Below are 72,089 nucleotides of genomic sequence, written 5' to 3'. Positions count from 1 at the left end.
GCACGTGATTGTTTGACACCCTATGAGAAAGCTCCACGTAGCAGCTTCGCATTGGGGCTTGGGATGCTTTATTAAGGCTGGGAGGGGCATCCGAGAGGGAGAAGAAGAAACATCAGGGGCCTGAATAAACGGCTGAGAGAAGATTCCTGTTGTTGCGTCTTCCTTGCGGGCAAGGGGTCGCGACAGCTAGATATCCAGAATCCTACAATCCCTGAAACCTAATAAATTCAAAATTGTAACAAGATCCCCAGTGAGTCACATGCATGCTATGGTTTGAGAAGCTCTGGGAAGCTCCCAGGACAAAGTGTTCCTATCATTTTGTTGCTCTGACTACTGAACAGCTATGTGAACCTTGGACAATTTGCTTAACCTCTGGGTCTCTGGGTCTCACACTCCTCCTACACTGACATAGGAAATAAGAACAATGGAATTCATCTCATCTGCTTTGTACGGTGGTGTATATAGAAGTACTGTGCATAGAGAAGTACTGCGCATATGGAAGTACTGTGGATGTTAAACAAAATGCACTAAGACATATATGAAAACACATGAGAGAAAGAACTATATGATTCTAAGATGTTATAAACATCAAGAAGACAGGCGTGGGCTGTGATATAAAGGACACAATACTACTTAAGGTGACTCCTTTCCATAGAATTGGAAAAGGCTGGTTTTAATGAATTTCAACAATATTTATGACGCGCGCGCGCGTGCGCGCGCGTGTGTGTGTGTGTGTGTGTGTGTGTTCACATGCAAACTGGATTAAATCACATTTTTTTCTGGAGTGCTTGCTGTAGTATTTCATAGAACTTCATGCCCCCTACACCGGGGTGCTATTGTAATCCAGCCCCTAACTAAAGTAGTTTCTTAACTTTCCACCAAGGATTATGAATTACTGGCCATACCTAAACGCAGATACCTATGTGCCCTTAATTTCGTGACCTCTGGGTATCAATTCAAGGGCCTTTGTATCCTTTCCCCATGCTGTGGCCTGGGGAAGAAAGTATCCTGAATTTGAAAAGAGAGGTCAAAAAATGGAAGCCAGAACCCTTGTTACTTATAAATGCCAATACTGAGAAACACACTGTGCAGACTTTATGAAATTCAATCTGAGCTAAGAAGTCAATAAAAAATTTTCATCTTGCAGATGAGGAAACAGAGGCTTAGAGGAATTAAGTCAAATGCTTGCATTCACACAGGACATTCTAACTGTAGTGATGCAGCTGGAAGATGAGTGAACCAACACCTTCAACTCAAAACATCTGCCTCCGGCTGGGGCTGGGGCTCAGTGGCAGAGCACTTGCCTAGCATGTGTGAGGTACTGGGTTCCATTCTTAGCATCTCAGAAAAAAAAAATGAAACAAATAAAGGCATGCCATCCATCTGCAACTATAATTGTTTTTTTTTAAATCTGCCTCTAGAACATTGTTGTTAACCAGTTATCTGGCCTCAGTTTAAGCCAAAGTGGTTAGTGACTTTGCTGTTTTCTCGTTTGGAAGGTGAGAGGTTGGGACTGTAATAAGATGTCTCAATCCTAAACTCAAATTTTCAATGTGTAAAACTCAACCCATCCTAAATGTGTTGTGAAACCTTGCAATACAAACTTGTAACCTGACTATGTGATTGATAACTCCTTCCTCTTTTTTAAGGCTTTAGTCTATAATCAAATGGCCTATGTATTCTATGGTCATTGAGCTCCATTGTATTGTGTGTGGCTTATAAATAGGAATCTCAGATCATTGTTCTACATTTGACATACAGAAAAAAATTAAGTTCTATCCAGGCCAGGCATGGTGGTGCACCATTGTAATCCCACCCTTGTAACAAGGAGGCCAAGACAAGATTGCAAGTTCCAGGTCAGCCTGGGCAAACTAAGCAAGACCCTGTCTGAAAATAAAATTTATAAAAGAACTGGGGATACAGCTCAGTGGAAGAGGGCTTACTTAGCATGTATGAGGCCCTGGATTCAATCCCCAATACTGCAAAAATGACAAAAATCTGTATCCATAAAATCATTTTAATGTGAATGCTTGATTCAGATAACCAAAAAATTCCCCAATAGTGGAGCAACTTGTTTCAAAGAACTCACAAGTGACATACCTGGTAATAGTGTCAATTTCTTGGGCTTACTAATAAAGTCAACTTATTGTGTGATCAGTACTCAACACTTGGTGAAGCACTTAGTGAAAAAGATTGTAAATAGTCTAATGGTTTAAGTGTCCACTTGAATGAAATTATAGCCATAAGAAAAACAAGCTGCATAACCATTCTAGTGAGAATGGATGTTTCCTAACATCGGGGCAATCTTGGCATAAAGTGCATCTGTGAAGACTGAGGGCACCGTTTGAGAGAAGCTCTTAAACACATGTTATTTGTGTGGCTTCTTACACCCCAGTTGTCCTGGGTTGTTCTCTGCTGATCTTTCTGGGACCAGTCCTATTAACTGAGCAAACTGAGGGCAAGGTGCCATGTGGGCCAGTCTAAAACCAGCCATGAGGGCAGACTTATTTATAAACCCACAGGAGAGGCTCCTGAACATGCCCCACCATTTGACCTGGGACCAGGGTGAGGGAAGATTAGTCTGAAAGCACGGGAAGTCCTTAGTGGCCAACTGTGTTTCCACTATGAGCCACTGCCCTTTCAGCCAGGAGGTGGCTATAAACTGATCTGCAGTGTGTCAGTGCTCTTGGACTCCTAGAAAAGGTGTGATGTCAAGGCACAGAGATTGACCTTTCAGCTGTTGTTTATGGAAGTTGGTTATGACTTGTACCGTGGAGATCATTTACTCAAAGAATATTTGTCAAGTACCTACTGCCTGTCCAGACGTGTTGTAGGTTCAGGTCTGTATTGGAGAACAAGAGAAGAAGGGTCTCTGGCCGAGGGGAACTTGCTTTCTGGTGAAGGAGACAGGAAAATAAATTGATAAACACATGAGAATTTCGTGTACTATGAAAAAATAAAGGAAGAAAGGGAAGGTTTATATAATAGAAATTTTTTTTTGGTAGAGGGCTCTAGGAGCAAATGAGAGCAAATGTGAAGTTAGATTTTTCAGGATCGATAAAAATCAGTTTCTGGGTACGTTCTTTGACATTTGTCCCAACACTGAGTTAGGATACTTTTCCATGGCAGAAGTTGGAGAAAACATGATGCTCTCTGTGGTCTTGTCTTCCCTTTGTGCTGGCACATCACAACTCACACTGAACAGTGAACTCTTTCTCTAAGCGTTGCAGTTTTTCCATGGTTACTCTAGGTTGATCATGTTTGGCCCCTAGCTTGCCAAAAGACTAGGTGGCTCAATTGTTCCGATAGATGAATTTAAAAAGGAATTTTAAGATAGCTTTAAAAAAACACAGCAAAGTTAAAATTGTATGTGTTGTATTTTTTAAAATAATAGCTTTATTGAGAATAATTAATATATCATTCAATTTCAATTGGCATACATCTACATACAATTTAAAATGTACAATTTAATGATTTTTGGTAGAGTTGTAAAGCCATCACCATAACTAATTGGGAAACACTTTCATTGTCCTAAACAGGAACTCTGTACACACTAATATCAAATAGGAGTTACTCCCTATTCCTTCAGCCTGTCCTGCTCTCCAACCCTAAACAACCAATAATCTATGTTCTGTCTACAGATTTGTCTAATTCTGGCCATTTCAACAGAGTTATAAAATAAGAAGCCTTTTTTTTTTGGTCTGGCTTCTTTCACTTAGCATAATATTTTAAAATCTATCCATTTTGTAGTATGTATCAGAACTTTTATGTTAGAAAATATTCATTGTATGGACATACCATATTTTCTTTGTTCATTCAACAGTAGTGGACATCTGGGTTGTCCTATTTTTTGCTATTATGAATAATGCTGCTATGGACATTCATATGAAACTCTTTGTGGCGACATGTTTATTTATCATGATTCTATACTTAGGAATAGAGTTACTGCATCATATGATGACACTACATTCAATCTTTTAAGGAACTTCTGGACTGTTTTTTAAGGTGGCTGCCCATATTCTACAGCTTTTGAAATGTTGTCTACTGATTTCTATGAGGAAAAGAAGCTTTTAGACACTCTGATAATTATTAGGGTTCAAATGTTAAATAGATTATAAGATAAAAGCTAAATATTAAAGCATTTGCCTCATCTTCATTTGGTTTGAATTTTTAAAACATTCACCTATTTTCTTGAAACCTCAATTTTAGGATATCTAGCAATCATAGTTTTTTTATTTTGGTTCCATATTATCAGTTTTAAGTTAAGAATTCAATTATCTAAGAAATTCATCACATTTTCTCTTAGTACCTTAGGTCAGGTGATGATCAAAATTGACATGAGATGATTTTCACTGATGATGATTAGATGCATTTTCCTTATAATCATTGAGTATTTAGTCTTCATCTGGCATGTGTGAGGTGCTGGGTACTTTATATGCTCTTCTCTACTTTAAGACGTTCACTTTGTAAGTTGTGTGGTTAGAGGAACACTGTGAACTGTAGACAATTCCTATGGCTCATTTTCTATAAGCTGACCCTTGGCATATTGAGTTTGTGGTTTTTGGCATTCATTAACTACAGACTTCTTTTAAAATACACCATTGGAGCCGCACCTAGTAAGTCAAATTTAATACAGATCATAATTCTCAGCACCACAGGAATTCCATTAGGTATTTCTTTTCCCACCCCATAGCAATGTTCATTTCTTGATTTATTTGATGATAAATTGTAACACCGTTGGCTAAAGAATCTAGTGAAAAACAATCTTGACCAGCCAAAGAAAAGTTGAACTAGTAGCCTTCCAAGAATTATATCTAAGTCAGAATACAATCCTGGAGTTCATTAAGACCATAGCAGACAGGAAATGTACAGAGTTGTAGAAAAATTGGTGTGATGTGGAATGAGGTTGATGGCCCAGGAACAACAAAAGTCTACTTGATTAAAAAGTTAATTTTTGGATTTTGTTCATCTCTAAACTGGCCACCATACCTGCCTGTCACTGCAGAAACTTCCTGAGTAAATTTCAATAACTGGTTTTTATGATAACACCTTAATGAATAGCATATATGGCATTAATCCTAGGCACAGTAAATTTATCAATGGATAGTACTGTTCTCTTTTAGCTATAAACAGCAGAGGTGGTCAGAACCTTAGTTCTTTGGTACACTCAGGAAAGCAAGTACTCATATTGCATGTACTATGTATTAGCCTACAATAAGCATGTTTTTTTCTGGCTTAATTAACACATCTTTGCAACTACCATGCAAGTTAGGTTTTATTCTCCCCATTTTACAAATGAAGAGAAGATTGGAAACCTCATCAAAGTTACAATGCAAATTGGTAGCCTTGGCGTCAGGGATTGGGTCCTTGTCCTTGATGCCCTCTACCTCTTCATTCAACTTCTTGAGATTTCTGTTTCTTCACCAAAATATTAGCAGATTAAATTCTACACTGAGTAAGAAGTTTTACTTGCTAATATTCAGGGTCCCTTTCAGTTCTAAGTTTCTGACTCAAAGTTAGCAGTCTCAAAAGAAAGCCACTCATAGCGCTGGAGTTGTAGCTCAATGGCTAAGTGCTTGCTTAGCATGCACAAAGCCTTGAGTTCAATAATTCCTAGGACTGAGAAAACAAAACAACAGCAAAATCTGTTGTTATCTCAGTTACTTAGGAGGCTTAAGAAGGAGTATTGCAAGTTTGAGGACACCTCAGCAACTTAGTGAGACCCCTTTTTTTCAGAATAAAAGGGGTTGGGATGTAGTTTTGTGGCAGAGTGCTTGCCTAGCATGTGGATTCCCCTGGGTTCAATTTTCAGTTACACACACAGACATACACACACAGCAAAACAAAAACACTTGCATGAGTGTGACTAAGGGAAATAATCAACATACAAAATATCCTAGGAATTAAAATATTCAGAAACAGCCTCTTTGTGTTTCCAAGCATGTCTGGAGGACCATGTTCAATGGAAGGAAATGCCTCTCATTATCTATCATTGTATGTATGATTGGTTAATTCAGCCTTAGCATGGTGAGCACCAGAGTCTGTATGCTTGATCCAAGCATTGATATTGTGGGTCATACTATGCTGTGGATGTAGAAACATGATGTTTTCTCTGAGTACACGGTGAAGGATTTGGTGGAAGGTAAAAGGGCTGTTGGCTAACATCTATCTGACTTGGCTGTACACCTGCATCTGATAGGTATTTTCTTATTACTACCAAAAGATATTGCTCATTCTTCCTGAAGCTTTTTAATCTTAGTCATCCACTCTTGATTCTTCTTGACTAAATCAGGCTATTTCTAAATGAAACTGAAGCATTGGCTTTGACATCCACCACCGCTCACTCTACTGGCATCTAATGGGTTTCCTTCTTTTTGTTTGTGTTGCATCTATTCTGTGATCTATGATCACTTATTCCAAACCACAAATCAGGAATATGAGCCTGACTTTTGTACCATTTTCAGGTGCAAAAGAAGGTTTGGAGTTATTTTAGATTTAACAATGCTGGAGTTTCTTAGATTTTTTTTTTAAAGAGAGAGAGAGACAGAGAGAGAGAGAGAGAGAGAGAATTTTTAATATTTATTTTTTAGTTCTCTTTGTTGGTATGTGGTGCTGAGGATCGAACCCGGGCCGCACGCATGCCAGACGAGCGCGCTACCGCTTGAGCCACATCCCCAGCCCCCAGATTTTTTTTTTTTACGATATTATCGGACCAACGAGACATAATATTTGGAATCAGAACTGTTCTAGAGGATTCTGCTGTTGTGAGGCACACTTTCTTAATTTCTAGAAATTCATTGTGAACTCATAGGAAACCTCCATGTCACCCTGGGCCTTTCTCTTTGCTAATCCCTATATTCATCAGCTGCAGTTAGTTCTCTTACCTGTCTATGATTTTATTGAATTTAAATGTTCATGATGATGCTGAATTTAAATGTTTATGATTTTTTACCTCAGTTATGAAATCAGCCTTCTAAAGAGTCTCTCTCTCAATCCATTCTCCACCATGGCTTCGAGGAGTAATAATTTTTGAAATACAAATTCAACCATATCATTCCTCTGTTCAGCATGTATCCACAGTTCTGTTTTGCCTCCTAGTTAGCTTTAATATGGAGATAAGAATGTTTATGATCTAAACCATCAGAGAGGACATTTATTATGTTTGGTTAATCAGCATCCTGATTTGCTTTTGGAGAATTACCTCTTGAACATCCTGTCTTCCCTCACCTCAGAGATGGTTACAAGACCCCAGCCATGTCAGTCTTTCTTTTGGTCCCTTGAATCTTGGAATAAATAGAAACAAACAAACAAAAAGCAAAACAATAAACAACAAACAAAAACAATAATATTTTATTTTTATTAGAACTTGATTTACTTTGTGTGGTGGTAAACAGCCCAGAATCCAGTCAGAAGGACAGCCCCTGGGTTAAAATTCCACACATCTGTTTTTTCACCTGTAAAATAGGGCAATAGTGTCTACCTCCTAAGGCTGCTGTTATGAAAACACAGGGATATAGTACAGGTGAAGTGCTGAGCTCAGTGCTAGGTGGTTCAGTTCATTCTCCTTTAACTGCCTGCCACCCCAATCCAATATCTACTCTCTTCTGGACCCTTTGTGGGCAGCAATCCCTGGACTCCCTCACTGCCTGGCTTCTTCTTGGCTTTGGCCAATGGTGGGCACCATCAAGAAAACTGAGAGCAGAGCGAGAGGTGAGAGTATTCTCTCCAAACCAATGTTTGTTCTTTGTCTCTGACCATAAAGCTCTCTCTCTCTCTTTTTTTTTTTTTTTTTTTTTTTTGTACTGGGGATTGAACTCAGGGGCACTAAGCCACTGAGCCACAACCCTATTTTTGTTTTTTTATTAGAGACAGGGTCTCACTGAGTTGCTCAGCACTTCGCTTTTGCTGAGGCTGGTTTTGAACTCAGAATCCTCCTGCCTCAGCCTCCCCAGCCACTGGGATTATAGGCAGTGCCACGTCACCCAGCTAAACCTCTTATCTTTTCCCAATTTCAGCTTTCTTCAGGTGGTCCCTCCTTTGTCAATGCTCTTTTTCTAGGTGCTAGGTACACTAGGTCTTCCCTTTGTCACATAAGCCCCAGAGGCAGCTGCAGCTTCCTACTGTACCTAGTCTGTGGATGGCTCTTGTTTATTTCTTTAACCCTGTCCACATCTCCACAGATAGTTTTTTTTCTGGTAGGTTTCCCTTATTTAACTGTCTGGGATAAACTCTATTTCCTGTCTGGACCTTGATACTGTGCCTAGCAAATGCTTAAAAATGTAAATTATTATCATTATGTATTAAATTATTAATAGTAAATGTTAATATTAAGCATTTAAATAATTAAATGTTAAAGCAAATAGATATTATTAAAATAAAACAGGGGACCTCAAGTACATATCATGTCTATTGTTGGCTTTTTCCCCTATATTTTTTAATAACTCCCAAGTACTATGATGGAAACATTTAAGCAACTCTATGATGTGGTTTATAGGGACAGAGAAAAAGCAAATCTTTCTATATTAATCTCCCTGAGGTAGAGGCAGATAGGGTTAGGGTTAATTAATTCATAATTTTAGATGATGATGATGATGATGAGGAGGAGGAGGAGGAGGAGGAGTAGTAGTAGTAGTAGTCCTGGGGATTTAACTCAGGGGCACTCTATGTGTACCCTTACTCCACTGAACTACATCTCCAGTCCTTTTAAATTGTTTACTTTGATACTGGTTCTCATGAAATTACTGAGACTGGACTAAAACTTTCTGTCCTTCTTTCTCAGCCTCCAGAGTTGCTGGGATTACAAGGGTGTGCCTCTGCACTCAGCTAAGATTATTTCTATTTGTATTAATTTCAGTCTATGTTCAAATTGTTATGGAACTGTTATGGAAACTGTATGGACTTACATTTCTTCCCTCAGGGGTATATTTTTTTTCTTTTTAACTTTTAGCTTTATGAGTTAGCTACCATCTTCCAAATCACACTCAGGAAATCAAAATTATAGCATGTTGAATAGACGAATGTTGAGTTGACCACATTTTCCAAAGAAATAATGTTTTCTTGCTGAAACCATGGAGTGAAGACTTTGAACTAACTATAAATTTGGGCTGGTATGGATCTTGTACATAAAGTAGAAGTCATGCTCTTTTCCTTATGTATTAAAGAAGAGAAGAAAGTTAAAAGTTAACATTTTGAACTGAAGAATTGTTTGGAATTGTCTAAATTATCTTTATGCAATACATCTAAAGCAGATACTGAGGTGGAGGCATATTTTTAAAAACTAGCACTGTTTCATAAAAAATATTCAATTCACTGGTCTTAAGCTTATTTTTAAATAACTGTCACCTACTCCGACTGTGTTTTCACAAAAAGAAACTGGATCCATTTGTACATTTGAGCTCAATAGCTTGCCACTGGGAGTAAACCCTTCTCTCCTAAGCTATTATCTAACATGATTACACCACAGATCATGTAAGCTGAATATGTAATGCATGATTCCATGCATAAATTAAAAATGTGAGTCAGGTGCCATGGCCCATGCCTATAATCCCAGCAGCTCCAGAGGCTGAGGTAGGAGGATTGCAAGTTCAAAGCCAGCCTCAGCAATTTAGCAAGGCCCTAAGCAAATTATCGAAACCCTGTCTCAAAATAAAAAATAAAGAAGGGTTTGGGATGTGGCTCAGTGGTTATGCACCCCTGAGTTCAATTCCCAGTACCCAAAATAATTAAAATAATGTGAGAAATGTCCTTGAACTTTCTTTGTTACAAGAAGGAATTTTCTCCTCCTCTCCTTCAGTTCAGTATGAGAACCTACTATGTGACCAGCACTCCGTTGGATCCTGGGGTACATCTGTGAACAAGCATAGCAGAGGCCGTATGCCTCAAGTGTGGACTCTGGACTCAAACTGCCTGGGTTCACCTTTTGTCTCTGCCACTTTGGTGCCCTATGGCTCTGGGCAGCTCACTTCACCTCAAAAAGCCTTGGTTTCCCTTCCATAAGATGAGTAAAAAGTATGGGACTAAATAAGAGAATGCTTGTAATTAGAATAAACAGAGCTTGGCGGAGTAAAGCAACTAAGGAATTCCTAAGACCTGTTGCAGCAAAACAGTTACTGAGAGTATGGACATGCACCCATACGTTTTTCTCATATGGTCATTCATTCATTCAATAAATGATTTCTGAGAAAATTTCTACTCTGTTCAAGCCCTTTTGTTATAGGGAAGTATAAAGAACAGGCTAGACCTCACATGCTCTCAAGAGGATACAGTTTTGCCTGCAAATAGAAAATAAGCACCATCGACATGGTGAGTAAATGTGAGCACCTTGAGTGCATACACATTGAGCACATGGAGAGAGAATGTGTGCTCTGGAGACAGCATGTACACCAGGGTGTGTGTTGTTTTCATCAAGGCTTTAAAACCATTCAATGCAAGTCAGAAGGAGGTGATATGGAAAACATGTATTTCTATATACATGTACTCACATATATACGCATAAACACAAGTGGACATCATGCCTGTTCTATGTAATGTTTCTGATTTCAACTTTCAAGAGAATATAGTGTGAAGGTTCAGAGCATGATTCTCTGAAGCCAGGCTGCCTGGATTCAAACCCCAGTCTCACCTTTCACTGTCTGACTTGGAGCAAGTGATTCAACTTCCCTCTAGTTCACCTTCATTACCAGCAAAACACAGATGATAATAATAGTATTTACGTCTTTGGTTCCTTGTGAAACCTCAGATGAGTTTATGTTAGCTCTTACCTGTCTTCAATCTGTGTGTGTGTATGTGGGTTGTGTGTCTGTGTGTGTGCGCGCACACACGCGCATGTGCATGTGTTGTTTCTAGGTTGAAGCCAGAGCCCTGCATGCTAGGCTCTACCATTAAGCTACATCCCCAGCCTTTTTGTTCGGAGACAGGGTCTTGCTATATTGCCCAAGCTGATTCTCCTGCCTCAGCCTCCTGAGGAGCTGGAATTATAGGCCTGTGCCGCTGCTCTAGTCTCTTGAATAATTTTCCTAAGGCAAAATGGAAAGAGCATGGGCCCACTCCTTTATTTACCTGTTGGGTGATTCAGCAAGTAATTTAACCTCTCCCAATTTCAGACCCCTCATCTGTAAAACAGAGATAGCAATCCTTAATCACAGGAGATCACTTTAAGCAGACATTGAAGAATGGCATTTATTTCTCTTCTCTCTTCCCCTAAGATTAAAAGTCATTTGAACTAGTACAGTATGATGAAAGGTAAAAGTAAGAAAAGATTAAATGACTCTCCCTAGAATTACCAAAAAAAAAAAAAAAAGTAGTACCGGGCAAGGTGGCACATGTCTCTAATCCCAGTGATTTGGGAGGCTGAGGCAGGAGGATTTTAAGTTTGAGATCAGCCTCAACAATTTGGGGAGATCCTATCATTAGAAAAAATATGAAGGGCTGGGGATATAGTTCAGTGGTAGATTGCCCCTGGGTTTTCAGTCCCCATTTAACACACACAAAACACGCACACACAGTGTAGCTTCAAGGTTAATTTTTAAAATATATTTTTAGTTGTAGATGGACTCAATACCTTTCTTTTATTTATTTTTATGTGGTGCTGAGGATGGAACCCAGTGCCTCACACATGCTAGGCGAGCACTCTAACACTGAGCCATAATCCCAGCCCTTCAAGGTTATATTTAACATTTTGAAAATTTATCCTTTTAAATAAAACTCTGTAAATATAAAATAGAATGATTGACCTACTTTTATTACTTGTGGTCTTTTATCTTATTAGAGTGTGAGAGTATAAAATGGAATTTATTATTGAATGACTTATAGATGTATAGCTAACTTCTATAGAACCTAAAGTTTATCTTCTTTAGTTATATTTAATTTCAAAGTACAATGTTTTTGTGGATATGCTGTTACTCATAAATAGGGGAAGAACAACCAACGTGTCAGAAGAATAAAATAACTTAGGGAGGAAATCTTGGTCAGCTGGGCAACTGTGGGACCAGTGTAATTTGGGCAGGTCCTGTGCATTCCCTGCCCCTGCCCTACTGACACCTTTCTCTGCTCTCTCTGCTTCTCCTTCCACACTGGGGTGAGGACCAAGGAGCAATTTGGGGTTAATTTCTTTCTCTAAAGTACTGACCTAGCAAATAGTTCAGGAAAGGGAAACCTTAGAATATTTCACAAATTACAAAGTTCTCCCTGCCTCTAGCCCCGCCCGGTACTGGGGATTGAATCCATGGGCACTCTACCACTGAGCTACTCCCCAGCCCTTTTTAAAAAAATTTTTATTTTGAGACAGGGTCTAAATTGTCCAGGTTGGCCTTGAATTTATAATCCTCGGTGACCAGAGTAACTGGGATAATGGACATGCACTACTACACTTGGCAAACAAAGTTCTTAACAAGTGCTCCATAATAAGAATAATGCCGAGGAAAGCATCAACTCCTGCTTTTAGGTCACCATCTCTGTACCGATTCCTTCAAAAACTTTGCCTTCTTTTCTTGCCAAGGCAGGCTTATTTAGGTCCAGCTTATTTAATGACCTACCATTTTCTCTCACTCCATCTGGTTGAAAGTACATAGTTATGGTTTGGATATGAGTGTCCCCCAAAAGCTTTTGAAATGTTCAGAGGTGAAATGATTAGATTATGAGAGCTGTAACCAGTGGATTGATCCACAGAGAGGGATTAACTGGGTGATAACTGTAGGCAGGTAGGTTATGACTGGAGGAAATAGTTCTCTGGGGTTTATACGTTGGAGAGCAGAGCTCTTTCTCTCTGCTTCCTGACTGCCGTGTTCTGAGCTACCTTTTTCTGCCACCCCCTTCTGCCATGATGTGCTACCTCATCTCAGGCCCAGAGTTATGGAGTTGGCCAACCATGGACTGAACTCTGAAGCGGTGAGCCAAAATAAACTCTCTCTCCTCTAAATTGTTCTTGTCAAGCATTTTGGTCACAGCAATGCAAAAGCTACATGAACTTTGGGACCTGGTGAGAGGGACTGGACAGATGCTTCTCAGAGCAAGAAAACTAGCAATATTCAACTTACGTGACCCTCACCTTGCCAGCAGATCTTGCATTTTTCATGCTGCTGGGAATGAATATTTGGGAGAATAAGGAGGTGTTTTAAAAATTTTTTTGCTCACCAAAAAATATTTTAAGTAAATATTTTAAATAAAATATCATGGGATTTCCCCCCCTTTATTTAATTTAATACATAAAATGGCTTTATGTTCATTGTTACATATTCGTATATGAGTGTGCGTGTATAAATACTGACCAGTAGAGAGGTGATTTAGTTTTTCTCTCTGCCAACCTAACTGCCCTTCCTCTCCCCAGTGATGGAGGCACTTCTCAAGCTTCCCTGGGTCAAATTCCATCTGTAGGTACAGTGTGGGGATTGGACTAGACCTCTGAATCATCTTGAATGTCTCAGTGATTTGCTGCATTGTGACTGAACGATGACCTGTTACAGGACACAGTTTTTACACTTCAGCCTGGCAAGTATCCCCTGTGCCAAGCAGCCATCACCCCACTGTCAGGTCCTATGCTAAGTTCCCCAGGCTGCCTTCTATCTACTTCATTCATGAAACAAGCCTGGCCCTGAAGCCATTTGAGTTTTCAACCCCTAGAGTCTAGCCTTACTCTAAGCTGTGAACTTGCCTGTGTGTGAGGACAAACTCATTTTCAGTTCTGGGTAGAAATGAGAGTGATGGCTATTTAATGACCAGGAGAGAGATCTGGAAAAAAATTTGGTGTGGGTAAGTGTAACAAGGGTTCACTTGATGCTTAGACTATATCCCTTGTGGCTTTGAAACTTATACATTTGTTTTCCTTTTTCCCCAATCTTCTTTTCCCTAAACTTCTCCTCCCTGATCTTCTCCTACCTGATCTCTCCTCCTATTCTCATTTTCTCTGAATCACCTCTATAAAAGCCCCCCTGTACCTGTGGATAAGCAGAATCACATCTTTGGGACAGGAGTCCCCTGTGTTTCTTCTTTGTTAGCAAAGAAATAAACCTTATTTTCATTTTTCTCAATACTTTGTCTTTGTTATTGGATTGGTGTTGAGGATGAGGATTGAGCTTTCAGTCGAATAAGTACATAGATTTCAGAAGCTATTTGGTGTGAAGAAATATTTTTCAAGTAGGGTTTTGTGTTCCTATTATAGAATTTCACATACATTGAGTGGTTTGACCATGATCAAGAAGACATGTGCTCTGATGTTAGAATCTATTTAAATCAAAGAAACAACTTTCTACACTATCTTTTATTAAAGCATATACAAAAAGTTCATCAATTACCAGTGTACATGTTAACACATTATCTCAAATTTAACACACCTGAGTAACTACAAGCTAGGTCAAAAATAGAATGTGATAAGCAGCCCCTACTAGGTCCACCTCCTCTTCAGAAATAAGTTTTTGATGGTGTTGACAGTGTTACCCCACCCTATTCTGTACTGTCTAGGTAGCCCAGATGAACTTCTTTTTCCTCCCAGGGGCTACTCCCTTGCTAGACAAACACTCTACCTTTGAGCTACATCCCCATCCCCCTTTGTACATATATATATATTTGTACTGGGAATTGAACCAGGGAACACTTCTACACTGAGCCACGCCCCCGGGCTTTTTTATTTTTATTTTGAAACAGGGATCTGCTAAGCTGCTGAAAAATCACAAAGTTGCTGAGGCTCATCTTGAACTTGCAATCCAATTGCTTCAGCCTCCCAGGGTGCTGAAGACTATGACACTGCACTCAGTCCCATCCTTTTAAAAATATTTATTTTGAGATGGCTAAATTGCCTACGCTGTCCTTGAACTTGCAATCCTTCTGCATCAACCTCTTGATTCACTAGGATTACAATAGTGAGACACCATTGAACTTCTATCCCATCCTACTCTTGCTTATTTTTGAGGACAGTATTACTAAGAGCCAGAAGTTTCTCTTCTGGTGGGCTAACTGAAACCAGTGGGATTGAAGATGGCTGCTAGAGGAATCATCAGACAAATGCAAACTTCATTATAAATCCTTCTGCATGCTAAATGACACACCCCTTCATTCCATATGAGGTTCTTAATCGTCCTGAAAATGACCAGAAAGAATCAAGAAAGGAAGGGAAAGAGATAGCATGTAAATTTGCAGAAAGTCTGCACCCATTTTCAGAAAAGTCATTATATTCCCTCCTTTATTAGCCCATCTTTCTCCCTCATTGCCTTTATATCTATAACCTTCCAATCCCCAACAGAGAGGCTGATCTTTGAGCCTTTCTCCCTGCTTCTCCTATTATTGGTCAAGAATAAACCTTCTTCAACTGCCCAATTGAGCTCAGTCTTATTTCTATTTCCGCAATTCCAAGAGAGAAAAAGGAACCAATCTGGGGACAAAGATTGGTAACAACAGCATCACCTTTTCTTTTGTATTCCATCCAGAAACTATTTGAGACCACCTCTCTCCAATTCTTACTGTAGTAATATATTCCTTACTCTTTCTTCCTTTTCGGGGAGGGGGACAAAACAAAAACCTGCTCATTTCCTTTCCCATAACCTGGAAGTCAGTAAATTGAATAGAAAGGAATGACATGGGGGAAAGGATGGCCTTCACCATTTCTGTATTGTAGAAAAACCATGACAGGTGCAGCCAGATTTCACAGGCCTTTTTTTTCTTTTCTTTTCTTTTTTTTTTTTTTTTTAATTCTCATCTCACACAGACTCCATGATGCAAGCAAGAGTCTGGGAATCTCATTCTGATGTTATAAGTAAGGAAACTTATAACATATAAGGCTCAAGAGAGTTACAAAGCTTAATCTGGCTTTCTGACATCAATTTTTTACAAGATTTAGTCTTTGTCCAGGTCTGAAATCAAATCCTTCATTGTGTAAAGGGTATACTCACTGAGTTGGTGCATGGCTCTAGTCCCCTTTTTACTTTGAGTAGAAAAGCAGTGCTGCTTTCCAGAAAAAAAAAGCGCGCGTGCACACACACACACACACACACACACACACTAATACAGAAAATGCCTATCACTGGAGTTGGGGTCCCACACCTGGTGAACCCACGGGTATCTAGGAACTGTGTCCAGTTTGTTACAGTGATTTTCTGTTGGGAATATGGCACACATCCATGTTAGCTCCTGTTAACCACCAAAGATGGTATTGTTAGTGCAGTTCAGTCAATTACTGGGCAGACTGACCATCCTCATATGCAGTATCAGTCTCTCTCTCTCTCTCTCTCTCTCTCTCTCTCTCTCTCTCCCTCCCTCCCTCCCTCCCTCCCTCCTCCTTCTCTCTTCCTTCTCTCTGGCTGCCCCCCTCCCTCCCTCTCCTGTGCACTGCAGGACGCCATCCTTTCTAGCAGAGCTGTCACAAAAGACAGCACTTGGCATTTTTACTTCCCACTGCCCAGGAGTTCTGGTACTGGTTTCTCTGGATCACTGCCAGTTGGGTATACAGCTTTGGCCAGCAGGGCGCCAGGTGGCCTTGGAAGCCAGAGAGATGAAGGGGGACTTGCATTCATAGCCAGACTCCGGATCCCCACAAATGCACACGGTTCTTGGCCTGCAGGACTACAGCACACAGTGGGCGGCGGCTGGGCGCAGTGGTGCCAAGGAACGCGCGCGCGTCCGCATGGAGAGGGCGCCTAGCCAGCGGTGCCCACCTCTCCTGCGGCCTTGGTGGCTCAGTGCTGGGCCCGGCCGCGGTCAGGCAGTGTCCTCCTTCCTCCTGGCCGGGCCCAGCCAGGAGCCACGAGAGCAGGCGCAGCGCCCCTACCGCCCGCTTTTCTGCCTCCATCTCCTCCTCCTCCTTCCCCCAGCCACCAGCGCAGTCACAACCGGTTCAGACTGGCCAGGGTGCCCGGCAAAGAAGAGAAACAAGGGGGAAAAACTGGGGGGAAAACTTCGCAGGGAGGAGGAAGAGAAGAAAAAAGGTGGAGCCCAAAGGAGAGGGCAGGCTCCCCAGCTCCATGTGGCCGCCGCCGCCACAGGTTTCAGCGGGGGCAGAGGGCGGCGGCCCCCGGGACAAGGCGTAGCGGGACGGATTGCCCAATACAGCTGCAGGGGCCGGGTCTCGGGATAAATAGCCGCCCGGCCGGTAGCTGCAGGGGAGAGCAGCAGCCGCGGTCCCTACCGCACCATCTGCCCGGCCTGCGCCGGGTGCTGCGCCCCGGAGCCCCCTCCGAGGCCGGTACTCAGGTAAAGGGCTAGGGCTCGCGGGGAGGGTCCCAAGGGTGTGCGGCCGTTTCTGCTGCCTAGCCTCCTGGAGGCGAGAAGTAACTTCTCGTATGCACTCTGAGCAGTAGAAGGAGATGGCCACAACGCTGTCACCCGCGGACGGTCAACTTGTAACCGGTTTCTTGTTTGGGGTCTGTGCTGGGAGCTGAGTGTGCGCGGTGCTCTCACGACCATCGCTAACACCCGGCTCTTGGACGGAGTGCTTCTCCGCGGTGAGCACATTTCCCGGGGAATCTGAGGGCTACATTGTGCGTGGAACAGGCAGAGAAAAAGAAAGGGGGTCCTAGAGGGAGGACGGTGCCCCGGGATGGGGCTAGCGGCGTTATGTCTTAGAACTCCGGAGATAGTTTCTGGAGTTGGGGGCAGAGCAAAGGCGTGGGATCCAGATGGGCCCCCATTTCCTTGAGAGAGAGAATGGGCCTCTGGTCAGGATTGGGTTCAAGCAAGGTCCCCGAGAGAGTCGGTGTTGGGGCGCCCCGGGTGCGCTTGGGCTGCTAGGAAAGCAGCACGCCGGGCTCAGGGCTGGCAGATTACGCCTGGCTTCGCCAGGTTCAGCACCACCCGGGAAAGCCCTTGGGCCAGCCGAGGAGCCCTGCCTGCTCCAGGATCTCGAGAGGCACTGGCACCTCTGCTACCTGACCACCCAGCGGATCTTGCTGCTTATGCCTATCTGTGGTTCGACCAAGGTAACAAACCCTGGCTTCAGAACCGCCCAGAGGCTTACCAGAGAGATGATAACTATTTTTAAAAACAAATCAGTGCTTTGCCTTCTAGGGATGCCAAATCTACCTGGCACAAACCATCCAGGAAATATAGACAGCATTCATACTAACTATATAACTTATACAGTAAGCTACTTGATATAACTTTTCATTGGACAAATCTCCTGGGCTACCACAGTTTGGAGATACATAGAAAATGTATATTGAAGCCAGGCGCAAGCCTGAAATCTCAGCGGCTGGGGAAGGCAGGAGGATAGCAAGTTCAAAGCCAGCCTCAGCAATTAGTGAGGCAGAAGCAACTCAGTGAGTCCTGTCTCTAATTAAAACACAAAAAAGGGCTGGGGGTGTGGCTCAGTGGTTAAATGCCCTTGAGTTCAATCCCTGGTACAAAAAAAAAAAAATTGAAAATATATATTGGCAGTACTGAGCATTGAACCTGGCCTTCCTCTTGCTGGGCTACAATCTGAGCTACAATCTGAGCTACACTGAGCTACAATCTTGGGCAATTTATCAAGATCTTGTTTCAGAATAAAAAATAAAAAGGATGGGAGTGTAGTTCCCTGCTCCCACACACACCCTGGGTTCAACCTCCAGTACTGAAAAAGAAAAAAGAAGAACAAATCCTTAAGGTAGATATAGACAGACCACTGAAGAAGCTAGAGAAGATTATGAAATGGAAGGACAGAGTATACATTACATGATTACAGTCCCATTCAGGTAGTATATAAATGCAGAAAATAGGTTTAGTTTACCAAAACCAAGATTGTTCTCTCCCTACAGTTTCTTGAAAGTAGAAATTAGATAATAAAATTCTTTAACCTGAAATCTTGCATCAACTCATATTATTGATTCCACTAAGCAGTTTAAGAGCATCCTTGGATTGTTCATTTTGTGTATAGGTTCTTAGGATGACAGGGGCCCTTCAGATCTATAGGATGAATTTCTGGAAGGGCAAAAGGTATGGTAAGGTAGTTCAGGACATTAGGAAATCTTTACTGGTTTTGGATTGGACTCTGGGAAACTGGTAGTGATGGTGGTGTGCATTGGTTGGTGTCTGAATCTATCTGGACAGATTGTAGAGCTAGAAGATAACAACTAGATATGGTCAGATTTTCAAGTTTTACCTTCTCACCCCAATATTTAGAACCCTCAAATTTATGTTCTTTTTTTCTTTTCTACAGTGAGCTTTATTCATAGAATGTAGGAGAGTGTAGAAGGCCTGTGGGAAGATGAAATGAGTCGAGGTCTTGCTTGAGAAACTACAACTTTCCAGGAATGTATCACCTAGTGACTTAGATCCACGCCCACTACCCCCACCCCTATTACTGGGGATAGAACTTAGAGCCTTAGGCATGCTAGGTAAGTTCCCTACCACTGAGCCACATCCTCAATCCCATGACTTCAATCTTTTTTCTTATTTTTAGATATACATGACAGTAGGGTTTTTGACATTTTGACATGTTATACATACATGGAGTGCAACCCATTCCAATTATGATCCCATTGTGGTTGTACATGATTTGGAGTTACACTGGTCATGTACTCACATATGAACATAGGAAAGTTACATCTGCTTCTTTCTACTGTCTTTCGTATTCCCATTTCCCCTTCCTTCTCTTCAATCCCCTTCATCTAATCCAATGAACTTCTATACTTCCCCTTCCTACCATCCCTTGTTAAGGGTTTAATTTTAATTAAGGATTGCAGCTGGGCATGGTGGTGCATGCCTGTAAACCCAGCAGCTCTGGAGCCTGAGGCAGGTGGATTGTGAGTTCAAAGCCAGCCTCAGCAAAAGTGAGGCACTAGGTAACTCAGTGATACCCTGTCTGTAAATAAAATACAAAATAGGACTGGGGATGTGGTTCAGTGGCAAAGTGCCCCTGAGTTCAATCTCTAGTGCTCCCACACTCAAAAAAAAAAAAAAATGATTGCAAAAACACATAGTTTTTGAGCTAGCTGATATTTTATTTGGGAATTCCCCCCATCCACCCACACACACCAATGAATTCTCTATGGATAAAGGAATTGAACTCTAACTTAATATTGAGTTTAAGAGAAAGAATGATCCTTTCTTTTGATGACTTAAGCTAATGGGAAAGATAGGCATGTTTATTAAATATTAACAATACAAGATAGTCATAGGACAGAACATCAATGGGCTGCAGTTGGATGACAAAGAAAAAGAAAAGTTCATTTATTAAGAACTGAGAAATGTTTGTGGTGGGTGCAGCATTTCAGCTGGGACTTGAGAAGGGAGCTCCCTGTTATAAAGTGGCCACTGGAATGAGAGTGGCACAGAGGTATGGAAGTCTGTTGTGATCCAAGGAAATGGAGCAATTTGAAGTGGGTGGAAACTGGAATGTAAGCTAGATAATATTGGGAGGTAAAATAGGGGTAAAGTATGGAGAACAAGAAAAGTCATGCTAATAAGTTAAAATGTGACAAAAATTATTATAGTCATGCCAACAATCTTAGCATCCTTTACCTCCTTTTGACTTTATATTCAGTTTTGTAAGTTTCCCCCTAAAATGAACAAACGGTTAAAATCTCAATGATGTTTGCTTCCTATCACTATAAAAAAAGAATGTGTTCCAAATAGCCTTCAAAACTTTATTCATATCCAACAGTGCTTCCCCCCAAGTTGGCAATCTTATGGTAGAATAACTTAGCTGATTCAAATTGTGATAGGGAAACATCTCTATTATCTGTTTCAATCGTTAATAGTCATAGTGTTTATTAAACATACTTACGTAAGGGGAGCCACTTATATGATGTTACCTAGGGAGATATTATTTTTATTTTAGGCTGAGAATTTTGATAAGGCAACTTAATTAAGTGAATGGTAGCACAGGAATTTGAATCCAAGCCATCTGCTTCCAGAGCTGATGCTTTGAACTGTTGTGCTCTCACTAATAAGGGTGTCATACATGGTAACCTTTATTAATAGCAGTTAGAACTTGGGCCTGGTACCTGCAGGAGTATTCCTCCATTTTTTTTCTTGGCATCCTCATTCCCATCATTCGGATCAATTTCCCTCTACACATTCAATAATGGGGCATTTTTCAACATCTTAATACTCCTTAAAACTATTTTATGATCTGACTTGGGAGACTGAGGCAGGAGGATCAAAAGTTCAAAGACAGCCTTGGAAACTTAGCAAGACTGTGTCTAAAAGTAATAATAATAATAATAATAATAATGTGAATGGCTGGCAATGTAGCTCAGTTGTAGAGTGCCCCTGAGTTCAATCGCCAATACTGAAAAAAAATTATTATATGATCTTATACTTTAATAAACCACTCAAAAGAAATGAACTCTTCAAATAGAGACCGGATATGGGATGAGAAAAACATTCGCAAATGTGATAGCCTCAAATATGTGGTACAAACTAGACAGATTCTCTGGAAGATTTCAGTATTCTCATTATTCCCCCAATGCACCAGATACTTTTCTATTTCAGCATCCCATACACATCAGTGTTATGTCTTAATTTTTTTTATTTTGAAGGTGTACAGCAAACGTACTAGTTGTACATAGAACAACTATAACAGTCTGGACTCCACACGATCATGTATAAATGTATATGAAGCAGGAGAGGACTTCAGGGTCCACACCATCACTGTGGACTTCTGTACCAGAACACCACTCCTTGGCCAGGCTTTGGGGAGGGTTGTATGGAAGACAGATAAGCTATAGCAAGGGTCTGGCAGCACAGAGAGCATGACAAGAATGTGGGAAGCAGGTAGATGATGATGCCAATCTGTGTCTGTGTGGATGACCCTCATGTTGCCTGTGTTTAACTCTGTTAAATTTCTGGACCTTTCCAGCTGTTCTCAGACTCTGAATGATTTACAAAGCCTGCTGCCTTCTCATCTGAGCTTGAGAGCAGGACTTAGAAATAGATGACAGTTCACTGGATGGGTAAGAGATGTTGACACTGGTTTCTGCCCCCACATGACATCTTTAAATCTGTCTTCTTGTGTAAATCCAACGAATATGATCCATGGTGGCAAGTTCATGAGGTTCACCCAAGTGAGACACCGTTTTGTAAATGAGCAAAGGAGCCTGAGGGTGGAGGCATGACGATGGTGGGAGGTAGCACGAATGCAAACTCCAAATGCAATTCAGTCTTGGCCCTTTGTCAGGGAGATTTTAGGAAGTAGGAAGAATTGGAGAGAATAAGCCTCATCCATTGAGGGCCAAGGTTACTCAGGTCCAATTAATTGTTATATAAAAATGGTAGCCAGTTTAATATACTGATTTTTTGAGTGAATTCTAAAATTCAGATTTTTATGAGAAATCTTCTTTTATTTTTTTCATGTTTTTGGAGATGGGGGTCTTACTTAGCAATTTGCTTCCAGAGCTGGTTCTTTGAAGTATTGTGCTGTCACATAACAAGTGTATTACACATGATAATCTTTATTAAGAGTAGTTAGAATTTGGACCTGGTACCATGGGAATATTCTTCTAATTTTTTTTTCTTTGCATCTTCATTCCTATAATTCTGATTATTTTCCCTCTACACATTTAATCCTGGGACATTTTTCACTCTTAATAAACCCTAAAACTCTTATATGACCCTGTACTTCAGTGACCCATTCAAAAGAAACTCTTAAACTCTTTGGGAAGAGAGAGGATATGGGATGAGGCCAAGGTTGGCTTCAAACTTCTGGGTTCAAACAATCCTCTTATCGCAGCCTCCCAAGTGCTGGGACTATAGGCAAGCACCACCACCCTTGACTGAAATCTTTCAGTTTTAAAACATTGGCAATTTATTCAAATTTGCTAAAAACAAAAACAAAAGCATTAGCACTGAGCAGGTGAAAACACACAGACACACATTACACACACACACACACACACACACACACACACACAGACACCCCTAGAGATGAAATTGGCCTTAGTGTTGCCAGTCTTTGATTAGATGATGTCCAGGGTGCCTTCTGGCTTCCGCTTCTATGACCCTAGACCAAATCCGTTTTATCTCCAATCTATCTTGCCTTTTTTGCTGAAACACGTCGGTCTTGCTCCCTGTATCCAGAGGGTAATATCTTTGGAGGAGCTCTTTGGCAAGCATGTGACAATCTACAAAACCTTCAAGGTCAAAGGATATCCTTTTCCCATGGCCATACTGTTGATAGAATTTAGAGATTCCAGGAGTTAACTCATGTTAATTATCCCTTTCAGGCGCAATAGTATGGTTTAATTCCAGGACCCAGAGACCCAGAACTGGTTCTCTAAACATTTTCCTTCCTGCCCCAGAGTGAAATAATAAACTGCTAAGAAATTGATTCTGATCTCCACTCAGACCAAGTGTATTTGTACGCTTGGCTCATAGTGCTCAAATCTTCGTCATGGCTGGAGATGCAGCTCAGTGGTAGAGCCCTCACTTAGCCTAGCATGTTTTAGCCCTGGGTTTTTATTTTGAGACAGGTCTTGCTAAGTTGCTGAGACAGGCCTCAAATTTGCATTCATCTTGTCAACCTCCAGAGATGCTGGGATTGCAGACATTCACCAGTGCCCCCAGGGTAGCTGGGTGTTTAAAGGTAAAAATATCTAATGTAACATGGATAAAATATGGATTTATAAAATAAATATTTTTTATTTTTATTTATAATTTTTGAATAACATCACAGTTTCAGTGAAGGAAACGATACGCTTCCTGAAGGTCAAAATGATCATTAACGATTTCCTAGTGTGCTTTTAAACAATAAATGAGATTAAAAAAAAAGAATTAAAACAAAAACAAAACCCTCTGCTCTGCTCATGGGAAAATAGTGGATGATGATGAACAATGGGAGGATTTGAAAAGTTGGAAGCACAATTAAGATGATCCAAGAACTTCGGTTTGGAAACATGGGTCTGGTAGCAGCCGGGCAGATGAACTGCATCAGGGAGAGAGTGTAAGCAGAGGACCCATCAGTAAGTAGGTGACTGTGACAGGCCGAGGATTTGTGGAGGAGATGGACAGGAAGAGTATGGTACAGAGCTCATTGTCTGAAGGACCCTGGGACCCTGGGTAAGGAGGAGCTGGGATGCCATGAAGAGGAGGCTTTGTGCTTAGGCTGATGGAATTAGGTGATGTTGGTTTCCAGATGGAATTCAGGAAGAGGGATAATGGACATGTTGAGTGTGAGGGGCCTGAGAACATCCAGGTGAGATCTCGACAATGGTGAGAAGTTGGCTGGAAAATGGATCTGGAGTTCTGAAGAGAGGTCAGGGCTGGGGTGGAGATGTCAGACTTCTTGCTTTGCTTGTTTGTGATCTTACTGGAGTTAGAGCTTGGGAGGGTCATATGTGAGAGTGAGTTAACAAAAGCTACTGGGGAAATTTTGATTTTGGGGGACTTGTTTGGTTTTGTGCAAAGAAGAGGTGTAAATAAATAGTGTTAGGCTTGAGTAGACTGCATTAAGAAGGTGCAGTGCGACACCATAACAAGGACTTTTTCTTGTTTGGATGCATTAGAAACCACAAGATACTGAGTTGAGGGAATGGAGGCAAATAGAGTATTCTTTCAATTTTTTTTTCTAAGAAAACATTTAAGAGATTCAACCAGAGGTTCAGTGGCTTGAGAGGCTGAGGCAGGAAGATCACAAGTTCAAAGTCAGCCTCAGCAACTTAGTGAGGCCCTTAGCAACTTAGTGAGACCCTGACTCAAAATAAAAAATAAAGAGAGCTGAGGATGTGGCTAAATCATTCAGCATTCCTGGGTTCAATTCCTGGTGCATGCACACGCGTGCGCGCGCGACACACACACACACACACACACACACACACACAATGCAACTATAATACAATATATAACATTTACTAAATCTTTATTCCAAGCAGTGAGCCTAGTGTTTTGCAGCCATGTTTGAAATTCCATACAGGCTAGTGTAGGCTTTTCTTTTTTTCTTTTTAAAGGTGGTATGGGCAATTGAACCTAGGAGCATTTTATTTTTCTTTATATGTAGACAGGGTCTTGCTAATTTGCTAAGGGTGGCCTCAAACTTGTGATCCCTCTGCCTTCTCAGGCTCCCAAAGCACTGGGGTTACAGGTGTGAGCCACCATGCCCAGCTCCAGCATAGATCTTGATTGTTAATACAAACATGCTCATGTGGAGCGGTGACCTTGGAATAGAATCCTTCATTTCCTTTTTGATACACCTTGAGTTGCTACCTGTTTTCTGAGAACTGGTTTGGAAAGGAAGATCCTGAACATCTTTGGAAGAAGAAAGGGGTCTCTTTGAGTTGGATAAAGAGAGGAAAACTGGGGCATGAATGATGTAATGGCAAAGTTGACATGCTTAAGAGACAAAGCAGTTGGTTTTAAAGTCACAGGTAGCTTTTGTCAATTTTGAAGATTAATTTTCATCTTCATTTTACCAAAAAGAATTACCATTGGTAGTCTGGGGATTGTGTTGTGTTTTTTTTTCCTTTTTTTCTTTTTTTTATTGTTGGTTGTTCAAAACATTACATAGTTCTTGACATATCATATTTCACACTTTGATTCAAGTGGGTTATGAACTCCCATTTTTTACCCCGTATATAGATTGCAGAATCACATCAGTTACACTTCCATTGATTGCCTCCTGTGTTTTTACAGGAGAAATTGTCAGGCAAGGCATGAAATGTAGTAAAAACAGCATGAAAGCACTCTCAAGAGCAGGGGAGAAAGTGGGCCCTCTTTAAGAGAAGAGAGAAATGTTGTGGCCTCTTTGTTTCCTAGGGGTGTGTGTGGGGGGGGTACATGTGTTTTACTAAGGCACTTAGCCACTGAGTTACATCCCAAGACCATTTTAAAAATTTTATTTTGAGACAGGGCCTTTTGAGTTGCCCAGGTTGGCTTTGAACTTGTGATCTGCTGGCTCAGCCTTCAGAGTCACTGGGGATTACACACTGAGCCACCATGCCCTGCATGTGTCCTATTATTGGAAGTCTTAGGGGGATTTACAGAAAGTCCCACCCAGGTACCACCTGTCAACTTTTGACTTACAGTAAGATTACATCAGATTTTTAAGTTCTTGCTGTGCTTGTTCTTACCCACACATGCCCAAGCAAAACTCATGGAGGAGGTGGGATTAAAATAATATGCTAAAGATGTAAAGGCAGCTCTCAGTCACCTTGGTGTGCACTGACTTGTTCTAATTGGAATTTGTTTTTACAGATTTTTATGGTAGGTGGCTTTGATCAGAGTCATAAAAGTCTCACCTTTAGGGTAGCTTGTGTTCTTATCAGCAGGGAGGAATCTTACAATCAAGAGCCTTGAGAGATATAGCTCTATGGATAACAGGTTGTTTGCCAGGAATGTAACCTATCCTGTTGACTTAAGTCAGAGCAGAGCCAGAATGGCCTTAGGTAAAGAGCTTTTTAAGAGAAAGCATGTGGTGGGTGGCTGTGGTAGGCCCAGTCTGTGAATCTTCCCCTGAACTTCATGCCCACCCCCATGTCTATCTGCTTCCTATCACAAGCATCCTGGTGACTGTTCAGCAGTGTCTGGAGAAAGGATGCTCATGAGCCTTGGGGCTTCCTGCACTGAGGAGAAAAAGAAGAAAGGAAGAAGGAGAGGGAGGGAGGGAGGGGTAGAAGGTTGATGGGAAGGAGGGAAAGAAGGAAGAAGGAAAGCAGAGGGAAGGAAAGAAGGAGAGTGGGAGAGAGTAGGGAGGAAGGAAAGGAAGGAAATCAAAGAATATGAAAGCAAACCTTGTTTGGACTTCAGTGCCTCTTGTTTCGTTTCATTTATTTATGTATTTTTAACTTTTCATGGCTGTTGTGACCTGAGGGCTCTTGGTGATCTGTAAACAGACAATTGGTCACTGTCATTGTGGTCCTTCCTCACCGAGACTGCCTTCTTCCCATTGGTTGACTTTTCTTCTTTCTGGTAAGAAATTACGCCAAAGGATGTTGAAAATATCATTTCGATATTTTAGGGGGTGTAGTAATGTACGTGTGGGGTGTTTTCAGTGCTGGTGAACGTGAGATAATGAAATTCTAGAACCAAGTGTCTAATAGAAGATGTTCTGTTGTGTCAGGGCAGGAGGGCAGTCAAAGACATTCTGGCCAGACTTTTTTTTTTTAATAGGCTTTATTTTCAGATTTTAGGAGGAGCTGTGCCAGTATTTTAAAAAAATCATTTTATAAATAGATTAGGTTTAAAGGTATAAGAAATAATGATTTATGTTAAGATTACTGTATGCCAGGCACCATGCTAAGTACGTTATATAAATTAACTCACATAATCACTGCACCAGTCTGATGAGGTAAATCCTATCATTCCCCTACTAGATACATGAAGCAAGTGAGAGAGATGGGTGACCTGCTGAAAGTGACACTGCTGCCTGATACCACAGCTGGGGAGTGCACTCAGTTTATCTGGGTCCCAAGCCTGTGCTCCCATTCCTTATACTGCATTTTCTAGAATTATATCTCTACATAATAATGTCTGGGTGTGTACTCTTGCAAAACTGTAGTTACTGAGGTACGAGAAAGGTGAAGATCCTGCCAGCCTTTCTTGTGGACCACATGACACTGTTACCAGAAGATCATAGCTTCCCAACCTTTCCTAAACTGAGAGGTGGTTTTGCTAATGTGAACAAATTAATAGGTGACTACCATGTTGACTGCCTTATTATAATTATCCTCCCCCTCAGCAACACCATCATCATAGTTAGAATCTTCTCAGGGTTTTTCCTGACAACCCCATAACTGCTATGCTGGGGACGGCAGAGGCTGGCTGTGGAATGTGGTGTGGACCAGGAAAGTAGGGGTGAGTATCTTGACACTGGCTGTCTGGAGATTCTTGGTCTTACCTTGGCTGCCAAACAGCATAAGGATGACACTGTGGGGTGGTTGAGCCCGTGTTTGGCCTTTGTGGACAACAGGAAAGATAGGAAAGGACTGGCGATGGTGTGTGCTGGCTTTCTCTGGAGCTGCAAGGGTAAAACTAGGCTCATTCTCTAACCAGAGAGCAGCCAATAGATTCTGGACATTTGCCACATCCAAGTGTGGGGTTAATAGCCTTGTTACCACCCGTGTGGACAGAGCCAAATACCCCAAGTGAGGAGGGAGCAGGTGACTGTTCATGTCTCTGTTCTCTCTCTGCCCCAGTGTGCTTAGGAAAAAAGGCCATATTCTCCTGTGAAGTCCAATTGTTCTCTCTTGTTGTGCCAAATTTTGCTTCTTTGGAGAGAGGTGCTTGCTTTTCTACAATGACACAATTCACCCGGGCTCAATGGCATGTTAGAGATCTTTTTAAAGAGCCATTTGATGCACTCTCTTATAACACTTTCTCCAGTTTGTGAAAAAACAACAAAAACAACAAAAAACCTTTGCAAATCTGCTGATAAATGAATATATTCAATTTTAAGATTTTTCATCATTGGCAGGGTTCTCCTGCATTTCCCCCCAAATTTTGTAGAAAATCAAGAAAACATCTTTTTCCATAGCCATCCTCTCTGTTAGGTGGCTAGTCAGCCATGAACCCTTGAGCAGAGAAAGGACAAAGAGGGAGAACTGAAAACCACAGGAAACTTTATCTAACAGACAAGTAGGGGTGCCTGGTCTGTGAAAACCTCCCCCACCCATGATTGCATCCCTTTAAGGAAAACCATTGTTTCATGATCTGGTCACACCCTTCCAGGTTGGTCTAAACCCACTCACAAAGAATGTTTTCTGAGGGCTATTCAAAGGGTTACAAACCAATTAAATGGGAGGCAGGGAACTGAGGCAAGAACTGGGGGGGACTCAGTTTCCTTAGCTGCAGTTCTATGAGTACCACACCCTCCTCTCTTGAGTTGGTCTGTGCAATTCCTATGCTGTCAGTCAAAAGTCAAGAGGCAGACCTGGGTGGGATTCTCTGGAAACTTCCTTGAGACCTCCAATAAAACTGGATGGCAGGAGGGGTATCCTGTCCTTCTCTCTGAGAAGGTCCACTTTCCCTTGAGAATGCCCCTTTTCTATTTTCCTCTCTCTTCAGCAAACTCAGGGCTGCTTACTCCGAGTGACATGTCTGAAAATTTATTGTCGTGTTCGAAAGAATCAGGGTGAGAAAGGATTGCTGTAGCTGCTTAGCTTCCTGGCAGGCCTTGGCCCTGTAACATTTCCTACAAGCATTTGTTTTCATTTCTATTTGAAACCCAGATACGAAGATTAAGTAAGATCAGTGAGTGGTGAGCTAAATAAGCTACTCCCTGGACAGTGAGGAACAGTGGAGTTAAAAGAACAACTGACTCTGGTTGCTGCAGGGGGTGGCACAGGGTGCTCCATGTTCTGAGTATGAATGCTCCTCCTCACAGATTCATATGTTGAAATCCTAGTCCCGAAGGTGATGGTGTCAGGAGGTAGGGCCTTTGGGAGATGATTAGGTTCAGAGGGTGGAGGCTTCATGAATAGGATTTGTGTCTTTATAGAAAAAAAATACCCGTCCCTCCGGGAACCAGGTGAGGACACAGTGAGAAGGCACCATTTATGAACCAGGAAGTGAACCATCCATCACTAGACAGTGCACCTACCTTCATCTTGGATTTCCAATTCCTGAGAACTCCGAGCAATTCTATGGTTCTAACACCCCCACCCCCCTATCCCGGCTGGTGGGTTTTATTAGAGGAGCCAGAATGAACTAAGACAGCGTGAGAGCTTACACTTCCTGCAGTCCCCCTCTTGCCCACAGCTGCTGCTTATCCTTTTCCCTCTCTTGCCTGAGGATCCATCACCTTTGGGACTAGGATTTCAACATATGAATCTGTGAGGAGCAACATTTATACTCTGAACATAGAGGACCCTGTGCCACCCCCTGCAGCAACCAGAGTCAGTTGTTCCTCACCCTCTGAGTTAGAAGAGGGTTTCACAGGGCAGTGATCCTGACCCCTGCCTGTACATCAGACTCTCCTGGGAAGCTTCTGAAGGAAGCAGGGGGAGGGCACCCTTCTGGAGTAGTCTGGTGCTGGGTTTTGGCATCAGGTTTGTGTAGTTCTGCAGAGAATTTCAGGCAGGTTGAGAATCACTGTGGTTTGGTGAAGTTTCTCAGAGTGTCAGTGTGGATGACCTGGGTCAGAACCACAGGGTGCCTTTTTAATAATGCACAGATCTGCAGGGGAGGTGGCACAGTTCTGTAATTCCAGCTACTTGGGAGGCTGAGGTAGGAGGAACAAGGTTAGCCTGGGCACCAGAGTGAGAAAACTGATCTCAAAATAAAAATAAATAAATAAATAAAAGGGACCAGGATGTAACACACACACACACACACACAGACACACACACAGACACGCACTATTCAGATTCTAAAATTTTTATCACACTAAAATACTCTTTGAAGGGGAGGGGAGGGGGATAGGAAGGGCAGCAGAATAAAATAGACAATATTATTACTGTATACGTGGCTATATAACCAAAGTGATTCTGCAACCTATACAATCAGAAAAATGAGAAATTATCCCCCTTTGATTCAAATGTATGAAATGTCAAGATCATTGTACTGTCATGTGTAACTAATTAAAAAATAAATAAAATAAAATAAAATACTCCTCGAACCCCCAAACTAAAGGGAAACAAAATTCTAACAAATCTCTTATGCAAAATGCTTGGGAAGTGTTTCAGATTTTTGTGAATTTTGGAATATTTGCTTATACATAATGAGATATCTTGGCAATAGGACTCAAGTCTACACATGAAATTTATTTCTGTTTTGTATCTACATAGTCTGAAGATAATGCTAGAAAATGTCTTTAATGCGCCTGTGTTTTGACTACAACAGTTCAGGAGTGAAATTTTCCACTTGTGGCATCATGTTGCCATCAAAAGTTTCAGATTTTGGAACATTTCAGTTATGGGATTTTTGAATTTAAGGATATTTGTCCTGTAAACACCACTTTTGAATTTATTTCCTTCCTTTGGAGCTGGGGCTCAAACCCAAGGCCTTGACCATTCTGGGCAAGCACTCAACTATTGAGCTACCTCTCTAGCTCTTTTTATTTCTGATTTTAAGACAGGTCTCACTAAATTGCCCAGGCAGGCCTTGAATTTGTGATCTTCCTGCCTCCATCTTCTAAGTAGCTGAGATTATAGGCATGTGCTACCATGCCCAGCTAAAAGCCCTAGCTTTCTAATGTTCTGGTAACTAGTTGTTTTAGAACAATGAGTGAGTATCCAGTAACTATCCAGTAATTTGAATATGCAGTAACTGAGAAAGTGGGTATGAAATTATGAGAAATTCCTTCAGGTTATTAATTTAATAGCTAATCTTCATTAAGCATTTTACTGTATGACAGTCATAGAGCTTTGCATTTTTAATCCACTCTTATACCATTTAACATATGAGAAAACTGTGGCTCAGAGCCCTTAAGTAATTAGCCCATAATCACCTGGTAAGTAGCATAGACTGAATCAGAATGCAGATTTTCATTTAAAAACAAAGCCCATGCTCTTCAGCATTACTCACTTCCTGTCACTCTGGAACCAGATGTTAACCACACTTCCCCTCTTCCACTCTTACCTTACCTACTAGCACTCAGAGGAATAAGGGAGGCTATCAAGGGAAGATATTGCTAACTTGCTTTAGATGATTTTCTTTTCCTTCTTTTTTTCCATATGTACATAAAGTAGCCAAAGGTCTCTGGTGTTTGCTTTAGAAACCTGGGATTTATGCTGTTTTAATGGCTCTGATTCTTTTATGATGTTTAGTCATGACTGTGCCTGAGAAGATGTGTTCCCTTGTCCTTTGAGGAGCTACAATGTGAAATAAGCCACATAGGATCTCCTGTTTTATTGCCCTTGTACAAACATGTTTCTAGGTTAAAAACCTGGGTGTGTGTATTGGTGGGGGTGTAGAATGAGTGAGACAAGGGCCCCCCACCTGGGAGTGCCTCATAGGTATAGTTGATTTGATCTCCAAACCAGGCCAAATATATGGTCATTGTAACCGTGGGTATTCATAGCATCAGTTTTATTCTTTTTAAGATCATATAAATTATTGAAACATAATTTACATACAATAGCATCAAACAATCATAAATGTGATGAATTTTGACAGTTGGGGGTCTACATTCATTTTGTAAATAATAGCTTTATTAAATTATAATTCATTACCACACAATTCACCTACTTAAAGTATATAATTTGGTGGAGTTTACTGTATACATGGTGGTGCAGCTATCACCATAATCAATTATATAGCATTGTCATCACACCCAAAAGAACTCTCATAATCATTAGTAGTCTCTCCTCTTTCTGCTCCTAAACTTCTTAGGCAGCCACTAATCTACTTTCTGTCTCTGCGGATTTGCCTATTCTCTACATTTTGTACAAGCGGAATTATGCATAAAAGCTTTTCTTACTTGGCTTCATTCCCTTGGTTTAAGATTTTTTTGGTGGGGGGGGGTGCCAGGGATTGAACTCAGGGGCACTTGACCATTAAGCCACATCCCCAGCCCTATTTTGTGTTTTATTTAGAGACAGGGTCTCAGTGAATTGCATAGTACCTTGCTTTTGTTGAGGCTGGCTTTGAACTTGTGATCTTCCTACCTCAGCCTCCTGGGCCACTGGGATTACAGGCATGTACCACCATTTTTTTGAAGTGGGGTCTCATTAAGTTGTGCAGGCTGGCCTTGAATTTGTAATTTCCCTGCTCCAGCCTTCTGAGTAGCTAGAACTACAGGTGTGCCACCATCTGTGGCTGTGCTGGGTATCAGACCCAGGGGCATCATGCATACCAGGCAAGTGCCCTAGACTGAGTCATATTCCCAGCTCTGATAGCACTAATTTTTTTTTGTGTGTGTGTGTATGGCTCTACTGGGGATTGAACCCAGGGGTGCTTTACCACTGAGCTACATCCCCAGAACCCTCCATTTTATAGGGCCTCGCTAAGTTGCTTAGGGCTTTGCTAAGTTGCTGAGGCTGGTTTTGAACTTGGGATCCTCCTGCCTCAGCCTCCTGAGTCACAGGGATTATAGGAGTGCATCACTATTGCAATATTTTTGTAATAATAGCTTATACAGCTATTTCATATTATAGAAATGTTTATAGAATTGTAGATATAAACTCAGTATATCTATATCATGAGGACAGTGATATGATTTTACAGAGTTTTAAAATGTTGAAGTACAACAATGTAGACTCCTTTTCTTTACCAAACTCATATTGATTTATTATTAAGTTTACTTGACTTTAGAAGAAGAATCGTAGACAAATATTATTGAATGCTAGTGAACAGTGACAAAAATTGACCCAGTGTCTATAACTTCCAAAGGACAAATGTTGGTGAGACAACGCTCACTCATATGTAGATTAACAGATAGGTTGAATTCATTTGCATTATGTCTTTGACCTAGATGGAACTTATATTATTTTAAAGCTTGCTGCTATTTACAATTGTTGTAAAAATTAGATAATAAGTATGTGGACACCACTGGTGACAGCAGATGTTGTACTTTTTAACCCTTGGTAATTACAGACTGAAAGTGCTTTTCATTACTGTAACAAACACCTGAGATAATCAACTTATAAATAGAAAAGGTTTATTTTGACTCACAGTTTGAGAGGTTTCAGTTAATGATTGGCTGGCCTGCACATCATGGTGGGAGTGGGAGGCAAAGCAAAGCTTCTCTCCTTGTAGCCAAGGTACAAAAGAGAGAGAGCGGCACTATCCCCTTCAAAAGAATACCCCCAAGCCCCACTCTCCACTTCTGCCTAGCCCCCACCACCTCCCTAAACTGGTGTTTAAGCCTTTAATACATGGTCCTTTGGGGACATTTAAGACCCAAATTATAGCAGCAGGGGTAAGGATGGAGCTCAGTGGTTCAGCACTTGCCTACCATGCCTGAGGCTCTGGGTCCAGTCCTCAGTACTGCAAAATAAATAGATAAGTAAAATTAATAAAAAAACAAGTTATAGCCAGGTGCAAATCCAGTATGTTCCCCAAAAGGCAATTAGCAAATTCCTAATGAAGGAAGTGCGTACAAAAAGGGAGAGGTGAATATTAGGTGTATTACTGGAATCACCTTATTCCATCAGAGGAATAGCAGGTGAGGGGTATCTAAACAATAAAGGAAACTATAGGAGTAAGGTGAAAAATGAGAAATCACTAAATGGTATTTTTAGACCATATATGTCTTAAATTATGAGATGACAACAGATCCGAAGCTTTTAGTCATCTCCATAAACACATGTCTCCTAGTTTAAGTTGATATGCACGGGTACTTTGTATTTCACAGGTATGTATTTCTAAATATTTAACAAAAAGAAGAATTTCTTTGGCTTTTGACCTATATGTTGAAATGTCACCAGAGAAAAGACAAAAGAGAGCAAAGGTTTGGGGTAATTATTATTTTTATTATTATTATTATTATTTCTTTTGTAGCGTTAGGAATTGAACCCAGGAACACTTTACCACTGAGCCACAACCCCCAGTCCCACTGCCTCCCCTGCACCTTTTTTTTTCCTTTCTCTTTGAGACAGCTTCCTGCCAAGTTGCTTAGGACCTCACTAAATTGTTGAGATTAGTCTTGAACTTAAGATCTTCCTGCCTCAGCCTCCCAAGTCGCGGGGAGGCATGTGCCACCAGGCTGGGCAATAAAAGGAATTTCTGTCTACTTAGATTTGAAAGCCAATAAGAGAGATAATCCTCTCCACTGTCATCTTCTGGAAAATACAAGCTTTCTTCATAATTCTGCTGCTCTGCCTGTGTCAGTGTACATTTTCTGAAGTGCAAAAATTTGAGAATTTCAATGAAAGATGATCCAGTATGCATTTGTCTTTATACAAATTCTTAGTCTCATCAGTTTCTTTGGCTTGATTTTTCCTTTTTTTTTTTTTTTTTTTTGTCATACTGGGGATTGAACGCAGGGGTGCTCTACTGCTGAGCTACATGCTATATCCTCATCCTTTTTTTTTTTTTTAATTTTGAAACAGGTTCTCACTAAGTTGGATGTTTGGTGATTTCTATCACATATTATCTAGTTAGTTAGGGTAATAAGATTATACTGAATCTATATAAAGGGGATTCTGAGCAGGAATTTTAAAGTACTAAGTAGTCATTAGAAGGACCAAAATTATACTGTTTACTTTTACAATGAAGTAAGTACTAGAGACAGTACTTACCCCTCCCTGATGGAGGGATATCACTGATTATTTCAGATGATCTCCATGTCTGGAAGTTTGAATTATTTTCCCTTTTAACACAATTGTGTGTTTGACTGTCTACATTTTAGACTCTACAGATTTCTGTACAAATTCTAACATCTTTCAATTTTCAATTATTAAATCTGGAAAGTTATTTCGTACAAAGGCCTTTTGCAGGTTATGACATGAGTTTTGCCTAGTGCTCTGAATTTGAAGTGAAGAAATTCACTACAGCCCAGGTAAATGATGGGTGTATCCATGACTCTTGAGGTAGCCAAGTGCATCGTCATCTAATTAAGGAATGGATGAATGACATTCTACTGTCCTTACCTATTATCTGATGAAACCACAGCCAAGGGAATGGCTTGGCAAAACCTGTAGGCAAACAAGATTCTTGTTGAACCTGACTATAAAACTGGCATGGTGAAGAGTCACTGAAAGGAGGAAGAGCAGGAAGAAAAGATTAACATTAAACAGAGACATGAGGTGGGAGGGAAAGGGAGAGAAAAGGGAAATTGCATGGAAATGAAGGGAGACCCTCATTGCTATACAAAATTACATATAAGAGGTTGTGAGGGGAATGGGAAAATAAACAAGGAGAGAAATGAATTACAGTAGATGGGGTAGAGAGAGAAGATGTGAGGGAAGGGGAGGGGGGTAGTAGGGGATAGGAAAGGTAGCAGAATACAACAATTACTAATAGGGCATTATGTAAAATTGTGATTCTGCAATCTGCATTTGGGGTAAAAATTGGGAGTTCATAACCCACTTGAATCTAATGTATGAAATATGATATGTCAAGAGCTTTGTAATGTTGTGAACAACCAATAAAAAAAAAAAGAATAGGTTAAAGTAGGAAGGCCTTTTGGAGACATGGAGGTTAGGCCTTGAGTCTTTAAACCCATGGTCATGTAAGCTTTTTAAACCCAGAGAAGGAAAAATTTTATTTTTTTTAAAAACTAAATATCATTTGAAAACAAAACCTAGTAAAAATTAAACCAAATGTAGATAGATATCACCTGTGAATTTAAAAGTCCCTCCCCCAAAATAGAACAACATGGTAAGAATTGTGCATTAAGTAAGGAATATTTAATTCAATGATTCATGAATATTTCAATAGTAGAATATATAAATTTTATCATGTTAAAATCTAAAGAGGAAAATTCATATTGTCATCATCCTGTTCACTGCAAATTCATTTAATTAAATGTAATAACCATTCTTTATAATAACACTTAAAAATAGAAAAATATATTTTCTTAACTTAATGAAATAAATCATGAGGTGACACATGCCTGTAATTCCAGCAACTCTGGAGGCTGAGGGAGGAGGATTTATAAGTTCATAATCAGCCTCAGCAACTTACCAAGACCCTAAGCAAGGGAGACCCAGTCTCAAAAAGTAAAAAGAGCTAGGGATGTGGCTCAGTGGTTAAGTGCCCCTGGGTTCAATCCCTGGTACCGAAATTAAAAAAAAAAAAAAAAAAAATCTCAGCTACAGAGGCAGTACCATGGCATTTGAAGGCATTCTCATTAAGGTTAGGAATTAGACTTAAATAATTATTTAACATTATTCTGGATGACTAGTGAAAGCAAAGGAAAAAGAAGGAAATAAGTAGAAATGTTCAAAATAAGCAGTTAAAACTACCACTGTGTAGGTGATTGTAAAACTATATTACATTATAAATTATATATATATATATATATATATATATATATATATATATATATATATATAATGAAGAAAATCATCTGCAAATCTACTGCTAAGAGGAGAATCTAGTAAGGTAATGAGATATAGAATTAGCAGACAGATACTGATAGCTTTCATCCATATTAAAAAAAGGCAAATTAAACAACTGGACCCAATTACAATATTAGCAAAAAGAATAAGATATGCAAGGATACAGTAAGTAGAAGTGTTGAAAGAAATTTTAAACACTAAGAACACAAAAGGAGACTTGAATAAATGCAAAACACATCATGTTGTTAGAAAGATTCAGCATCATAAAAGAATCAATTCTCCTAGTCTATATTTGTGTGTGTCTCTGTGTGTGTGTGTGTGTGTGTGTGTGTGTGTGTGTGTCTGTTGTGTTTGTGGTGCTGGAAACAGGCTGATTCTGAAGATCATATAGAAAAGTAAACCAGCAAGTTGACTCATGCTGGTAGTGCCACCAACTAGGGAACCTGAGGGTAGAGGATTGGAAGATCAAGGCCTGCCTAAGCAATTTAGAGATACCCTGTCTAAAGGTCTGGGTATATAGCTCAGTGGTAGAGCACCCCTGGGTTCAATCCCCAATTACTGCAATAAATTAATTAGGTTGATTAATTTGATTAATTAATTAAAACGAAAGTAAAAAAGAATAACCAGAGAATATTGAAAAAAATTACAGCGATGGAGAGAGAAGGAACTTCATCCCACTAAAGACTCAATTTTAAAGGAACCCTCTGACACAGCAATTCCTCTTGAGTTCTGCCTGACAGATACACATATGCAAAAAGAGATGTGTGCATATGTAAGACTAGTCGCTGCAGCTTTGCTTTACAAGATCAGCCACAGGGGACTCATTAAACAAATTAAGAGAAAGCCCTGTACTGGAATACAGTGTAACAGCAAGAATGAGGAAAAGAGTGAGCATTAATATGAAAGGTCTTCAAGATATGATGCCAGTGTGTACAGGACGCCTTGTAAAACATAGAGGAAATCTAAATTTGAGTCTGCTTGTGTGTGCATAAAGAAACTGTAGATATAAAAGACAAGCTCTTGTCACCTGTGGAGATGGGGATTAGATGGGAAATAGATTGATGGGTGCTATATACCTTTTGTCCTTTTTTTCAGTTTTGAACCACACAAGTGTTTTGCCTGTTTACTATGTAAGTAAAGGAACAAATAAACATATGGCCATATAGTGAGATACTATGTGCTGATTTAAGCAACAACAAAGGAGTAAGGATGTTTTCTGGGTGTTTGAGGAAAAAAATCTCTAAGGATATTAAGTACATGAAAAAAGGTGCAGAATATGATGTACAATATGATTATTTTTGTTTGTTTGTTTTGTTTTGTTTTGTTTTAAAAAGAGGGAAATCTAAGTGCACCTGCTTGGTTTTGCTTGTACATGTGAAAGGATACTCAAGTTGGCAAATATTGTGATGTGCTGCCAGCACCCGCCAGCCCCTGTCAGGAATGAAAGATTCCTTGCCCCAGCTGCTGGGACTGCTCTTGGCAGATGGCCATCAGCTGACTGCCCCCCTGGGATCATCACATTATCTCTTCTTCCTGGGTTGACCTGTATCCAGTGAATGATTAGCACTGGGTATGAGGTCCTGAGGGCAACTCTGAAGTGTCATCCCAACGTTAGAACCCCCTGCTTTTAACTGTTTTGTGGTTTATCTGCTCCCTCTGCTGTGTTCCCTTCTGTAGGTGCAGACACAATGACACTCCTAATAAATTATTTTCTTGCTAAGAGTCTACTTCCAGGGGAGTCCACGAAACTAAAATCATGGGTTCCCTGCCATTGGGAGGGAATGAAAACTTGGTGAAAGCGGACAAGGTTGGAAAAGCAACAAGTCATTTTACTCTGTTCGCTTTTTTTCGAACCCAGAGATGCTCTTCCACTAGGTATATCTCCAGTCCTTTTTAATTTTTAATTTTATTTTGAAAAAGAATCTTGCTAAGTTGCCCAGGCTGGCCTCGAAATTGTGATGCTCCTGCCTTAGCCTCCTGAGTGACTGGGATTACAGGTGTGTGCCACACTGTGCCCTGCCACTCTTTGCCTTTTTATAATTAATTTTTTTTTTTGTACTAATGGATCCAAGATTTCATAAGTGAAAATTTAAAAACCAACTTGATATGTCAGTAGTATTTTGTGCCTGTTCATGTATATTTAGGGAATCTTTTTATTTCTTAATTTAGAAAGAGATATTTTAATCTAAAAATACTGTGCTACCACAATCTAAGTTTAATTTGCCTTCCTTTTCTGCTTTTTTCCTTTTAGGACCTACAGAAAGCACCAATTTCACCTTACAATGGAATTTAAAAAATCACCTGATGGTGGATGGGGCTGGGTAATCGTGCTGGTCTCCTTTTTCACTCAGTTTTTGTGTTACGGATCCCCGTTAGCTGTTGGAGTCTTATATATAGAATGGTTGGATGTCTTTGGTGAAGGAAAAGGAAAAACAGCCTGGGTGGGATCCCTGGCCAGTGGAGTTGGCTTGCTTGCAAGTAAGTGGAGAAATGTATGCCCCTCCTTACTGTTTCATCCTTAATTACATTTGCTGCATTGTGCATTGTTAACATTGTGCAAGGCATAGAAAGGCTTTCTTTTTTCTTTTTCTTTTTCTTTTTTTTTTTTTTAAGTATAACATGGACTGGGGTGTAGCTCAGTGGTAGAGTATTGCTTAGCATGCACAAGGCTATGGGTTTGATTCCAAGCACTGAAAATAAAATGTCTAACATATTTTCCTGATGTGTCCTCTTTTGCCCCTTCTTCTAATCCATCAATATGAAAACACAGGAATTCCATAAAATAATCAATTATTCATGAATGAATGAATGAATTCCTCTACTGTTCTTCCTAAAGAGGACAGAAATCTTAGTGTGCCAGGCAGTGCACTAGATGCTAGAAATGAAAAAATGAACTGCAAACCCAAGGCATCTATCATTATGAAGCTCATAGACTGGGGCTGAGGAGGTAGCTAAGTAAGTGTGGCTCAATGGTGGCATGTTTTCTGCATGTCTGAGGCCCAGGGTTGGATCCCTATCACCATGCAGGGGAAAAAAATGAAGCTCACTTTTTCATGAGGGGACTTATATACTTTCTTGAGTACAAATGAATCAGTGATGAAGGGAGTATGCTAAGTATATTCAAGATGTGTTGGTGACCAAAGGACCAAAAGATGCGCAGGAGATGTCTAAGTCGTTTCCACATGACTCTTGATTGCTCTTCTGGTTTGCTACCCTGATCAGATCAAATGTCCTATATTCATGACAGCTTCATAAGAAAAATATGACACAGCAAATTGTAGTCTTGTCTTACAATGATGATGTTATTAAGGATTTTAATCTGGGTTCCGTAAAAGTTAAATGTGTGGTAGTTTGTGTGTCTTTGAAAGGAAGTTTTTGAATAAATGGTTGTATATTATATAACACTGATTTCTGTCATCTTTATGCACTAGAGGATTTTTAATTCTGTTTGGCGATCATATTCTACTTCAATTTCTGACATCATTCTTTGAACTCTGCAGTAATACTTAGTGATCTTCGCTGTAATTTACTTAGAACTACTGAAGCATAAATGTGCTAAGACAGTGACTTAGATAGGGTCAGTAGCCCTGGAATCTCTTCCTGTGTGTCATGAATTTGACATGATTTGCTGAGCAAATCACATTCTTTCTTCTTGTGAGGAAAATAAGAACATTGAATTGGTTGTTTATTAGATGTTTTTTGAGTTCTAAAATGCTTATAACAAAGTACATTAGCTGTTCCTTCTTTTAAATATGTGTGTCTCTTGGATGTTAAAGGGATTCCTGGGCCGGAGGTGGGGGTGCATTCAGAAAGCAAGTGCTTCCAATTGTTGTGTTACCTTTACAAATTAAAAACAAGATTTGAAAAATAATGTTAATGATCTGTCTGTGACAGGTAAGATAACTAAGCATAATTAAACAAATGAAAATAATATTGGCATTATGAGCACAAAAGAAATAGGAAAAGTTTACCCAAGTTTTATTTGAAAGAAATTTTCAAAATAGGGTCTGCTTATAAAGTTGTCAAAGTACAAGTGGATGGTAATTGATATGCTAATAAAGGGATTTGAAAGTACTGATTTCTAGAAAACAACCTGGAGTGGAAAGGAAAGAAATTTTAAAAAGTCTTCTAATTTGTCACTGTTATGATTTGGACATGAGGTGTCTCCCAAAGGCTCACGTGAGACAAACAGGAATGTTCAAAGGTGAAATAATTAGATTATGAGAGCTGTGACCTAATTAGCAAATTAACCCATTTGATGGATTAATAACTTGAAAGGTCTACTGTACTGGTAGTCATTGTAGGCAGGTAGGGCATGGCTGAAGGTGGTGGGTCACTGGGGATGTGCCTTTAGGGATTATATTTTGTCTCTGGCTCCTTGCATCTCTCTCTCTCTCTCTCTCTCTCTCTCTCTCTCTCTCTCTCTCTCTCCCCTCCCTCCCTCCCTCCCTCCCTCCCCCCACTGCCTTCCTGGCTCCCATGTGTGGAATCACCATACTCTTCTGCCATGATGTTCTGCCTTACCTCTAAGGGGGTGGAGATGGCCAACCATGGAGTAAGACTTCTAAAACCTGGAGCCAAAATAAACTTTTCTTCCTCTAGTTGTTCCTGTCAAGTATTTTAGTCACATTGACAAAAAGCTGACTAACACAGTCACCATTTCCATTAGGAAATATTTAAGTTAAACAGAAATGTAACTACCCACTTTCCATCAAGGGTCCAAGGATAATTCTAAAATGTCATCTTCCTTAGAACCTAGTTGGAGAATGAGGCTTCTTTTCATGAAATCTGTCCAGGTTGGAGAAAGCTGAGGTCTCCTTGAGATGGGGACAACTTTCTCCACATTCCTAGTGGATATTTAGTTTTCTCCAGGGCCAGGGGCAGCCATCCGTACTTTTAAGCAAGAGGGTACATAATTTGTAGGCCCTGGTACAAAATGAAAATACAGGATCCTTGCTTAAAAACTTATTAATAATTTAAAGACAATGACTGTAGAGCATTAAATAAAATGTGGGGACCTTCTAAGAGCTGAGCCTTGTGCAACTAATTAGATTACAAGCCCAAGAGGCCAACCTGGCTTGTAGGGGCTGGAGCGATGAAGAATTTTACCAAAATTCGGGGAGAGAACAAGTACTTGGAGAAGCTTAGTCAGAGGCTAACTCAAGTCCTGGCTCTGCTACCATATAGCTGAGGAACCTTGTGCAAAGCCCTTTATTTCTCTAGGCCTGATGTCATCAGTTTGATGAGGAGGCACTTGAACCTGCCAATCAAAGCTTTTGAAGATGAGCATAGAAAAAAGAGAGCAGAGAGTTCAAGATGAGGAAGCAGTGAAAAACAAGACAGCTAAAAAGCTAACACTTACGGGACTGCGTGTGTGTCCTTCCGACATTGTGTCCAGCTGTGAGCATAGTTCACGCCACTGAAAATATGTGATGTTTTCCCTGTGGTTCTTTATAGCATAAATTAAGAGACAAATCTTGAAAGCTGAGGTTCTACTGTATAAGCAAGCAGTGTCTAGCAGTATGTAAGCCACACTGAAAACCTGCTTTTTTGACAACTTTGTTCTAGATAAATAAGATCAATATTACTTTGGAAGTGGGTCAAGCATGTTTTATGTTGGCAGTCCAAATGGTTACTAGTGGTTCTTAACCAGAGAGATAATTCGAATCATTTATAGAAAAATTTTAGCACATGATTGCTTAGATTTTGCCCTTTAGTCATTCGAATTCAGCTGTAAGGGGCCCATGTATATTAATGTGTGTCCCTGTGTATGTGCATGTTGTATGTGGGCACATGCATGTGTGTGCAGGCACGTGCATGTGCAGGCACACAGGGGATCAGATCAGGGCCTCACTTGAGCTAAGCAGACCTTCTACCGCTAAACTACAAGACCAGTCCCATTTTTCCCCTGAAGTCTCAAAAGTGGTTTTTATTTGGGAACTATACTGGCTGAAACCTTTTCTATTTAGATTTTGGCTTTGTACTTTTTTGATAACTCTCAAGTTTCTTTGTGGATATGACATTGCTCATGCCATATAGTTATAAAAAATAAATTAGGGCTGGGGATGTGGCTCAAGCGGTAGCGCGCTCGCCTGGCATGCGTGCGGCCTGGGTTCGATCCTCAGCACCACATACCAACAAAGATGTTGTGTCCGCCGAGAACTAAAAAATAAATATTAAAAAAAATTCTCTCTCTCTCTCTCTCCTCTCTCACTCTCTCTAAAAAAAATAAAAATAAAAAAAAATAAATTATGTTTTCAGTGACCCTGGTTCTGGTAGTATTCTAGTGAAAAAAAAATGCATAGATTCAGGGATATGTATGAAAAATACATAAATTCAGGGGTATGTATTAATTATTTGAGTTTGTTTAAAAAACATAGTTCTTACACATCAGAGATGGAGGTGGAAGTGGGGATGGGAATAGGGTATGGTCCTGGGAATCTGCATTTTAACTAACTCCCCCATTCTGATGCAGGTAGGCTATGCAATCTCTGAGACACATTGGTAATTTTCTTTATCCAGTTTTGTCTAGAGAAGACATCATGCTTGATCAATTCTGTGATCTGACCTCTAGAACTTTATGATAGCAGAATAAGGACATTTGCCAAGAAACATACAAATTCTGGTTTTCATGTATTTAATTTTCCATTACATTCTCCAACTATTCATTGAGTGCTTGGTTTCTACCCATCACTTTTACTTGTTTAATCTCAGTCAGTCCTCATAACAGTGCAGTGAAGTGGGTGTTATTGTCCTCAAGGCTTTAGGGACAATGCTCAAGATATACATTCTCTAATGGGAAGAGTAGTACCTGAGATCAGGCTTTTCTAACCTGGCAAAACTGTTCACATTTAAATTGAAGATAATAAAACTACCAACCATATAGGATTATTGTGTCGAATGACTGAGATAATGCTTGACCTATGGTAAGTGCTTGATAATGTTAGGAGTTAGAAAAGAAATCGTGAGTAAAATTACTCACTCAAGCAGTTCCATCAAAACTATAGAACCTGAAAAAGAAAGGGATCCTTCAGAATGAAAGACAAAGACACTTCTTGGAAGAAAGGGTTAACAAAGAGTGCCAGAACTTTCCTGGGGTTGCAGTTAAACATCTGGAATTTAAAGACCCATCCCTTGTGACAAAGCTGACAAAGCCAGATTTGGACAGTCGCTCTTCATATTAGAACTAGGAAGAGGCAGGCATGCAATTCTAAACTTTCCTCTCTACATGACCTTAATTCTTTTATTTTTTAATTTTTTTTAGTTGTAGATGGACACAATACCTTTATTTTATTTTTATGTGGTACTGAGGATTTTGAAACTTGAATTGAGGAGAAAATGCTTTTTTGCCTGAATTACTATTATTAATTCTGGTACTGGAGATCTAACCTAGAGGTGCTCTACTGTTGAGCTACCTGTGCCCTGCCCTTTTTCAGACAGGGTTTCCCTAATTTTATTTTGAGACGGGCTGATCTTGATCTTGTGATCCTCCTGCTTCAGGGTCTCAAGTACCTGGGATTACAGGTTTGCACCACTGTACCCAGCAGGTGGCCTGAATTATTTGATTATCCAGATGATCCTTGGGATTGTCACTGGAGGTGGTATGAGTAGGTCCTGGAGAAGGGAACTTCAATTCAGGACAATGGGGTCCTTGACATACAAGACAGAAAAGAATTTCAGCACTTGTCAGATGTTGAGGCACAGGGATTTATTTAGGAAAACAAGCAGGATACAGTCAAGGGAGAATGTGGGCCATCTCTAGAGTAAGGGGTGGGGCATGGGGAGGTGTGTGGGGCTGACATCAGTCTGGTGATCACAAGATGTTTTATGGTGGTCTGGCAATTCTCAGGATCCTTGTATTGATGTATTTTCCATTATCTCATCAATGGAGAATGTTAAGAAAGTAACTGTAACAAGGACTTAGATGCTTTTACTTTTACCTGCAAATGTTTGATGGGTGGCTAAAAACAGGATCAAAGACTTGGCATCTCTGCCTCCATTGCATTGTTTATAGTTACCCTGGCTTCCAGGAATAGTGCTGATCCAATAAAAATCTGGTGATGAGTCGAAGCTGACTCCCAGGCAATAGCAACTTTTATGATTTTATCTGGAACAAGGCCCTGCCCCACCAATCTTCAGACAGTGAGGGACAGACAGCACCAGATCAAGATCAGCTGCTTCTGCAGCTATGAAAAGCCCCCAGAACCCTTGCCCTCATTCCTCTTTCTATAGAACTTCAAAGTCATTTTCAGCTCCTTGAAGACAGAGTTGAGGGCATGGTTACCCTGGTCTTCCCAGAGTAGCTGTTCTGACTAATATTTCTTTCATGCTTGTCACTGCTACCTTTTCTGTTTGTATTTTTGGGGGGTGAATACCCAGACCTGATTTATTGGATCTCCAGAGTCAAATCTCTAGCCAAGGACTCTAGTTAAAACAAACAAACAAACAAACAAACAAAAAGCTATCCAACAAACACATATGCTAGTGCACTAATAAACAGTTTACAGGTCAATTTTTATAAGTCAATGGATTTCTAGTAACTTTAAGATTGTGGGTAAAGATTTGTAGATTTGCCAGAAACTTGAGAGTGACAGATCTGGGAGATAACTGGCTCAGGAAGGAAAGATAGGAGGAACTTTAGCACAAGACTTTCAGAACTTTTGTCTTCGTTTTACCTCTCTTTTAAAATTTCTTCTGTCCTACCCCAGGGTGAGTAAATCTGGGCATAGAGGGTCTTCACTTCCTGGCTTGTACATTGCAAAATGAGCTCTTCATCATGACACACATTCATAAGGTCTCATCTGTGCTAGTGGTGCCAAGATATCAGACACCATTCATGCTTATAAGGAGTAATCTCAGGGAAGAGACATTAAAAAATAATGAATAATTTGAAATTTCACAAATACTAAGGAAATAGCAAGGTTGAGAAAATCTCTAGGATTTGTTGACTGAGAATGAAATCAACCTAGTCAAGACCAAAAAAATTACATTTATTTGGGACTAATTATGATCACAACTCAGGAAAACAGATTCAAGCATCTTGAAAATGTGTTCTGACCACAAAATGATAGCTTTAAACTACAAGGGGTTTGGGAATGACATAATTTATTAATGACATAATTTATTAATCTGGAATTAGAATTGGTGCTGTTGGAAGTTAAACTGTTTCATGAGAAAGGGATTGGGCATGGTCTCAGTATCTAGGTAGTGTGGGGAAAGGGGTTCCTTGTACACATGCCACAAACTTGGTCAACTTGCATCCAGGAGTGGATGTGTCTGCAGCCCAGTTCAAAGGTTCAGCTCTGGATGTGTCTGAGTTCTGCTGAACTATGGCCTCCTGACTCTAAAAGTGCTCTAAACCCCTGAAACTCCTTTTTGATTTTGTTACTGGGATAAGTCTGGGCTTCCCACCACTAGAAGGCCAATGTTCCAAAGATGAGCTGGTAGGAAGGAATGAGGTCTATTCAAGGACTGAAATGTGGAGGGGTATAAAGCTGCATGTTGGGAGTTTCATGGGCACAAAACGTTTTATAGGGAAGGAGGGAAGGAGACAGGCAGGAAGTTGTGTGCTGAGCAGAATCATCTGGGCATTTCTCCTTTCTCTTCTCCTGGAATAGAACCCTATGGACCTTAGCCAGCTAGGGCTAGCTCATGTAATTCTTTTTAGTCAGAAATAAAGACTAAGGAGGGGCATTGCAAAAGTCATCAGATGTTTTGGGTTCTGTAAATCTAAAGAAAGATTTAGCAGGTAGCATCCTAACTATTTAGGTGGAGCTTCTCTTTAAAATTTAGACTACCAGAGAGAAAGGAGGGACCCAAAAGGAATAGAGAGAAGTCAGGTGAAGAGAGGGGGGAAATGAAAGTGACTATTAAGGACGAGTTTCCAAAAGAGCCACGCTGCTATAGTTTCTCTACATCCTTTTTGAAGCCACACTCATTCCCACATTAATCACAGTTTGACCTGTCCAGTTTAACCATCTCAGCCTTTGAAGTAAGCCAGATAGGAGGATGTACTGTTTTACAGGTGGACAGGTATGGAGAGGGCTCTCTGTGCAGGTTTCTGTATGCAAAGGTCTGGAGTTTACACACAGGTGACAGCTCTTGGTGGAGGAAATTTGGCTGTAGAAGAAGAAATGTGTGGGGAGGTGGGGAGGAGAAATGATGATCAGTCTTCCATGTCACCTTGGTTAGGCCACATTCTCTGGTTATTTAAGTACTAATCTAAGTATCATTGTGAAGGGATTTTGTAAATATGAATAATGTCTATAAATGGTGAAGTTTCAAAAGGGAGATTTTCCTAGCTAATCCTTGTGGACTTGATTCAATCCATCCAAAGGCATTAGGAGCAGGAATGAACTTTCCCAGAAATTCTACCTGAGGGCTGCCGCTTCAGACTTTGCCTGAGAGTTCCAACTCGCCCTTCCTGTGGCCTGCCCTGTGGATTCTGTACTTTCCTGTCTTGCCAAGGGTCTCCTGACTATTCACCCAAACCAATTACTTGCCATAAATCTCTTCATATTTATTCCCTACTGATTTTGTTCCTCTGGGTGAAACCTGAAATATGAAAGGAATAGAAGCAGCCAAACTGGAGGACTGTCATGACCTTGCAGTTTTTTTTTTTTTTTAATGATGCATTAAAGCATCTTTTGGCTACTTGTCATCTTCAAATCCCAGAAGGGTGGAGCCATTTCTCAGGCAACCCAGTTGCTGAAACAGCAGGGAAATCTTCTGTTCTGTAGTTTTGTGCTCAAAGCAGATTTCACAGTCTCCTCCCCTATTTTTTTTTGTCTTTCCAGCCTCCCAGCTCCTAATATGAGTCAGTAAATTTATCTCCAGGTACATAGAGTGAACCAACACAGGAAACCCCATTTGCTGAAAGAGTTCTGACTGTCAGCAGAGCCAGGTTTTAGCATTATCCCTCCAACACTGATAATTCCTTCAAGGAGGACTGAATTCCTGCCACTCACAGGATTCTGTTGCCTTGGCCAATTTTCAGTGTAATCTGCAGTTCCAGAATTGGAGTGACTGGGTGTTGGTACCCTTTCCACCCTTCTATATGAATATCACCAAACCAGCCAACCCACGAGGCAGCCAGTACAAATGAGGTCAAGGGTTTCAGTGGGATTCAGCTCCTTCGTACTTTTTTTTTTCTTTCTCAGGGAGATGCACTTGAGATTCACAATCTCAGCTGAGCCAGGGGTGAGGACCTGTCAGTTCAGGGCAGCCAGCACTGTGGGCTCCCTGCAATTTAGGTGGAGGGGAGGGCTCTGATGAGCCTAACTGATCCCCTCTGACAGGAAATCCTTGCTGTGAGGCAGGTTGACTACCAGTTTGTATTGTATTTCTTACTGTCCCAGAGGCTAGTTAATAGCTTCAAAACAGCAGACTTGGCCATCCTTCTATTCTGGAGTCTCTCTGAGACTTTTGGGGTAGGGGCAAAGTGTAAGGAGGTTGAGTTTATTTCCCAAAGGAAATAATTTCTTTCTCAAAGCTACCTTATAATAATCACAAACTGGAAAATTGCATTTTGTTTCTGTTCCTTTCATATAGAATGCGTTTTCATCCTTTTTAAAAATATTTTTTAATATTTATTTTTCAATTGGACATAATATCTTTATTTATTTATTTTTATGTGGTGCTGTGGATCTAACCCAGGGCCCTGCACATGCTAGGCGAGCACTCTACCGCTGAGCCACAATCCCAGCCCCATCCTTTTGTTGATATAACCATATTTCATGGCCCAGTTTACGTCTCAGTTACTAGGCCCAGGACTATCTCTCTCTTATGAAATCTCAAAATGCATGGTTTGAACCTTTGTTTTGGTGCTTTCTGCCTGTGGCCTTGGGCTTTGGTTTAACTCTTGATGTTTGTGTGTGCTTTGCTTTCTAGTCTAGGTCCTGGATTGTGTGTGATTTTTCTGTGTTGTGAGATTCTAGTGTTCTGTCTAATACAGTGGACACATGTGGTTGGGCTTATGGGCATTTGAAATTTGGTTTATTTGATGGCTGTAGGCATAAAAATACACAATGACTTTCAAACACTTAGTATAAACTGGGTGTGGTGGCACATGCCTATAATACCATAGCTACTCTGGAGGCTGAGGCAGAAGTTTGAAAAATCAAAGCCAGCCTTGGCATCTTGGAGATACCCTGTCTCAAAGCAAAAATTAAAAATGACTTTGATGTAGCTCGGTGGTAGAGCAGTTCTGGGTTCAGTCCCCAGTACTGGGGGCAGGGTTTATATATCTCATTAACGATTCTGTTTTTATTTTTATTTTGAGACAGGGTCTCACTAAGTTGCCCAGGCTGTCTTTGAACTTGAGATCCTTCTACCTGCCTAATTAATGATATTAAAATGATATTTTGGGTATATTAGTTTAGATACAATGTATTCTTCAAAATAATTTTAACTCTTTTTATTTTTAAATATTGCTGTTAGAAAGTTTAAAATTCCAAATGTGGCTCACGTGTGTGACTCTATGTATTTCTGTTATACAGCACTGCTCTAGAACATGCTTGGTAAATAATGAAGGAATAACAATGGTTTGTTATTCATTTTCTCTTTGATTAACTCATAGACCTAAATATGATGCTGTTACCTGTTTTAAAAAGTCAAGTAATTCTTCCTTCCCACTAACTTTCTTTTTCTTTCTTTTTTTGCTGTGTTGGGTATTGAACCAGAGAGCTTTGAACTTGCTAGGCAAGTATTCCACCTCCACACAGACTTTGATAGCAAAAATCAAATTCTGTTGATTCTTCCTCAATTCTCTGAAGGATTAAAGGAAGCAAAGCTCTCTCTTACTTTCTTACTTGTTTAGAAGTGATTCATCCTTTTCATTTTCCTAATTCACTTGTGATCATAACAAAATACTTCTTCAATTAGACTTTTCTTTTTCCTTTCCCTCATTGGTTGAAAATTATATCAATGCATCTGACTAGTAAAGAAGTATTTTTTATATTTTGTTTTGTTTTATATTTAAGAAGTCACAATACTCAAAATCTCATCCCTCTTTTATTTCTTTGCTCCTCACTTTGATTGGGTTATTTGTTCTCCCCAATGCACACATTTTTACCTTTTTGAGGGCATGTGTCAGCATTGTGCCAAAAAAAGTGGTGCCCAGGTACCATGAAGGAGGGTAGAATATATTTTACAAGATACTGCCTCATATGGCCTAGAAAGGATGGAGCCATTCACCTCCCACTGCCCCATGCTTCCATTTAGATCATTCCTCTGTGCTGCCAGCTCTGTCAGCTAACAGTTCAGCCAACCAGACAAGAGGGATCTCCAAAACCCAGGTAATAATAGTAGTAGCTTCCAAAGACCAATTCCAACACTACTAATAATGGCTTTTACAATGACACACACCTTAAATTCCAGAAAAAAAATTCTGGAAAAAAAGAGAAAAGGCAAAGAATGTAAAGGCAGTCATAGGCTGTGTGTGTAGATGTGTAAGATTTTATTTTTCTATTGTCTTGCATTTCATTCTGATATGACATCCTCCTTATGTTTCCTTATTAAAAGATTTCTCCTTTTCCAGGAAAGTGGTGGTGATAATGGATGGTCATCGAATTAGTTAATTAATTAATTATTTTTTGATATCAGGAATTTATCCCAAGGCACTTAACCACTGAGCAACATCCCCAAAGCCCCCCTCCCCCTGTCCTTTTTTTTTTTAATTTTGAGGGGGGGTCTCAGTAAGTTGCTTAGGGTCTCACTAAATTGCTGAGGCTGTCCTCAAACTTGTGATTCTCCTGCCTCAGCTGGGATTACAAGTGTGTACCACTGTACCTCCTGGTTGTTTGTTGCATTTTAAAATGTCAATGACAAAATAAGGAAACTGCTTTTTTTTTCCTAAAATTTTCAGGTTACTGATTCATATTATGGGTTAACTAACTACTATTCAAAAGGTCCCTTGTGCAATGTGAAAGACTTGAAGCCTCATAAGAAATCTCCCTTCAGAATAGTCCTTTGATTTTTACTCATCTCTTGAAACTTATCCAGCGTTGAGGAGAAATGCATGGTTATTATCTTGGAGAACTTGTGTGTTATGACAACAACTAAAACAACTAAATACAGTTTTACAGATGTGACTTGAATAGTTACTAGTGGTACTTTGTTCTAATTGTTTTTGTTGAAATATGAAGCTATTATGGTTTGAATCTTTGCAGAGAGAATCTATAAATACCCGCATTCTTAGGATGAAGATTCTAACAAATTGCTCTAAATTTTTAAATACCAAGTGATCATAAATATTTTGTATTAATTGGATATAAATTTATAAAAAGTACTTACTCTGTCAGATATTAACAAACGTGATTTTTTTCACACATATTTTGATTTTTAGGGAAAAAAAATAAGATCCTGATTGAAATACGTCTCACTGAGAAGAATGCTGGTCTGACTCTGGCCCTAGCTGGGGCCTTGACTGGCTATGTATAGGTCTTATGCAAATTACTTACTTTTCTGAGCTCTAGTTTCATCATTTAAAAATGAAGTGTTTGAGCTATTTCAATGCCTCTTTTGTCTTCTTTTCTGTTTTCCCCCTAACTTTTGGTGGTACTGGGGATTGAATCCAGGACCTTATGTGTACTAGATAAGTACTCTATCACCGAGCTACACACCCAGCCTTACAATTTTTTGTCTTTAATCTCTGACATCAATAATTATTTTCTCTAAGTAAGCAGCAGATGGCAGTGTGAAAATAATTTTTTTTTTTAAAAAAAGCTTTCCATTTGTTGTTTTCCTCTGTCAAAGAAGTTTTGCTCATTTCTTCTTAGAGCTCAAAGTTTTTTGGAAAGAATCATGATTTAATATTTTATCACATAATTGATTATGATATTATATTTTTATTTTACTTTTTTTGGTACTAGAGATTGAACTTAGGAGTACTCTACTACTGAGCTCGGTTCTTAGCCATTTTTATTTATTTTTTTTATTTTTGGGGACAGGGTATCGCTAAAAACCTCTAATTTGTGATCCTTCTGCCTCAGTCTTTTAAGTCACCACATGTGCCACCATGTCCCAAGATGTCATTTTTTAATAAAATGATTAACTTTTATCACTAACTCCAGACACCCCAACTGTGTGTTTTTTGTGGCATTAATAAACGTTAAGGAGCATACATTTAAAGTCTTATTTTGAAGATTCAACTTGAAATCTTTCGAGGGTGTCAGTAATAATCTCTCTGTGCTTCATTTCCTTTGTGGCTGTTAAATTTATAAACAGTGACTCTCAGTGTCAATGCCGTTTGGTAAACAACAGAGAAGGGTCATGCCTTTATGTTGTCAGACATCCATTAATGAAATTTGATTCTTAAAACCATGTCTATTTTTGAAACATCTAAGTATTTCTCTTTGGGTGTACAAACAGCTCAACTCTTGGATGTTAAGTTTCATCTTTCAAGTGGATTTTCAATTTTAAACACTGGTGCGGAATATTCCTCAGCCAGATGCGGTGGTGCATGCCTGTAATCCTAACAGCTGGGGAGGTGGAGGCAGGAGGATCCTGAGTTCAAAGCCAGCCTCAACAATTTAGTGAGGTGCTAAGCAACTCAGTGAGACCCTGTCTCTAATAAAATACAACATAGGGCTAGGGATGTGGCTCAGTGGTTGAGCGCCCCTGAGTTCAATCCCTGGTACCCCCCCAAGCCCCAGAATATTCCTCTCTGTTTGTCATATAAATATATCTGCTGTTCTGCATTTGCTCACAGAAGAGGGCCTGAAAATGGCAGAAGCCAGTTCATGGCCAGAGAGGAATAGGTGATCCTTAGGTATTGGAAGTTATGTGGTTTTAGTCTCAATGGTCATAATTCAGTTTTAAATGTATGTAAATCATGATATTGGGAATAATGTTGGGCTTTGGGACATGGGATCCTGGCTCTGCCACTAACTAATAGTGTGAATTGGGAAGGCTTCCATTATTTCTCAATTTAGGGTTACTTACAAAAGAAGGAAAAGACTGGGTGCAGTGGCACACATCTATGATCCCAGTGGCTTGGGAGCCTGAGGCAGGAGGATGGAAAATTCAAAGTCAGCCTTAGCAATTTATTGAGGACCTAAGAAATTTAGTGAGGCCCTCAGCAATTTAGTGAGACCCTGTCTCAAAAATTAAAAAAAAAAAAAAGAAAGAAATTAAAAGGGCTGGAGATATAGCTCAGTGGTAAAGTACTACTGGGTTCAGTCTTCAATACTGAGAGAAAAAAAAGCCAACAGTACATACAGAAGTGTGCACATAGCATATGAGTAAAGCTTAATAAATTTTCATAAATGACATAGCCATGTAATCATTCTCATGCAAACCTAGAACATGAGCTGCATCTGGAACACAGTTCAACTGTGTTCTCTTCTAGTTACTACTCTTCCCCACTACAAGGAAAACACTATCCTTGACTTTTAACCATAGATTTTTTTTTCCAGTACTGAGGATTGAACCCAGGGGCACTCTACCACTGAGTTTCATCCCAGTACTTTTTATTTTATTTTCGTCTCTTTGTTTGTTATTCTAGTGTTGGGGGTGGAGCCCAGGGGGTGGAACTGAGCCACATCTCAGTGATCTTTTAAAAAATTCTTTTTAGATATACATGATAGTAGAGTGTATTTTGACATATTATACATACATGGAGTATATCTTCCCATTCTTGTGGTTGTATATGATGTGGAGTTACCCAGATAGTATATTCATATATGAACATAGGGTTTCTTCCTGCCTCAGCCTCCAGAGTTGCTGGGGTTGTAAGTGTGCACCACCATGTCTGATCTAATGATCATTTTGCCTGTTTTTGTACTTTTATGGTTGTAATTACATGGTTCATGCCTTCGCATTGTGTGTCTTTCAAGATGTTTGAGAAATTACATTCTTATCATTAGTGTAGTTGTACATCATTCTTATTACCATAAGTAGCCCATTATAAATATAAATTAGAATTAACTCATATACTCTATTGCTGATGACTGTCTGAGTCACCTGATTTGAGTTGATTTTAAAGTCAGTTACCTGATTTTATTAATAGCTCTGCTATGAACATTTCAGTAGATGACTTTGGGTATAATAGTATTTCTTTTGGGTATATCCACAGAATTAGAAATTCTGGGTTTCACAGTGTGTCATGTTCATCTTTAATAGATTATGAGGATCCTGCTTGCTCTACATATTTATTAGCAGTATTGACTGCCTTTAGCCATGTGGGCAGATGTGTTTTTTGAAAATTGAAGATTATAATCTGTACCTTGCAGTGTTGTTAACTCAGTTAAGGTATACTTCTCTTTGCTTCAAATCTTGGATCTTTTTTCTACTATGGACTTGGACAACTTACCAGAACTTCATTTTCCCTCCACATAAAATGAGACCCTAATGTCCTTTCATAGCTCTGTAATTCTGTTACAGTGTTAGTGGAATTTTACTATTATTTAAATCCCATTACATGAGCACTTACCTTCTCATACATAGAACAGGTAGTGATCGGTTTTGCCAACAGTGCAGAGTAACACTATAAGGTGGGCAGTTTCATTATTTTAGTTCTCAGATGAGGAAACTAAATCAAATGAGATAAAATAAGTTGTCCAAGATCAAATGACTAGCAGTTAGTTATGCTAGAATTTGAATTAAGTGACTCCAAAGCAACCCACTCTCCCTTCCTCTCTTGCTTTCCTTTCCTTTCTTTCCAGGAGTATTCTATCTCTGCTCAACATACCCACCCTGCTTTTAATTTTCCTTCCTTCCTTCCTTCCTTCCTTCCTTCCTTCCTTCCTTCCTTCCTTCCTTCCTTCCTTCCTTCCTTCCTTTCTTTCTTTCAAGTTTAGGGACAGAGTCTTACTAAGTTGCAGAGCCTGGCCTCAAACTTGGGATCTTCTTGCCTCGGCTTCACGAGTAGCTGAGATTACAGGCATGCACCACCACACCTGTCACAGGGGTTATTTTTGTTGTTGTGTGTTTTATGATAGAAAAAAGGTCATCTTGAACTTATGATGGTTTGATCATATAATTGTGGGAAAGAGATTAATGTTAAGTAAGTGATGATTTCTTTTTTTTTTTTTTTTAAGGTCCTGTCTGCAGTCTTTGTGTCTCATCTTTTGGAGCAAGATCTGTCACAATCTTCAGTGGCTTCATGGTGGCTGGAGGTCTGATGTTGAGCAGTTTTGCTCCCAATATCTACTTTCTGCTTTTTTCCTATGGCATTGTTGTAGGTAAGGAGCTTGGTCACTATGACTTTTCTAACTTCACAAATCACACATCATTTCACCAGAGTCAAGATTATTATTCAATTAAGATAAGGAGTGAAAATGTTCAGTAATAATTTACACTCAGTGAAAATTCTCCAAAAATTTGTTGCTTTAACAATGTGTCTTCTCAGTGAATCAAAGTGTGTGAAAGGGAAGGCTGGCTGGGGTTGTAACTCAGTGGTAGAGCTGTTGCCTAGCACACACGAGGTCCTGGGTTTGATCCTTGACCACACACATACACACACACACACACACACACACACACACACACACACAAATGTGTGACAGGATGAGCATTTGAACAATCCACTTTATGTCTGCTTGTAAGGCACAAGAACGTTTTCATGCTAGCACTTGTCTTGCTGTAAGCACAAAAAAAGGAAAAGCAAGAGAAGAGAAACATACAACTTAGATGTCATGGCACCTGGTGCTTCTCAGACCTAGAGGTGGTCCCTTTCATATTAGGCAGTCAAGCAGGGCTCTGTTGAACTGTTTGTGTTCCACAATACTTATTGCCAGGGCCTAAATTAAAAGTTACAGTGGAAGTATAAGGTAGATTTTATAACACATTATTTTTAAAGATAAGGCATGAACCAGGTGCAGTGGAGGGTGCTTGTAATTCCAGTGACTCTGAAGGCTGAGGCAGGTGGATCAGAAGTTCCAGGCCAGCCTAGGCAACTTAGACCCTATCTTGAAACAAAAAATAAAAAGGAGTAGGGATGTAGCTTAGTAGTTGAATTGCCCTAAATTCAATCCCTAGTACACCCCCTTCCAATAAAAAACAAACAAACAAAAACATAAATAAAGCATGAGAGTGAAGAAAACTGTGTGGTAGGGATAATTATTGATGAATGATCTTGGTTACAGAAGAGCCCCAAGAGTAGAGAGCTCATGACCTAAGGACACTGACAATGGAGGTGGGGGTTCCAGACTCTCTGAGGTGGTACATGCTGGTAATCCCAGCTAAGGCCGGAGATCTTGGGCAACTTTGCAAGACCTTGCATCAAAATAAAATAAGAAGAGCTAGGGCATGGTGTAGTGGTAGAGTACTTGCCTAGCATGTGCAAGGTCCTGGGTTTAATCCCCAGTACTAAAAATGAAAAAAAATAAAAAACAAAATCACTGGACTCTATTCCTAACAGCTGTTGAAATTTGAAAAAGATGACCTATAACTTCCAAAAGTTTCATCTAAGTATCTGAAAGAACCTAATTTTGTTTGCTACCAATATTCTTTTTTACTTGGAAATATTTACCCAATAATGAGTACTGGAAATTATAGCAACTAATATCATTTACACTTTGTGTGGGTGGGTGTGGTGCTGTGGCATCAAACCCAAGACCTCATGCATGCTAGGCAAGCCCTCTACCACTGAGCTACAGCCCAGCACCACCACCACCTCTTTTATTTGGCCAAAGAACCAAGGAACAATACAGGCATTATACCAACTATCATGCTTTTGTGTTAAACTAAATATCAGGGTCTAGAGAAATGAAAGTTGGATGGGCCCCTTGGCCCAGTGGACCTATTATTAATAAGACCTGAGTCAGATCCCTTATATTACTTAGCACTCAAAGGAGCCCACTCCAAGGGGATGCCATGTAAACTCCTCAGGTCCTTAGTTAGCAATGTCAAACCATTCATTCTGTATCCATCAATGCACAAAAGAATTTTCACTTTCCCTAGTATATAAATAAATAAGATGCCATAGCTATCTTCAGGGGAGAATTCAGATTGTCATTACTTACATACCTGTCATAGTACTTATTGCAATCTCCTTCCTTCCAAATCCTGGTCTTTTCTTTTTCTTTTAGAGAGAGAGAGAGAGAGAGAGAGAGAGAGAGAGAGAGAGAGAGAGAGAGAATTATTTATTTATTTATTTTAGTTTTCGGTGGATACAACATCTTTTTATTTGTATGTGGTGCTGAGGATCAAACCTGGGCCACACGCATGCCAGGCGAGCGCGCTACCGCTTGAGCCACATCCCCAGCCCCTCCTGATCTTTTTTTAAGTTAAGGGTTCTGAGTCAGAAAACAGGTTCATGTCTGATAGGTGGCAAATCCCAGAGATTAGGAGGAAGCTATCAGCTTATGAAGCAAACAGTGGACTTCAGAACAAGAGATGTAGGTCCTATGACCTTGAGAAAGCCTTTTAATGTTCATGAATGACCTTCCCTTCATGTGTGAAGACAGGCTATGAGTCTTGTGAGGGCTAAAGGAAGTCAAGCAACATTAATAACAATAAAATAGTAAAATAATTGAGTTAGATTTCAATGAATGAAAAAAGAAATCATTCACTCTGGTAATTGTTGGGGTTCTTCGAGCTATTCCTTGCTAGTATATTATTAATACTTACTCCCATGATTGGCTTCTTTGTGATTTTACTTTTTTATATGTTCATGATACAGGGCTCATAGAATATTTGTGGGACAGAGAAATGGGATAATAGATGTACAATACCATTTCCATTCTGTTACCATTTGAAGTAAAGTATCCAGTTGAAAAGAAATGGCAGGAAATTACTATACAGTCAAAACTCCTCTCCTTTCTGTATCATGAGCTCCTTGGTGGGGGGGTGGGGGGCGACAAGGAAAGTTCAGTCTAAACGTAGCATTTACTGAACCCAAGTTTTGTGAAGAATCATACTCTAAGAACTCTCATGTGTGTGTAATGAGCTAGATGGCCTCATAAGGCAGAGGGTATGGCCTAGGCAAAGAGATAATGCTAACAAGCAGGCTCTGGGGTCAGACCATGGGCTGCCTTAGCCAATTCCCAGTAACAGTCTGTAAACATGTTTCATGACTTCTATTTCTTCTATTTTCTTATTTGTTTTGGGGTACTGTGGATTGAACCTGGATACTTTACCAGTGAGATATATCCCCAGCTCTTTTTATTTTTTTATTGCAAGATAGGGTCTCCCTAAGTTGCCGAGACTGACCTTGAACTTGCAATGCTCCTGTCTAAACCTCCAGGTTCACTGGGGTTGCAAGCATGTGCCACTGCACCCAGCTGTTCCTTTATTCTTAAGTTCCTTTCTGACTTCGAGACTATGACAGCAGTTTTGGCTGTCCAAGAGGCTGTACTGAATCATAAGTGCTTGTGTAATCGATTAAAGAATATTAAAAAAGAAATCAAACCTATATTGGATATCTAATTTCAACCTAAAAGGCCAAAATAATTACTAAAGTATATTAACTGGCATAATTCTCTTTAATAGTTGATCTTTTAAAAAATATCATCTTAAAAATATGTTATCCTGTTTAGGTTTTTTCTTTTTCAGCTCAAATAAAATTGTGTCTAGTTTTCAAATAACTGTAAGCCTTACAGTCAATCCTGGTAATTTAGACTCCTATTTTCTCAATAACTTTACTAAATTAGAAGAAGACAGTGTACTGTGAGACTGGAGATTAGATGGGACAGGGAATGGTAATGAAGAAAATGTTCCATTAGTGAATTGCTGAAGTCTCTTTCTAATAATTTTTTTTTTCTGAAAAGCATAATTCCAAACTAATTTGTTTCTCAGAATTCTCTTTTCTGTGGAATATATTGTCTCTTGGCTGCTTGATTATGATTTTCTTAATACCCCCTTCTTGATTTTTGGAAAAATCCAATTTCTTTTCCTTCATCTTCCTTCATTTTCTATCTTTCTTTCTCCCTTCCTCCCTCTTCCTCCCTCCCTTCTTTCCTTCCTTTCTTTTTGGTACCAGGGATTAAACCCAGAAGCACTTAACTATGGGGAGGTCACCATTGCCTCATCAGGGGGTCCTTTTTCTTGCTCAGGAGGGTATAAGTCACTGGAGAAAATAAGTCAGAAATAATTAGTGAAAAAATAAGAAACAGAGTCAGAATTATAGTTTTGAAGCAGAGTGCCTGATAGATCCAGTCTACACAGGAGCTGGAGCTGGACAATTAAAAATTGGCTCCTGGTGATTTATTTAAGGGAGTACATCAAAGGCAGGGATAAGGTTTCAGAGGTGGAGTCTTGCTTCTGTAAGCCCTGCAATCAGCAGATTGATTGGCATCTTGGCCAATCACACCTATCTCTAAGAGGCTGTGTGGCTGTACCAGGTTACCTCATCTCCAGTGCTGTGTGGGACCAGGCAGAGCTGCATAGAAATTCACATGTATTTGGGCCATCTTACCTTGTGCGATTGCCACGAGAAGTTACCAAATACCAGATGTTCCTATTCAAAGGCTACAATGCCGGTGTAGTTCACACATAGCCCATGGATGGCTCTCAACACTTAACCACCAAGCCACATTCCCAGTCCTTTATATTTTTTATTTTAAGACAGAGTCTCACTGAGTTGCTAAGGACCTTGTCAAATTGTTGAGTTTGATCTTCCTTAATTTTCTTGATATCTGTATAATCCACTGATATAGAAGGAGAAAAACTCATTTTCATCTGACTTTCTTACTCTAATTGTGGCAAAAGTAGAATTTTACAAGCCTCTCCTCCACTCCTCCTTTTAAATGGTTATATCATTAAAGATAGTCTTTTGATCATCATGGATATGCAGTTGTAGTAAGGAACTAAGATTTTCTAATACAATCTGAGGTTAAATCTATACAATGCCATAAAACTATAGAATTATAAATGTAACACAATAAGTACAATAGTGAAATGAAACCAGCATTCAGCACTGGTGTACTATGTATGTGCATGAAGAGGGTGTGGAAATTTAAAGGAGTCTTAAAGGACAGCTGAATATCCATTGGAAGGGTAGTTTGAGGAAGACATTTCAGAGCCCAGATGCTTAGAAGCATGAGATAGAATGGATAACAGCAGTCTCTCTCTCTCTCTCTCTCTCTCTCTCTCTCTCTCTCTCTCTCTCTCTCCCCCCCCCCCACCCCAGTCACATGGGGAACTGTAAATATATCAAAACATGGTGCACAATAGAGGCCTGATGAGAAAAAGTTTTATGTAGTCTTTATTGCAGGAGCATGATGTAATGAGTACCACTGGGAAGCAGTTTAGATTGATGGGGAAAGCATTGGAGGTTGAGACAACTACTAATTAGGAGGCCATAGTCAGATCAGAAAAGCTGGAGGAGGTCAAATGAGGCAGTAGCAGTGCAGAGAGAGATGATGGTGGTTGATAATGCAGAGAGTGGGTGTGATAAACAGCTGGATGTGCTAACCTAAATAACAATCAGAGAGAGATTCTCTAAAGATCAATTAAGCTTATTTGAGAGTATACTATCATTGAAATGGGGATATTCATGCCATAGAAAATGATGAGCATAATTTAAGGAGGTTGAAGGAAGAGGAAGTTTTTAAAGGTGAAATGAAGAGGATTATATAAGATTTTTGGAACAAAGATCCTTGGCTACAAGAATCAATATCAAGGGTGGCATCTGCCCAGTTGTTGGGTGGATGTCCTTGCAGAAGATTTCCTTCCTTCCTTCCTTCCTTCCTTCCTTCCTTCCTTCCTTCCTTCCTTCCTTCCTTCCTTCCTTCCCTCCCTCCCTTCCTCCCTCCCCTGCTCTCTTTCTTTCTTTCTGGTTCTCATGGCCTTTTTGCAAAGTTGTAGATATGGCAGTATCTTTTGTGAATAGTTCTTGCATTCATGCATTAGATCCTCTCTTTTATAACTTCCCACCTTTATTTAGTTTCTGGTTATGGATAGACAAAAGTGACTCTGCTTTTATCCAACAACTTTTATAGATATGAGATGGCCTCTGGAATTGTGGTCTTACCCAAAGATGTGTGAAATCAAACAAAGAATGCGGAAAATAAATGTTAGAACATCTAACTATATTTAGTTTTAATTATTTAAGCAAAGGGAAACAATTGTACTTAACTCATGTTTTATGCTTTGAATTGTCAGTAGTGTGGATATTTTATTTTAAAATTATGCTTCTACTGGAGATCGATGCTCATCAATTCTTTGAGTCTGATCAAAACTGATTAGGACCAGGGAACGCTTTAAAGCAGTAGTTACCAGATGTTTTCATCTTACTTTCTTATTTAGGACCCTAAGGAGCTTTTGATTATGTGGATTATATTTTTCTTTATTCTATAAAAATTTACTGCATACAAGATAATAAATTTAAAAAATATTTGCTTAGTAATTCATTTAAAGAAAGCAAACTCAGTACATGTTAACGTAAATAACACATTTATTATATGAAATAACTCTGTTTTCTAAAACAAAACAAAATTCAGTGAGGATTTAGTAAGAAGAATGTTTTTGTTATTGTTGTTTTTTTGTTTGTTTTGTTTTATTTTGTTTTGTAGTGATAGGGTCAAATCCAGATCCTGGTTTGCTAGGCAGGTGCTCTTTCACTGGGCTACACCTCCAGCCTGAGAAGAGTGATATTGTTTTCAAACTTTTGAAAATCTCTTAGTACCTAGTTTCATAGAAGACATGGGTTCTCATGTGTATACCAGTACTGACTCTATTGCAATATGTTTTTTAATCATGTTTTATGCTTTGAGTTTTATGAAGAAAATTTGATCTTACAGAAAGATGTAGGTAGAAAAGGGAAGTGTTTTTAATAGCTTTTTTCAGTCAAGTGGACATATTCTTTGATACTATATGAAAATTCTGTAGGAGATAGTTTCCTAAAAGATTAATTGCAATGTGCACCTGATACCACATCAGTATACATTTTTGTACTTTGTTATATTAAACTCATTTATTTTGTAACTTGATTATTTTTTTCAAACTTGACTTTATAACAATTATTATTATTTATTTATTATTTATTTGAAAAACATTAGTTTTCTAAGTAATTCAAGAACTTTAAAAATATTAAGATATTTCAAAAATCACTTTCGTTAATATTACCAACAAGCTCATTAGAAAGTCTGTATGTGTTGGAAAGCTATAAAATTCATGGTGCAAGATACAAGTTTTCTAAAATTCTATTTTTTTTAACTGGAAAATTTGGCTTTTATCACTGGTGGTAATTACTGACACTTGCTTCCCTTGTTAGTCCATTTTTAAGGAAATATCTGCCAAATACTCAGAGTGAATAATCACAGTTTATTTATTAGACATTGTACAAATAAAAAACACAGGGTTATATAAAAAAAGCAGTGGCTATTTTAGCTGGCTACTGAAACAATTGCTTAAGTGCTTGTCTTTAGAGCAATTTTTATAAAACAGATGAAGCATTTAAAGCAATTTTGTTTGATTTCACTGTGAGTGTGTGGTGGTAAAGCCTATGAGATATGAAGTTTGGTACAAATACCTTGATTTCTGCTAAGTCTTTTGCAATTTTTTGCCATCTTTTTTTCTGTACCATCAGCATAAATATGAACACAGTGAAAAAAGTAAACAACATCTTGGCATTCTTGTAACAATATTTTTGGCTTCATGGACTCCATGAGTGCATCTCAGAGACTGTAGTTCTTCACAACCTCTCTTTAGTAACTGTTGGCTTAAGATCTTCCTAATAGAGGTGTAAGAGTAATGTGCTACTTTCTGCATTTCTGAAAACTTTGAAGAAAATACATTTTAAATTTCTGCTAGGGTTAAAAAAATAAATAGCATAAGCATTAGGAAAACGCTATTAAAAGCACAAAGAAAATAACTGGAAATGCAGAGTACATAGTATTACAAAATGCTAAGAATTCTAAATCAGTTATCTTTTGAGATTTTCATGCACTGTTAAATACTGACAATAGTTTCCATTAATAATGCAGTTGAGATGATTTCTCCTTGAGTGCATTGCAACTTCTGGAAATCGGTAAAATTCAAGAATAAGTTAAAAAAACAAATGAATAATAATCTTATTTGACATCCATGAACTTGAAATTATTTTTTAAAAATTCTATGTAATCTAAGGTTAAAAATTTAAAAGTTGTTGCCTCAACATTGTTGGCATTGGCATTTAGAAATCTGAAATGTCTTTTTTCATGTCTCCAATGCCACATATTTAATAGAACCCTGACAATCAAATCACAGAAAATTAAATCCATTTCTCATCCAAAAGCATTCAAAAAGAGTCTCAGTTAAGGTTGACACTTTCTGGTTTCACAAAATTGACTTTTTAGAACTAGTATTACTTTACATCATGAAGTGTTCTATATGTTGTAATGACAGCTGTATAAATTAATCCAATTAATGTTTAAATTAGTGAGATTTTTTCCCCCTCAAACATACAAAATAAAGTATTATGGTACTGAGGATTGAACCCAGGAGCACTCTACTACTGAGCTATATCCCCAGTTATTTTGTAAAATTGTTGTTGTTGTTGTTGTTGTTGTTATTAATTACTTTGAGCAGGGTCTTGCTTTAACCCACCTGCTTCAGATTCCTGCATCACTGGAATTACAGCCATGCACCACTGCCCAACCTGGAAAAGATCTTAATTCACTTAATGGGTCATGGTTAAAATTCAGTTTTCCGCTTGGCTTAGAGTGAGCCTCAAAGTTATAATGTTGAAAAAGACAGACAAAACAAAAATGCATTAGAGAAAAAGGAGAATTTTGTGAAAAATAAACTGGGGTTATCAGATACTTCATAGAGAGAAAAGGATTATGCTAACAAACAAGAGACTTGGATATAATTTGGAGACAAATATTACCTTTAAGACTCAAGAAGGGAAATTTAGTTGTAAGATTTTTTTAATGATGAAAAAATTCAAATTTACAGGACATTACAGAATAGTATAGCAAATAATCATACTTAAATAACCACTACTTAAATTTAAAAATTTTTAGTATTTTATCATATTTGCTTTTTTACACCCAAAGTTGCTTTAGACTAAATTAAATGCATCATCACCACATGCTTCTTCTAAGTTATAAAGTGTGTATCCCTAAAAGATGAAGACTTACAAATATTAATTGTTCTGTGATGGGATGATTGAGCACCCCAGAAGAACTGCCTGAGACCTTTGCTTTGCAGACTGGGTGATAAGCCAAGCTCCAACAAAACAGCTTTTGGAAAGGGGTTATCTAGAAACTGTTTAGGGTACCTAGAGGAGGAACACTGAGTTAGGGGTATTGACTTGAAAGAAAAAAACAGATATTCAATGGGCAAGTTTGGTTAAATTTTACTAGTTGGTGTACATTTGAACCATTTTCTCTGTGTCCTCATAATGTCTTAAATGACATTTGCATGATTGTTTTATGCTTTAGAAATTAGATTTTTAAAAAATTTGACCCTGACCTTAAGGTAGGTGTAGGGTGAAAACTGCCCATTTTTTCCATTGGGGCATCAGAAGTAACACAGATGGAGGGGTCCAAGAACCTGAACTCTGAGGTTTTATCCAGCAGTAGCAATGTCCTGTTGGAAATACTTGGTTATGTCTTTCTTCTTTCTTCCCTCTTTCTTTTTTCCAATCCTCTCCTTTCCTTTTTTTTTTAAATTGAAGTATTTCAATCTGTCTTAATATGTGTAATATATTCTTATGCTTAGGTCTCGGATGTGGCCTATTATACACTGCAACAGTGACCATTACGTGCCAGTATTTTGACAGCCGACGAGGCCTTGCACTTGGCTTGATTTCAACAGGTATACTTTCAAAATAAGTACAGTATTACCACTAGTCATCCCTCTAAACAAAAGTTACCAAGCATAGATATGTTCAACCAACCACTACCCAGCTAACAATCAGGTAGCAAAATTCTTGTTTACTCCTAGAAGGAAATTTCATTTTCCACTTTAAATATAGAAGTAGCTTTCAAAGAAGCACTAAAATCACTGGGTATTGTGGCACACACCTGTAATTCCAGCAACTTGGGAATATGAGAAAAGGAGAATGGCAAGTTTGAGGCTAGCGTTAACAATTTAGCAAGGCCCTCAGCAACTTAGTGAGATTCTGTTTCAAAATTTAAGAAAAGGGGCTTAGGATAGAGCTTAGTGGTAAAGCACCTCTGGGTTAAATCCACAGTACTAAAACCAAACAAGCAAACAAAAACTCCACTAAGATGCATATATGAAAATTCTGGGGCATTGTATGTACGACATAATATATAAAAAGGAAGCTTATGGGCCCAGTATATTGAAATCCCCATGCTGGGAGGGCTTTGCTAAGAGAAGCAGAGATGCTGTATAGAATGCTTATTCTTGAGAAAGACATGAATAAGGGAAATAAAATGAATACTCCCAGAGCCACTGTCAGAGACTGCTGGCCATCTCTACACCTCAGAACTTGCACAGTGGTGTTTTAATTTTCAGATTATTTTTTAAACTGTTTAGTGAATTTAGCAAATTTTTTGTGGCCAATATTTTATGAGCATCTTGAGGGGATATAGCTGTCATGTTATTGAAAGCTGTAAGTTTACATAAGCTAATTGTTCATAGGCAGTATTCCTTAGAGATCAGACTTCAAGATAGGCTGAAGAACCTCAGTATTTATTCTGGCAACAGGATCCACACTAATTTTTGTTAGTATTGCCACCCAGGAGCAATAAGATTTGTGGTTCAACTGAATTGAGTTGAATATTTACCTCCAGTAATCCTATCTCCACCCCCCCCCCATGCTGGGGATTGAACCTAGGTGTGCTCTACCACCAAGATACATTTCTAGTACTTTTCCTTTTTTTTTTTTTTTTGAGACAGGATCTTGCTCAGTTGCTCAGGCTGGCCTCAAATTTGCCATTCTCCTGCCTTAGCCTCCCTGGTCTCTGGGATTGTAGGCCTGAGATATTGTGCCCAGCTTACCCACAGCAGTTTAAGGAAGCATTGCCAGGTGGGAAATGTGAACCATGGTCCAGGAGGAGACATCTCCAGAGTCTGAGGACATGGTTAAAGCAGAAATGGGAGAAGAAATCCAAAACACAGATGATGGGGAAATCAAAGCAGTTGGAATGCAGTTTAAAGAACCTGTCAGTGACCTGAACTGGTCAGTATCCCCACATGTACACAAGAGGGTGAGAGTAGGCATGGCAACTTAAAGGACAAAAGATCTCACCTGAATGGTATTTTTTTTTGGGGGGGGGGGAGCAAAAAAATAGACCCTGATGCCAGACTGCCAGATTTTGAATCTTGATTGTTACTCACTAGCTGTCTGGTGTTGGATCACATACTTAACTATTGTGTGCTTCCATTTTCTGAATTAAAAAATGGGGATAGTGCTACTAGCCATCATATGAAGTTATTAAAGATAAAAAGGAGTGTATGTGTAAGACATAGGGTGAGGGTTCTAAAAGTACCAGTCATTAAAATTGACTGAGGTTTCCCTTAATAACCAAATTTACTTGTGTTGAAGATGTTGGAGATTGTATGCTATGAAAGTGACTTTTGCTTTTCACTCAGTCTAGAGGGCAGGACACAAGGGCTGTGCCTCACTGAATCAATATGGAATAATTATGAACATTCAGATTTGAAGGCATTTTTAATTTCATCTCACAAGAGCTTGGTGAGGTGAAATTAGGAAGAGGCGCGAATCTACCTTCAGTGAAAGTAATCTACCTTCAGGAAAGCAAAAGAAAAGTCACTGTAGAATTTTTTTAACTAAAAAAAAAACTCAAATCAAAATATTTGAAATATTTTTATTTAGTTGAAACAAAGAAAAATGCAGGCAGAAAACAAAATTAGTGGTACACCATCTTTCTTTGTGGTGGATAGCGGTTGGTAAATGGATGCCCAAAGATCAATTCTGGTGCACTGTTTTTTATATGCCTCAGGAGCTAAGAATGGTTTTGACATTTTTAAAAATCAAAAGAAGAATATTTCATGGCATATGACAATTATATGAAATTCAGTGTCCATAAATAAAGTTTTATTGAAATTCAATTATGCTCCTTCCTTAATGGATTGTGTCTGGCTATTTTCATGCTTTTGCAGAGCTGAATATTTGGACAGGTTTTACAGAGACCATAATGCCTTAAATATTTACTCTCTGGCCCTTTACAGAAAAAGTTTACTGACCCATGGTGTCAATGAGTTAATCAACACATGAGTTTGATTAATTCATGTTTTTCAGTCATGCTGTTTCAGTTTCCATGAGCACCAATTAATTTTTTTCTCTTTGTAATAATGTAAAACCTTGCTGAGGGTCATTGCCAAGTAGGAATGAATGGGCTTGCCTTTGGACCCAGGTCATTTGCAGTGACATTGCATGTATGCTTGAGCAAACAAAATAAATCAAAACAAGAACACATTGTTTTTTGAAATGGTCACCCATTCTCTCGCCTTCCCTCAGGGGCGAGCAATTTCACTTACCTCCAAGTTTCAGACGTTCCCCGTACGGGCCACCAAATGCCGCAGTCTGGCTGGGCACAAAATCACGAGCCACTCACAGCCTTGTAGATTCAAACAGCAATTCTTTATTCCCGAACTCACACCAGCACTCTACACACGTTCTGAGGAAATCCACGTTCTGGGCCAAATCCACGTACTCCACCAGGCTCCGAATCCTAAATACTTTTTGAATCCCACGAGAACTCAAGGGGAACTCAAGGAGCGGGCGTGCCTGAGGCAGCAGGATACGCCCTATTCCCAGCAGGGTACACCTTAAACCTGGAACCGCCCTAAACCCAAGGAGCGGGATACTCCCTAATCCCAGCAGGATACACCCTAAACCTGGATCCGCCCTGGTCCTTGAGCAAGGTCACCTTACTCAAGCATACATGCAATGTCACTGCAAATGACCTGGGTCCAAAGGCAAGCCCATTCATTCCTACTTGGCAATGGCCCTCAGCAAAACCTAGACAAGAATGAAAGCAAAATTAGTGTTTTATTTCACTTTAATCTTTACATGACCATTTTTCCAATTAGGTTGTTCTTTTTGAAGATATAAAATTAGAGTCTTATAGTTTATAAAATTGCACAAGGAAATTCTTAGATTTCTGTCCCTTACCCTGAAAGAATTCCTGCATCTTTTAAAGCCATAGCCATGTTCTTGTGGGATGTAGCCTGAGGTGTATAGTTTGATTTTTCCCTTACCTGTTATATAATTAGCATATCATAGGTATCTAATAAGTATCTATTTGATATGTTTTCTTATATTTCAAGATGTTGGCAGATTAACTTGATTGGCAAACAATGAGAAAATTATTTTTTTCTTGATTAAGGTCAATACATAGAACATTCCAAACATCAGGAACTTTTTAAAGTGTATAATGGTGTCACCTTTTGTTAGAATCTGTACAAAGTTAGTGGTAGGGAAAAATCACAATTGACTGTTAATGGACGCTAATGTAGAACAATGGTCCATGTAGTTGCCCTGCTACATTCAATCATTTTAATTTGTCATGTTCCACTTTTACAAATATAAAGAGTTAAATTTTTCTTCTATTACTCTCAACAGTCAGTAAAGTTCTACAGTAGGAGGAAAAATGCAAGGGCACTTACTCTCCCACCATTGGTACTATTTCAGCTGCCAATACATTAACCTGAGTCATCAATTAATGTCTGCATGAAAAGAATCATTTCCTCCTTTGGGAACTAAGGAGTAAAGTAGAAAGGGACAACTGAGGTCTCTAAGAAAACAAATTTCTTACAACTCCATGACACTGAGCTATTCAGTTATTTATAAAATCAATTTTTTTTTTAAATAACATGGGTTTTTACAACAAGCTGTCCATGTCATCATTCATGTGTCAGAGCATGTTTCCACTTGTGTCCTGTTGGACAGAGATCCATTTTAAATGTATGGTTAAACTGTGTAGACTTTTAAAAAACTGATCCGTTTATGTTTCTCCTGCTTTTTCATATGACATTTTCCAATGATACTTAAATTTTAAAATACTTGATGTTTAACTAAAACCAAAATTAGAACCAGATGAGAACAGTACAAATTAATTGAGTCAGTGTAACTTGGCATTCTGGTGTGTTGAGTATGATTAATGCTGAAAAGGAGGTATATATGTCCTACTTCATGATATACAAAACAGTACACTTTGTAATTAAAATACTGTATCAAATTTTACTTTACTCTTCTCCAAATTTTGTAATGTGTTAAAATATGAATCAGTCATTCTAGTGATTTAGTAATGGATTTTAACAAACCACTATAAATATTCCTAAAACTAAGCTAAAACTAAGCTGTATTATTCATCTCAAAAATAAAATATGAAAATTTGCTTTTTCAGTGGCAATAAATACATGTTTCATGGGGTTTGGCACATAATAAATGCAAAAAGTAGTTACATAATGATATTTGTTAAGAATATGGGCTCCTGGAATCAGACCAATTGAGTATAAATCCTACTCATTATTTATAGCTTTGTGATCTCTGGCAAATTTCTCAAGCTTTCTAGTCCTCAGTTACTTCATCTGTAGTTTAGAGATAATAACAGGAATTACTCAACAGGATTATTTAAAGGATTAAACAGAAAAACTATTTAGCAGAATTATATAAACATTGTATATCAGTGCTACTGTTGTTGCAATTGTTATCTTTAATATTCTTGTGATTTTAACATGGAGGTACCTATGAATATCAGAGTAAATATAAATTGAATTGTGATAAATACTAATGTTTGTGCTGAGAGCCCCAAATTATAGGAACCTAAGACTAAACAGCCCCCATTTCCCTTTCAGGTTCAAGTGTTGGCCTTTTTATTTATGCAGCCCTGCAGAGGATGTTGATTGAGTTCTATGGACTAGATGGGTGCTTGCTGATTGTGGGTGCTTTAGCTTTAAATATATTAGCCTGTGGCAGTCTGATGAGACCCCTCCAGGCTTCTGATTGCCCTTTACCTGAAAAAACAGCTCTGGAAAATGTGGCAGAGACATACTCTATTTACAGTGAAAAAGAAAAGAACCTGGAAGAAAACATTCACATTCTTGAAAAGAGCTATAGTAGCGAGGAAAAGTGCAAGGGCACTTTGGCCAATGGTGACTGGAAACAGGGCAATCTACTTCATAAAAACTCCACATCAATGACTCACACAAAAGAGCCTGAAACGTACAAAAAGAAAGTTGCTGAACAGACATATTTTTGCAAACAGCTTGCCAAGAGGAAGTGGCAATTATATAAAAACTACTGTGGCGAGACGGTGTCTCTCTTTAAAAACAAAGTATTTTCAGCTCTTTTCATCGCCATCTTCCTTTTTGACATTGGAGGGTTTCCCCCTTCATTACTTATGGAAGATGTAGCAAGAAGTTCGAATGTGAAAGAAGAGGAGTTTTTTATGCCTCTTATTTCCATTATAGGCATTATGACGGCAGTTGGCAAGCTCCTTTTAGGAATACTGGCTGACTTCAAGTGGATTAACACCTTATATCTTTATGTAGCTACCTTAATAATCATGGGCCTGGCCTTGTGTGCAATTCCATTTGCCAAAAGTTATGTCACATTAGCATTACTTTCTGCGATCCTGGGGTTCCTTACTGGTAACTGGTCCATCTTTCCATATGTGACCACGAATACTGTGGGAATTGAAAAACTAGCTCATGCCTATGGAATACTGATGTTTTTTGCTGGACTTGGAAATAGCCTTGGACCACCAATTGTTGGTAAGATATTTCTCTTCAAGTCAATTCACTTTTACTATTCTTCATTGTGACATCTCCAGATAAAGAAAGACAGATTGTGATAATAGTGCAGATTTGCACAACATTATTCAAGATCACTTTGATATAGTTGAGGAACCAAACATACTTTCTCCAGCATGGCCCCCATTCTTTATTTGGGAGAAATGTCTGCCCACCCATGTTAGAAGTAGGTGGGGTAACATATAGAAAACTTTCTTAATCCTAACTGCATATAAAATTGATGGAACTTAGATATGGGGTTGGTATTCGTACTATTTTTATGAAACTCACTTTTTTCTTACTGTCATTTCAGGTTGGTTTTATGACTGGACCCAGACCTATGACATTGCATTTTATTTTAGTGGCTTCTGTGTTCTGCTGGGAGGTTTTATTCTGCTGCTGGCAGCCTTGCCGTCCTGGGATACCTGCAACAACAAACTCCCTAAACCAACTCCAACAACATTTTTGTACAAAGTTGCTTCTAATGTTTAGAGGAATATTGGAAGCCATTCTTTTGCCATTTTATACCATAGAGCAAAACATATTTTTAAAAAATTCTCAAGCAAATTCTCTAACAGTTAAAGACTGTTTTCTCACAACAAAATTTCACTGTGGCAGACTCTGAATGTGGATTTTTTTAAAACAGATTTTATTCTTTATGTACTGTATGTGTAGCCTCTGTCTCCTGTATGTTTCCCCTCCGTCCCTCCCTCTACAAAGTAGACTATTCTGTTTTACTATTATTCATTAGTTTTTCATATTGTAAAACATTTGACCAGCCTCTAAAGATTTTCTCTGTAGAAGTATAAATTCTTTGCCAACCCCCCTTAGTTCCACTACAAAACACCTAGAGGGCTCTCTTCAATTTTAAAATTGATGCCTGCTGGGTGTAGTGGCACACACCAGTTATACTTTCTGGAACCCAGGAGGCTGAGGCAGGAGCATCTTGTGTTCCAGGCCAACCTGGACAACTTAGTGAGACCTCATCTTAGAATAAAAGATAAAAAGGCCTGGGATATAGCCCATTGTTAAAGTATCCCTAGGTTCAATCTCCAGTATCCCCCAAAATTAAAAATAAAAATAAATGAAACTGATGCAAGCCTCATGATGAGATATGTGTAAAGGTCACTAGGGAGTAAATGACTTCCTTCTCTGTTACAGTAGAAGACATCAAAGCCATTTCATTTCCGGAAATAAAAGTGGTTATAAAAACAACATTAGACCAGGCATGGTGGCGCATGCATGTGATCCTTGTGACTCAAGAAGCTGAGGCAGGAGAATTGCAAATTCTAGGCCAGCCACAGCAATTTAGTGAAAGCCAGTCTCAAAGTAAAATATAAAAGACTGAGGATATAGCTAAGGGTTTGAACACCCCTGGGTTCAATCTCCAGTACTACCAAACAAACAAACGGGCAGAAAATAGCATTAAAACTTACAGTGGAATGAACTGATCACTTAAAAAAAAAAAGATATTTTAAATTATAGTCATCAGTTTCCATTATTCTATTTTATTTACCTTGAAGTACTCACATGGTGTTTGGGGCCCATGGTGCATCAACTGTTTTGATTCCTAAGGTGTTTGCTGAGATGCAGGCAAACTCCAGCAGCACCCACCAGAGCCCTTCTTCATGGCTGTCCACTAGAACCTCACTCACTTGTGTTTGTCATCACCCATTCAGCTGACATTTCACAAGAAGTGCTGATTTTACCCATTTC

General features: G+C 39.3%; 1 protein-coding gene across 6 annotated transcripts; it reads left to right on the top strand.

Annotated features, from left to right (window-relative positions):
• The first annotated feature begins 16,740 nt into the window (after positions 1–16,740).
• On the top strand, positions 16,741–71,097 carry SLC16A9 (solute carrier family 16 member 9). Of its 6 annotated transcripts, XM_081268132.1 has the most exons (7): positions 16,747–17,175; positions 17,280–17,426; positions 39,028–39,254; positions 54,815–54,958; positions 64,365–64,460; positions 69,438–70,355; positions 70,687–71,097. In XM_081268132.1, the coding sequence occupies exons 3-7, from the start codon at positions 39,059–39,061 to the stop codon at positions 70,863–70,865; spliced, it is 1,533 nt and encodes a 510-aa protein (XP_081124258.1). In that variant the 5' UTR covers positions 16,747–17,175; positions 17,280–17,426; positions 39,028–39,058; the 3' UTR covers positions 70,866–71,097. The 6 variants fall into 6 exon arrangements, with proteins under 6 accessions (XP_081124259.1, XP_081124258.1, XP_081124256.1 ...); XM_081268130.1 differs by lacking the exon at positions 17,280–17,426 and having other exon boundaries at positions 16,753–17,175; XM_081268131.1 differs by lacking the exons at positions 16,747–17,175; positions 17,280–17,426 and adding an exon at positions 17,438–17,900.
• Positions 71,098–72,089: the final 992 nt, after the last annotated feature.

This window comes from Spermophilus citellus (genome assembly GCF_964194105.1).
Source record: "Spermophilus citellus genome assembly, chromosome: 15".
In the NCBI taxonomy this organism is placed as follows: Eukaryota; Metazoa; Chordata; class Mammalia; order Rodentia; family Sciuridae; genus Spermophilus; species Spermophilus citellus.
Note: the sequence above shows the minus strand (reverse complement) of the source record. Positions and strands in the feature narration are given on the sequence as shown.

What these genes read in the sequence shown, in the direction of transcription:
- SLC16A9 (XM_081268132.1), top strand. Translation starts at nt 39,059, where the DNA reads ATGGAATTTAAAAAATCACCTGATGGTGGATGGGGCTGGGTAATCGTG. An exon ending in ACTTGGCTTGATTTCAACAG is followed by an intron (nt 64,461 to 69,437) that starts GTATACTTTCAA and finishes TTTCCCTTTCAG; the next exon opens with GTTCAAGTGTTGGCCTTTTT. An exon ending in CCTTGGACCACCAATTGTTG is followed by an intron (nt 70,356 to 70,686) that starts GTAAGATATTTC and finishes CTGTCATTTCAG; the next exon opens with GTTGGTTTTATGACTGGACC.